This window comes from Oncorhynchus tshawytscha, linkage group LG01 (assembly GCF_018296145.1).
Source record: "Oncorhynchus tshawytscha isolate Ot180627B linkage group LG01, Otsh_v2.0, whole genome shotgun sequence".
NCBI classification, from domain to species: Eukaryota; Metazoa; Chordata; class Actinopteri; order Salmoniformes; family Salmonidae; genus Oncorhynchus; species Oncorhynchus tshawytscha.
The window spans coordinates 18,571,191-18,643,279 of NC_056429.1; the positions used below are offsets into that span (position 1 = coordinate 18,571,191).

The 72,089-nt window shown below is 42.8% G+C and overlaps 2 protein-coding genes across 6 annotated transcripts; one reads left to right on the forward strand and one right to left on the reverse strand.

The window, feature by feature from the left end:
• The first annotated feature begins 1,348 nt into the window (after positions 1-1,348).
• Positions 1,349-18,136, forward strand: LOC112215506 (hepatocyte nuclear factor 6-like). Its single transcript, XM_024375011.1, has 2 exons — positions 1,349-2,652; positions 17,844-18,136. Exons 1-2 carry the CDS (start codon positions 1,611-1,613, stop codon positions 18,134-18,136), a joined length of 1,335 nt encoding a protein of 444 aa, XP_024230779.1. The 5' UTR covers positions 1,349-1,610.
• A 6,902-nt stretch (positions 18,137-25,038) lies between these two features.
• atp8b3 (ATPase phospholipid transporting 8B3) lies at positions 25,039-59,520 on the reverse strand. Of its 5 annotated transcripts, none has more exons than XM_024398515.2 (30): positions 59,278-59,520; positions 58,794-58,940; positions 58,606-58,664; positions 58,445-58,508; positions 57,902-57,993; positions 57,645-57,758; positions 56,587-56,685; positions 56,152-56,213; positions 54,688-54,760; positions 54,310-54,380; positions 54,093-54,184; positions 50,915-51,073; positions 50,701-50,789; positions 50,290-50,483; positions 49,877-50,088; positions 46,588-46,619; positions 46,270-46,426; positions 44,904-45,092; positions 44,508-44,620; positions 43,592-43,756; positions 43,299-43,410; positions 43,144-43,219; positions 42,825-42,948; positions 40,548-40,734; positions 40,150-40,370; positions 27,873-27,956; positions 27,481-27,735; positions 27,243-27,381; positions 26,998-27,128; positions 25,039-26,903 (listed from the first exon to the last, which is right to left on the reverse strand). In XM_024398515.2, exons 4-30 carry the CDS (start codon positions 58,479-58,481, stop codon positions 26,649-26,651), a joined length of 3,534 nt encoding a protein of 1,177 aa, XP_024254283.1. In that variant the 5' UTR covers positions 58,482-58,508; positions 58,606-58,664; positions 58,794-58,940; positions 59,278-59,520; the 3' UTR covers positions 25,039-26,648. The 5 variants fall into 5 exon arrangements, with proteins under 5 accessions (XP_024254283.1, XP_024254127.1, XP_024254349.1 ...); XM_024398359.2 differs by having other exon boundaries at positions 40,150-40,373; XM_024398581.2 differs by having other exon boundaries at positions 27,511-27,735; positions 40,150-40,373; positions 59,278-59,519.
• Between the last annotated feature and the right edge of the window lie 12,569 nt (positions 59,521-72,089).

Consider the following 72,089-nt stretch of genomic DNA (forward strand, 5'->3'; position numbering starts at 1 on the left):
AACCACCTGACAGGCTAAATTCCAAACTGAAATGCAACTACGAGTTAAATCTCCGCATGGTTTGGACCTACCCAAAAAGCTTTTTCCACAACCCCATATATCTGAGGTTTCTCGTGATCAAATGAAGCACCTATGGCTTCTGTATATTTTACTGCTGCAGTATCGATGAATCGCCCACTGATCTATACATCCATTGACACTGATGAATTAGGATTGCTGACCTGGATTGACGTCAGCAGGCAGCGAGTTTTAACACGGGTCATAACAAGTCAGAAATTGGGAAATTGTGAAGGAAAATTAGACTGAAAAGGAGAATATAGGTGAGGCCCCGTATAGCCTATGCCTTTAACGTCCATCAAGTGCATACACAGCGCATACAGCATAAACACATATAGCCAATACATTAATGGCTTTTATAGTTGGCTCAAATATTGGGTACATTTTAAGACAAATTAAAATATAGTTTGCTTTTTCCTAAACCATTTGGATTTATTCGTTCATGCGAACAGGTCTACCCTATTTGCTGTACATTATAGGATATACCCAAAGGAGGCACTGTATGCATATAGCACACAGTGATAGTTATTCTAGCCTAGAATTAGCCGTTTTCCTTCTTGACCCTTGAAAAAAAAGATACGATCAGTGAAAATAGGAAAGAGTAATATAGTGCATAGACATTGGGCCTCGTGATGTAGACCTAAAAACAGAAGCAAATAGGCTTATCATATGTCTTTCACACAATAAAATGCATAGCATTTTTCTATGACATTTTCCTAAATTGCATTCTGAAAATCAATCAGCATATCATATCCGGAAATAAACTATGTGTGCGTCCTCTCCTGACTGAAACTCCAAGGTGTATACCATAGCCTGTATCTTTAAGTGAGTGCATTTTAATAAATTGTTTAAAATAACAGAGCTTTTTATTTATGGCAGTAGCATGATGTTAAGCATGTCAATTAATATTTAACCATTAAGAAATCACATGTCCTGGCGCCAAGTTAAGCGACTTTATCAGGTAAAACCAAAGGCGCAAGTTTCTTATCCAGGCAGGACTCCCCAATATCTCAAGGTAAATGTTGCATGGCGATGACTTGCAGTTTTGCTCAAGATACGTGTCTGTCTTGTATCTCTTTAAATGTCTCATGTAATCTTTTTGAGAAATTCGAGGTTCAGTTTACAACATGAGCAAACATCTGTCTGACAGAGAGCTGGTGACGTCAGATAGTCTCAGACTGAGTGCTAACGCTGGAACTGTGGGCGCACACATAGACAGGCACAGTCACGTCTTAACATACGCGCGGGCACGTCATCATAGACGCTGGAATCACAGCCTTCGCTTTCTATAGTAGTGGTGCTCTACAGCGAATAAAATAGGCTACAAGCAAGGACGGACACCTATCAGAAGCGTGAGCAGCGGTTTGTGGCACAGCTCTGTCTCGGGCAACTGATCGCTTTAAATCATGCTGTATTGACTGAAGAGAGGCTAGTACAATCAATGGATTGGCTTTGAAATCGTTCACAATTTATTGGAAAGGAGTGTGTGAGACGGTGGAGAGGGAGCGCGCGAGAGAGGAGAGAGAGAGGTGGAAATAAAGATTATTTCAACGATGGAACTTACAATGGAAAACATTGGAAATCTGCACGGCGTATCTCACTCTCATCAAACGGGTGACTTAATGAACTCTCCGCACCACGCACGGCAGTCCTTGGCGTCGCATCGGAACTTGGTGTCACACGGACGTTCAGCCATGGTGTCCAGTATGGCCTCAATATTAGATGGATCTGGGGAGTATCGCACAGATCATGCATTGTCCGGTCCCTTGCACCCCGCAATGACCATGTCCTGCGACTCCGGGATGACCATGAGTAGCACTTACACTACGCTGACGCCGCTGCAGCACCTGCCTCCCATATCCACCGTCTCGGATAAATTTCACCACCATCCCCACCCGCACGCCCACCACCACCCGGCGCACCAGCGACTCGCCGCCGGCAACGTCAGTGGCAGCTTCACCCTGATGCGGGACGACAGGAGCCTTGCCTCGATGGGCAATCTCTATGGCCACTACCCTAAAGACATGTCCGGCATGTGCCAGTCGCTGTCCCCTCTCTCCAACGGCCTCGGGTCTTTGCACAACTCTCAGCAGACTCTTTGCGCTTATGGTCCTGGCGCCCACCTCTCCAACGACAAAATGCTCTCGTCCGGAGGCTTCGAGTCTCACGCAGCGATGCTGTCCCGGAGCGAGGACCACCTGAGCCGGGGATTGGGGGGGCACGGGGCCGGGATCATGTCATCCCTGAACGTTATGCCCCATCACAGCCATCCGCACTCTCAGGCTAACGGGTCCATGCTCTCTGATCGCGAGAGGCAGACGGCGGGGGGCGGGCAGGGAGGTGGTTCGGGGCAGGTGGAAGAAATAAACACCAAGGAGGTGGCACAGCGAATAACGGCGGAGCTTAAGCGCTACAGCATTCCCCAGGCCATCTTCGCACAGCGGATCTTGTGTCGGTCCCAGGGAACCCTGTCTGACCTGCTGAGGAACCCTAAACCCTGGACTAAACTCAAGTCTGGCCGGGAAACCTTCCGGAGGATGTGGAAGTGGCTGCAGGAACCCGAGTTCCAGAGAATGTCGGCGCTCAGACTAGCAGGTGAGTGAGGAGAAATGTGGATAATGTGAAGGGATCAATTAGAAGTCAATGTAGCGAGACTATCAATTGCTACTCAAACAGATTATCACTGAAACAAGTTAGTGTGGATTCTTGGAGGAGTTAACGATGGTTGTTAAATAATCATGTTGAATTGGTTGTTAGAAAAGATAAGTAAATCCAGATTGGATTGACTGCTTCATGCTCAGATAATAAAGTAGAAAGAGTAAACAAGCTAGGCTGTGCTGTGGTAGTCTACTCTGCTGGTGATATCCTAATTAGGTGTTAAACCTAAAAAGATAAATCAACTTGTTTCAAGTTTTTTGAATAGTCATGCGCTAATTTGCTGGCAACGTTATAGTAGGCCTATAGTTGTAATCAATTTTACGCACGGGCGTAATGGGGACCACACACACACACACACACACACACACACACACACACACACACACACACACACACACACACACACACACACACACACACACACATACACACACACACACACACACACAAACTCACGAGGTGTTTCGACCACAGACAAAAGGAAATCAAACAGGGAATGGCTTGAATCAAATTGATTGTGCATCTCTGTAACTGTATCATTTGGATTGATGACCCTTTGTCAAGTTTCACATATTCACTCTTCTTCTGGTGTGGAGTCGTTCCACAAACCTCGCGCTAATTATATTTATGTGTTCAAATGGACCTGGAATTCTCGTGGGCCTTCCCTTCCCCTGTCGACTCCGGGAGGCGTAAACAAGGCGCGTCTGAGGTGTGCCTAGCAGCGGAGCAGCGAGTCAGGGGAGCGTGACCTCCCGCGAATCGATACTTCGGGTCCCGGCGTCCCTTTTTAAAGTAGCCACTAATAAATGATCCATTTGGATCTGAAAGACAGCTCAAGAAACAGATGCCTCTGTCTATGATTTTTTTTTTTACATTCTGTTTAGGCTGAACTTTATTTCTCAAGTATTTAAAAATAAATTATAAAGTCATACAGGTCGAATAGCGAGTTTATGGTGAACTAGTGTAATTATGTGTAAATAAAAGTAAAATAAGAATGGAGGTGAAATAGGCCTAATTTAAGAATGATTTGTGGTCAAAGGGGACTTTTCTTGAATCTACAACATACCAACAATTATATTTAGCAGACGCTTTTATCCAAAGCGACTTACAGTCGTGGGTCCCCCGTGGGAATCAAACCCACAAACCTGGCATGGCATGCGCCATGCTCTACCAACTGAGCTACACCGGACAAAAACACCACAACCCAGGTTGAACATTGTGTTGTAGTCTATGCTGGCAATAAACATACATAGGCCTATAGTCAAACGTTTGTTTTTACAAAGGTCTATGCAATCCTAGTATATAGAATTACAAATGATTAAGGCCTACACTAGCCTGCTTAAGGATGGCAAGGCAAAAAAGCATAAGGAAATTAATTTAATAACAATTAAACCACAAAATAATCATACTTCATTTTGGAAATTCAACAGACATATACCATGTAACTGTCACATATTGCTAATCACTCAACTTCGAGACATATATTTTTGAGAGGGGATGTTCATATAAATAATTTGAAATAGGCCTGCGATTGAACTTGTCTATTTATCCATTACTTTTATATTTCACTTTGAATTCAAAAGTTGCAACAATTTATTCATATTTATTTATTCGTTCATCGGATCATTTATCCACCCACTTTGCCAGTGAGAGATAACAGTTTGAACAGTTTGAAACATTGCCCAGTATTGTACTCCAAGCCTCTACCGTGAAAACTGTGAATAGTGTTATTTTACAAGCTATAAAGCTTAGGAGCTAATTAAAGAGGATTAATTAAGGGTGGAAAGCTATATAATCAGAAGAGTTGGAAGTGAGCGCCACTTTGATGTTTCTGCAAAGCACTCCGTTAGGACATGCATGCGCTTCAAAACGTCAATCAGTACTTCTGTGTGTCGTATTTCAGTGGACAGTTCAATTAAGCAGATATAGTGGCATATTTTAGTTCCAGTCAATGCCCTATTGAAAAGCACTTCATGGAACATAAATGGTTACTTTGCACATTTAGCGGCGTTTTGGTATATAAAGAAACACTCCACAATTGTCTCTTTAAGTGCCATTGCTAAACCTAATTAAACGTAATTGGGCAGTGGGGTTTTTATATAGTCGCAACCTAGTCTCAGAGCATTTCGTTTTATTTTGTACATAAATCCGAGACACTCCATTTAGTATGATTTGTTACATGATTACATAAGGAAGATGTTTACTTAAGGCAAAAACAAAGTAGCGTGATTGGTCTGGTGAACGGGTAGGCTCATAACGCAAACTTCTAGCAACTCATAGGTTGCAAGTCTGGATCTTATTACAGACAACTTTAGCTAATTAGCCACTTTTCAACTACTTACTACTTTTTAGCTACTTTTGCAACTACTTAGCATGTTAGCTAACCCTTCCCCTAACCCTAACCTTAACCCTTTTAGCTAACCCTGCCCCTAACCCTAACGTTAACTCTTTAACTTAACTCCTAAACTTAACCCTAACCTTATCCCTAACCCCTAGCCTAGCTAACAGTTGGTAGCTAGCTAACGTTAGCCACCTAGCTAGAATTCATAACATATCATATGTTTAGAAAATGCATACATTTTTCAAATTCGTAACATATTGCACGTTTAGCAAATTCGTAACATATAATATGAATTGTAATTTGTAACATATCATACTAAATGGTTGATGGACATCCACAAACTAATACATACCATGCAAAACGTAACATATCATACTAAATGGAGTGTTTCGGATTTACATACAGAATAATACGAAATGCTCTGAGACGTGGTTGATTGTGAACTGCATGCACAATACTAGAACTATGGCACAGAACTTTCCATACTTGTGTTTCTGCATGCATAGGGTGTATATGTGCAGCATGCATGTCCGTTCGTATGCATTATTTTTTAGAATTGATTCACCTATGCTCCATTTGTTCCCCCATGGGTATTTGCCTGAACGCATTAAGGTTGACTTCGGATATTTGAGGATGATATAGGCTACATAGACATTCTTCATACTTCAATAGGCTATTTTAATCGGTATAGTGCAAGTATCATACATTATTAACAAGTATCAATCATTATAGTAGAGATATTATCGTAATTGTTATGGTTATTGTTATTATGGTCATAATTATGGCTATGATTGTTTAATAGCTGCACTCTTTGAGAGCGAACGCTGTTCCAGGAGGGTGTCACCTGGCCTTGACGTGCTGTCTGTTGTCCTGTGAGCTACCTTGTTCTGTTGTCAGTTGCTCTCTAGCAACATGGAGTTGGGGAAAATGACAAATGACTTTGGTATGGAAATGGTGGGTGCTACATTTTACTTATTGCATTTAAATTCACCATTATGCACTGTGCGCATGCGGAGTGGGAGTTGGTGGTTGTGATTCTAAAGGGGATGCTGGCGATAGGCCTACTCGGTCGGCCACATCAATCAATACATTCAAATTACTATTCCAAATTCATCACAGTCACACAAATCAATGCCGTTGCCTTGCTTAGCTAATGTGAAAACGCCAGTGGCTGCACACTCACATGACAATCCTCCCCATAAAATTAAAAATACGATGTAGTCAATTGAGGGGGGGTTCTGTCATGACAAAGATAGGCTGCGTGCCCTTTAAGCGCATACCCTAAAACGCATGGTTCATAATTGGAATGATGTGTAGTATTGTCCGCGTGAGGAGGGCAAGGTGAATCTCAGAGAAGATACAAACCTGATATGGCCTACAATTTAGGTCAACTAGTGCCTTTTAGGACAAATCATTATCTCCAAACAAGCTCACAACCTGCAGCTGTTAGAATGTTGAAGCCAATTAAACACGGAAGCGCACATATACATACTGTAGCTATGGAGTAGACAACACCTTTGATTGGGTTGAAAAAGACACGGCAAAGTGAGGGCTGAAATGCATAGATTGCATAAACGATGAAAACAATTCGTCTTTGCAGCTGTGTTGAATTCCACACTCCATCTCAATGTATTTGGTCGGGTCAATAAAGCAGTGATCGATAAGGATAGCCAGTGCATCTATCAATTATTCCGCCTCAGCACTCTCTCCCATTGGACTCTCCCAGAGCGTTGGGGGATGGCTGGGAGATTTAGGCAGGAGCTGGGAAAGGGGATGAGAGACTGGGAAAAGCCCCCATTCCACACATTGTTCTTTCTCTCTGTTGTAATCATGTTACATGTAGACTGGATGGAAAACATGCCCTCGAAACGCCATTTGGGTTACATAATCAGCTTGGATCTGTGTAAACATGTATCCATCAACGCATTGTTCCAGAATCACTCGGGAGCCATGAGGAAGACAACAGAGAGACAACCAAAATGATACGATCCTGCCAAACCTCCCATGTGGAAAGTACGACGCAATGAAATATTACGCAAGAGAATCAATCTCATTTATCCAAACATATAAAGGGGGGATATCAACATTTTATCGTTTGTAAAATGTCGATTTTGAGGATGAGTTTATGCTCTGTTCTAGTAATAGGCTATTCAATGAAAATACACGCAAATCATGGATAGGGAGAGAAAAGCTCAATAACAAACTTCATCACAGACTAGGCCTAGTCTACATGCCAATCACATCATTGGCGGTCAACCTGTCTGCTGTCCCCATACTATTACTATGGAGCAAGATTTTGGGGGGATTGCTAGGATATTCATGATAAACTAATATAAGTGAAAGGAGTCTTTTATTAATCTATCATCCAACAGTTTGTATGCACAAGTAAGCCACATGTATGCAGCCTCCATATTCCCGACGTAACGCTGCCTGTCTGGGACATAATCCAAATGTCATCACTGTACCTAAGCAACGACCAACCCTGCCTGCTCCACACAGCACTAGCATTTCTATCCACCTCCAAGTGCAGGCTACATAAATGTTTACCCCCACCTAACAAAACCATTTTCAATTGGGATCACCGCTGTCTTTGGTGCTGAAATCTTTATATGAATGGCGCTGTTGGCCTGTGTTTGAGACCATGTATTATGGCTTTAATAAGGGGCTGTACAACATGGTTGAGATATGCTACGGAGGTAGGCTAGTGTGCCAGATGAGTCAAATTAAATAAATAATGTATATATATATATATTGTTCATAGGCTAGCCTGCGTCTAGCATAAATCCTTTACCCAACACCAGTCAACACGTGATCAATAATATTACACAATTTCACAATCAGATCCGTCTCACCATCTTGTTGTAGGCTCTGTTAAGACACAAAGTCCAAAGAATAAGGTCCATATTCAATCAAATCCGGAAAACGCTTTCCCGGGATATTCGCCTCCAAAATACACATTTTCATATGGTGCACAACAAAACTAAAGGTTTCAACAAAAGAGACTGAGCATAAAATTAATCAAACGCTGTGAAGCCAGAATGTTGTTAATAATCTTCCCAGGAAATCCGGTTCCTCTTTTTGATTACATAGAACCTTTAGAAGTGATTGATTTAGGATAATCGAAAACAGGCTTTTTCATAAAGAGACGTGTTGATGCAGGCCTGCGAAATGATCGATGCGGACTTTAATAATTGATAAGCATGGGGAAGACAACGGGAGAAAATCATGCAGCTGCGGTTTCACAGACGCTCTTCGTTAAGCACAGCAATGTGTGTTGTAAATACTGGGATTCACACACGCGCGCTCGCGTACACACCACACACAGTGAAATCCTGTGGCTGTTGTGGACAATGGCCAGTACGCAGCCATTTTCTCCCGTACAATAATGAAAAGCTATATTCACATTCTTCAAATCCATTCCAAATGTTTGTCAAGGCAGCCAGATGACGAATAATGATATGTTCTGTGTTTTTCTGCCTTCGAGGAGACGAATTGAGCACTCACATACATCTCCCAATTTTTACAGTGTAGCGTGCCTGCATGTGCGTATGTGATCAGGATATAGAGTGCGCCATACATTGTTAAGTCCGATCTGATTCTGTATCGATTTCCATTCACGGGTCTCTCCTTTCCATCGCTGGAGCTGTGACATGCAGGCATACTCCCCCTTCCCCCTCCTCTCCTGTGCAATACCATTTCCCCCATTAACAGCTCACCCTTCATAACATACAACGGAATGAATAATAAACGCATGCTTTCATTGGCACGATGCAGCTACAGCATATGCTGTAAAAACTGGTATTCCGCTATGTTATGTTGATATTTCTCTAAAATTGCGAAGCAGTTAACCTATGCTGTAGATAAGGGAATAGCCTAAAATTAAATTAGCCTAATTTCGTCCCGTCAACACAGTATAACCAATAGGCCTTTGGCCAGACAGACCTACGGTGAAAATGACAATGTCTCCATTAGGTAAAGGGATCAATAACAGAAGACTGTCCCGTCACTTACACAAGCCAATGTGGGCAGTCGCTCCACTCACACTGTACAGTAGTAGCCTTTAGTATAACCTCAGAACCTCACTGTCTCTTTTCCATATTTTCATCACATATGCACACACAAAAGAGAGATAATACACACGGGGGCATTGTAATTATAAATGCAGCCCATAGTTCTAACCCGTTTGCATCAATAGGCTTACAGTCTAGAATACCGTCTATTCTATTTTAGATGATCAATTCCTACGCTTTTCTGTCGCCCACTCTCCAAACCGGATCAATAGGAGAGAATGACCTTTAAATCAAATTGCTAGGAGAATGAACTGTGCGCATGAGGTTAGCATCAAAGGGTTAAATGGCATTGCGTCACTGATTTCAAATATCAAACAGTAAAGGAAGCCATTTTCTGAAGCCATCCTATAGGATCATTGTTGTAAAATCACAGCAACATTTCTCTGCCAGATAATATAATAATTATTTTGTTTACATTATATGTATTATTAGACACATGAAATGCAAAATCAATGTCAATAAGTTTAAGCTTATGTTGTCATATTTGGCACCGTAAAAACAAAGGCATCTTGTATTGGGTCGATTTCCAGAAATATTTTGGTGGCGTGGAATCAGAGTATACGAGACCACATTATCCCTAGCCAACCTATAAGCGTTACTTGGTTGTTTGAAGCCTAACTGCGCCCCCCACACACACACACGCACGCGCGCACACACACACACACACACACACACACACACATCATCATCAAGCCTTGGTTATTTGAATCAGCTGTGTAGTGCTAGGGCAAAAAACTACAAACAAAACACTAGGACCGAGTTTGGGAAACCCTGCAATACAGCACTTCCCGTGCGCCCTGCGTAACCGGTTGTAAATCTCTGAGCAGTGGTGTTGAAATGCCGACTGTCTCTCCGGTTAGAAGTGGCCGCTTATCTGACAAGTCATCGCTTATTCAATGTCCGATAACGGCTTGTGTAATGCCCGATCTAAGGCGAATACTGCAACGTTCGAAGAACAAAGTACACATTGTCCACCCAATTCTTAAAGAGAGAAAAGGCACACATCCCCATTTAGGCCTTGAACGAATAGGCTAATAGTAGCATTAGCCAATAGTCAACTAATTAGCTGGCAGTGATAATTGAATGGCAACATGCAATGACAACAGCCTCATCCATAGGCCTACACTGAATTCATAATCGTAGTTCGTGATTTGATAAACACAACCATGCTTGCGTGCAGGTTCGGTTGTAGACTAAAAGTCTAAACACATTCTAAGGAAGTAAAAAACGTTTTTTAAACTGTGATTAAAAATGACTTCAGAAACGGGTCTCATTATAGGCCCATAATAACATAAAACGTGTTCGGGCACCGACATCAAATAGATAAATAAGTAGTCGAGGGCCTTAAAGTTGAGCCACAAATTTCACATGTTGCATGTTGATTTTTTGCACACAATAACACACCGTTTGCCTACATTTTACAGTGGTAATAGTTCCAAAAATAGGATTGGAGACTATCTCGGATTTTACCACTCTTTATTTCACATCAGCTAAATATTTTCCAACACTGAAACTTTCATTTAACTCAGAGTTGAATAGAAGACAAGTAATTCCGAAGAGCATCCCAGCCTGACTCTTACATTGAAAACTGAAAAACTTTGAAAACTGAAAAATAATATTTTACATTACAGAAATATTATTGAATAGACAGTTAATCCTACCCTGAGAGCCGAGCCTGCATGCGCTCAAATACACCACATGCAACCAGGGTCGATCACACAGTAAAACCGCAGTCATACACACGACACACCCCACGCCGTACCCACAGATGCAACCCGAAACTCCAGTTGGGCAAACACACACAAATCAACAAAGAAACAAAACGACCGTGAAATCAATTAATTAATTAATCAATGTTATATTACATGCTATTTAAACACACGGAGTGGTTTCTAACATAAGAATTTTAATTTAAGTTTGAATATCTATTCAGCCAAGGCATTCAGCCAGGCCATCATTTTTCGGCCTATGTTTAAAGGCCTAAGGCCCATTCTGAGAGGGCATCTTTAGACCCCCCTATATCAAATCAAATCAAATCAAATCAAATTTTATTTGTCACATACACATGGTTAGCAGATGTTAATGCGAGTGTAGCGAAATGCTTGTGCTTCTAGTTCCGACAATGCAGTAATAACGAACAAATAATCTAACTAACAATTCCCAAAAAATTAGTTAGTCCACTATTGGCTAAAGATTAAACATGTTGTAGCTTCAAGAAGATATACAAATACATCATTACATCACATATTCATATCACATTTATTGATTCAATATCAAAATCAACACATTTAATCTTTGTGTGTGTTTGTGTGTGTGTGTGTGTGTGTGTGTGTGTGTGTGTGTGTGTGTGTGTGTGTGTGTGTGTGTGTGTGTGTGTGTGTGTGTGTGTGTGTGTGTGTGTGTGACAATTGCATTAACCCAACACGCACCCAAAGATACTATGACAAACTTCAAGCCCAACCCTTTTTACATGCTGCACTTTTGTTCGATAAAACTAGTTATTTATTTGATAAAATATTGGATTAATTTAATTTCCTCTGACTTGGTTATTACATTTGTTATTATTATTATTAGTAGTAGTATTATTATTTAATGTATTATTTAATTATACTATGATTATGGTTTTATTTCCTAATATTTAGCCATATTTTCAAACATTTGAGCTGCCTCGTTGATTGAATAACATTTTTTATACAAGTACTCATCTGCACTTTCTTTTCAGCTGACAACGGCAGAATTACATTCATCAAGATTGACCTTTGAGACGATTTGCAGGCTGCTTCACTGATAACATTTTTGGGCCGTCCCAAAAAATCACCGAAAAGAAGAAAAACACAAAATGTGTGACGAAAAGTTTTTAAACTTAAGGTTTGACTTGGTAAATAGAGTTAGGACTAGAGGCCATATGTTTTATGGTGCCAGAGAGCAAATTAACCAGTTCTGAGCATGCCAAGAACAGTAGGCTATGCTTAAAGAAACAAACATCACAGTTGCGCTATGCGTTTTAACAGGAGCCCCTCACAATGTTGACAATGGCCTTCTGTCTGCACAGTGATATTGCTGGCCACAAAGGTCACTCAAAAAAGATATTCACGAATCTGTGATCTGTTGTGGCCAGTCATCCATAATGCCAATTAAATTACTCAGCCTTTTTTATTTGTCTTTACATTTGACCTTTGATGTAGGCGAATTCTTAATTTTATTTCAAAAGGTAATACAACAATCCCCAATCCCCAATAAAGGCTCTGGTACGGGGTATTGCAGTTTTTCATTGTAGACCAATATCGTTTGATGATGCTAAACTTGTTGCTATAAAACAACTTAACAATAGAATAGGCTTTATGCAAACATTGGCAGAAATACGATCACACAAAAAAAGACTGCCTACCTTCACAATATCAACATAATATGTCTGCAATTAAATCATGGAGGCCGATGAAGTTATGCTTTAATAATCTCTATTTCAGGTAACTAAAAGTAACAGCCCATAATAACGATTTAAAATTAGTCAGTCGTTGCTGATGATGGTGTGCATCTTGTATGTCCACCTCAGACATTGACCCAATGACTTGTTAGAAGCCAGCTATTAATAGTAAGTAATTATGAATAAGAGTCCATGGTTGACATAGTGACTGTTTCTCGCCTGCAGTAGCCCGGCCTCAGCGGGAGAGAGTCGCACCGCACCCAATTTCAGATCAGCCCCATTCAAGCCATCGATCCCAGGCAGAACGGTTGGCTGCACGGTGCGGTTAGTTATCGATTCCCCCACCATACCCCCCTCACTTCAAATCCGATAGAGCACACACCTCTAGCCAGGCTGCAGAGGCAGTTTTCACACGCTCACATATTTATTTAAATACCATTTTGAATCTGGAAGTATGCGTGGGCAGGCTTTTACCGAAATTGGGGATTAGTAACTCAAGTATAATAATTCAATGAGACACAATTAAGCAAATTTGTATTATGATCAGGCCATATATTAAATACATTCACAATTGATTTACCACGTATCCCATGGGCCTATTGTTATCAAACGATGTATTTACTGATGATGTGGTGGGCCTACATTCAACAAATGCGTCCAACTGAGAGATACACCTGTTGTTATTGTGGGTTTGCTCTCACAGGCACCGCAGACCTCTTGATGTAAAAAAGATGATAGTTATTATTATGTAAATAATAGATCGAGTCGATCTCAGCGAAGTTAGTCAATGTTAACGTTACCCCACTCTTACAAACATGTTGCACTGGACCTGTAGTGCTGTTTTACATGAACTTCTCAGACCAAAATTATATGTCGGCTATTGCCTTTCTTAATCAGGGAAACACCAAAATGACAGAGTACATTATATAAAGTAGCGAGGTGTCTCTAAATTATAAATATGTTTAATCATAAAACAAAAGTTGAATTTATATCACTAATCTTTAGATGGGCACTCCTAAATTTCCTCAGCAGCCTGACTGTTTACTTAGCAATGCCACCATATTTCATTTTGCAACTTTCACTGACATTTGTTGCCAATTAAGTATGATATGCCATGTCAATACATGTAAGCATGAGGTCTACAACATTTTCCAAGTCACGCATTTTGTCACAGTTGACTTCAGTTAAACATTACTTGTAAGTATAAATTCATGTTTCCATCGATAATCTGAGCACTTGAGCACTGTTTCTAATGGCATTTAGCAGCTGTCAGCTCACACAATGAGCTGACTATATAGTCATTATGGTATTATTTTGATATTATATCATATCAGGTTCTCGACCTGCATAGGTAAATACAGGGTATTTATCTAAAGGTGATTAAGAAGGTACTCGCTTCACTTTTAATTAAAGAACAAACATCTAATGACAACATTTGATTGGTGAATTTTGCACACAGAGAAATCTCTTTGATGATCTCAGATATAATGGAAGCCTAATGACTGGTAAAATATAAAGTATCTCTTCAACAAATAACAAAAAAGCGTAAGTCAAATGAAAATGTAGGCTTCCAGTGAATTTATTCTGAACTGCAGTTAGAACCATTCTTCTTCCTAACAAGAGATTTGAGCAGGTTGACTTTCAAAGTGGTCCTGAGTGAGTGTTATTGAAGCTGTGGGGGAATGCCTTGCAGCGGAGCAGTGTGCAAGGTAAACAAACAAATTGTATCAAGTTATCAGTATATTAGTACCAACTCTGCCTTATTACATTAAGGAGTATTGAGTTGTAAGTTTGCATTGGGAAACCTTGGCACTGCCCTGCGGTCTGAATGGAATAAATACTGTACAAACTAGCGTTTAAAGTGCAGCCCAGTCGATAAATAGCCTACCAATATTTGTGCAACACAAGTCAAAACAAAATCCATGGATTTAAAATACTGTACGCCCCATTTTACAGCACTACCCAAGGTCTGGAGAAAAGGTGCATCCGATTCTGTGGCATCTAGAATCCTGCAGGGGGAAATAATTGAGTTTTAGATAACACACTGATACATGCGAACTGGCAGAGCCTATAAGGTAGAGAGAGAAGTGCCTGGGGTTCTTTTCTGTAATGGCAATGGAAGCAGAACTTGAAGTTGACTTTATCGTGTGCATAAACATGTTCAACCGTAGCCAGTAAAAACAAATACTGGGAGATTCATTACAACAGTGGTCCATGGCTAGATCAACCAATAGGCTACACTTTAACAGTACGCCTACATGAATCTGTGTTTTACATTTAGGAGTGTTGTCATTAAATATGTAGCCATGGCTATTAGACATTAGTAACATTTTGGACTAGCTGATCAAAGACCTATGGGCTATTCATTCTGCAGTGCTAATAACCAAAACACATCACAACGTTACGTTCATTACATAGATCCAGTATGATTTCAATGTCTAGAGATAAACATATATTTTATTTTGACATCGTAGGCTGTTGTTTTTCTCGAACAAATATAACCGCAGCACAAAATTGACAAAAAGAGTGGCATTTGGATAACCCAGGCAGGAACTGACTGTTGAAGCGAAGTCCTTGGAATAACAGGCTTGGTAGGCTAGTCGCCTTTATGAGTGAAATTAATTGGTGCTAACGGTTTATGAGGACCATTGCTCCCACAAAATTTGAGCAAATAAAACCTACAACTGACCAATTCGAGAAGCATCTCTCGAAACTAATGAATCTTTTTCCTTCCCATTCTCCCTCCGAGGCATAATTAATTGGACGAACTGAATTTCACACACGAATTACTCACGAATCTATCGACCGATATTGAACGCCCAGGGCCTTTCTCGTAACCTTTTTTTGGTGCGTTGCAATGCTACGAATATTAACGACCAGAGAAAGAGAAAGTTATAAAATAACTTAAAACTTTATATTTACTCCCGTTTTAGATTTAGGTTCAATACAAATGTGTTGAAGTCATGATCTGCCCGTGCATTGTGAGATTGTTTTGAGTGACCATGACAAAATCCAACAGCCATTGGACTATATTATGGTAAACCCTACACCGACCCAAATGTATTGATTGGTAATGATGATGATTAATTGAGTAGTGTATACTCTGTAATGTTTGTAAATTAGTTGCTTATATAACACAACGTCCCCCTAACCTTATACACATGCCAAACCGTAGGCTATAATATCCAATGCAATTCTCAGGTTTGTAACTGAAAGATATTGAAAATAAATAAATCATGTCTATCAATGTATAAGGTTTCCACTGATGCCACAGTTTGAAGTAGCGAACGGTATAATAATTGCCATGGTGTGGGGTTGTAGTCTGGGCAGAGTAGGCCATCGTGAAAGCAGGAAATAAAAGCCAAATACATTTGTATTTTCAGTCCAATATGGGTTGTGTTTCGTGCATGAGTTTATGTGAGTTTATGTCAGTCTCTGTGCTCTGTGTCTTCTGTAGCTCGAAAAGCTGCAATGATCGATTTTCTTCTTTTCTACAGCGTGATTCAGTAATCAGGGCCCCCTTCCTCACCGATCGATCACTATTGATTTGCCTACTAAATCCAGCGCCTGTAGCAAGACAGCCCAGTATGGCGCCCCGTACGGCCAGGGCACAGCGCGAGTGACACCTACTGACTAAGAGACGATAAAACAACAGGGTCAAAAGTCTCCCACAGAGCTCTGTGAACAACTCAAACATAATGGGATGAAGGGGATGGATGGAGAGAGGGATACGAATGGATAGCTGTGTTAATAATCATACAATACACACATAACTAGGATATTGCATCTGTCATCATCTGTTGCCCAAGAAAACTACAATGATGATATATCCACTATAGACCATATGAAACTATCATCATCATCATCATCATCATCATCATCACCACCACCAGTCTGTCTATAGAGCAGACACAGTGTATAGTGTATGATTGTGCTTAGGAGAGGTCTGGAGTAGTCTTGATGTGAAATACAAATATGATAGTTGTGCTCATGTGGAGGTTAGGCCACTGTAGTAAACATATTTGACTGCAATGGTTGATCAATGGGCTCTGTTCCACTGTAATTAGACACACAGCACCACAGCTTGGCTCCAGCAATTTCAGCACACACACACACACACACACACACACACACACACACACACACACACACACACACACACACACACACACACACACACGCTGCTGCACATGCAGACAGACAGACAGACAGACAGACAGACAGACAGACACACACACACACACACACACACACACACACACACACACACACACACACACACACACACACACACACACACACACACACACACACACACCAGAGAGAGTGTGAAAGAATGAAGGAATAAAGTAAGATTGGAGTGAAAAAAGAGAGGCGACAACAGGTGACAAAACTGACTATATCTAAACCTGTCTCCTCATGTTTTCACTGTTCATATTACCTTTATACACAGTTAATACTAGTTCCAGTACATATGGTAAGCAGTATATGTTTCTATTTGGTGCTTCTAAGTACTACTAGAGGTTTTCTTTTCAAATTGCTCCCCATAGAAGTCAGTGCACACTCAACACTCCAGTTTGTGTTGGAGGCAGTTATAAATACAATCTCAGAGCTCAATGGATAGGGCTCCAGTGGCTCTGTTTGAAGTAGCAGACTGCAGACCTGCTGGAGGGGATTCTGACCTCAGTCCCTGTAGAGAACCCCCCAATTCCTACAGCAATGTGGGTCAATATCTCCCTCTCCACCACTCCTTTTCTCTCATACACACATGCACACACACTGATCTCTGTTTCGCTCTCGTCTCTCTCACTCGCTCTCTCTCTCGCACGCACGCGTACGCTCACACACAAACGCTTACTATTGTGCAACAGTCACTCAGTCTCCCATTGCGACCCAAACTGCATTAATATTGAATCTAACAGCAGTGTCTCCACCAGGCAGCCAGAGCAGCTCACCGCAGGCTAGCTCCGTCTGCACTCTGCAGGACGGAAGGAATATTCCCAACGGGCACAAGGGATGGATTAGCTTTAAATCAAGTTTAATACATGGCAATATACGCAAGCTCAATATATTTTGCTGCTGTATAAACCAGTTTTTACATCTTTAAGTACTGGCTAATGACTCATTTCCTACATCTTCCCTTAATTCTCCCTCTGCATTTCTCACCTTTTTACTATCACTGAAGTACTCATAATCACACAGTATTGCAGTACTATAACTGTAACACTGCATTTATGCTATGTTGTTCTCTCCCCCTTTGTCTCCCCAACCCCACCCATATCACCCCTCACAGCCTGCAAGCGCAAGGAGCAGGAGCATCACAAAGACCGCAACATGGTGCCCAAAAAGCAGCGGCTGGTCTTCACGGACCTGCAGCGCCGCACACTCATCGCCATCTTCAAGGAGAACAAGCGCCCGTCCAAGGAGATGCAGATCACCATCTCCCAGCAGCTGGGCCTGGAGCTCAACACTGTCAGCAACTTCTTCATGAATGCCCGGCGCCGCTGCGTGGACCGCTGGCACGACGAGCACAGCACCAGCCCCGGCCAGCCGGGCACCTCGGCCACCACTTTCTCCAAGGCCTGAGACGCCCGGAGGGAGCCACGGGGTGGCATTGGGATGGGGAGGTGGTACCTCCTGTATCCCACTTCATTCCCAATAACCATGTTGATGCCTCCTCATTCGTGCCATGCAACCACGTCTTGGTCAGTCGTAACTGTAACCACCACGATCCTGAACATCTCACCACTGGACTTTTATGAAGCAAGTGAAATGCAAAGGTAACATGTAGTCAGGTCCACACAAGGACAATCATTTGTTTTTCGATTGAATCAGCTTTCTGTTGATGGGTTCAGTCCATTTACACTACAGACACAATGATATGTTGCTTTGTTTAAACAATCTCAAAATCAAGCCTCTGCCAGCCTCCCTATCCAGGTAGTTGGTACTGAATCCCTCCCAACACTCCCCTTTGTGTCTGCTACTCTGAGTCTCTCCTCACATCTCTTATTTCTCCACAAAGCAAAAAGGACAGAAGAACGGCAATAAACATGACAGCACACAGCCCTGTGATCCTACCCAGTTCTGTGCACAAGGCCATCCCGGAAAAAACAACACAACCCCGTTGAAAAAACAAAAGCTCAACCTCTCATTTCCTCTCCTCCCTCTATCCACTCCTTCTTCGCCAAAGGTATTCCCTAATGGCCAGCCATTTCAGCGAGCCACTCGAATCATACTCTGGCAAACTAATGAATCGAAAAATGAATCGATGCAGACAGGGAGAGGGAACGGGGCTTTGACCCTTCTTGAAGGTGAAACAGAAGACGCTTGGCAATAAAGATACTCAGATCTGCCCGGCTGCCTAGGTCTATATTGTTGCACAGATGTTGGAGGCCTGCAGGGAGACTTTCGTTGCTTGGGAGAAGCAGAAGTGTCTGTCGGGGAGGTGAGGGAGCGATACGCCTGGACATGCTCTTTGTTCAGGAGGGAGCTGCTTTTCACTGATCAATACAGAAACCAAGCGACAACACGGCCAGGCAGGCGACAAGCGAACAGCATTATAGCTGCTGTATAGAATGTAAGAAGAGCACATGGAACCCAGTGGAGGTGGCGACACAATGGCCTAACAGCTGCCCAGTCTGCTCTGCACATAAGGTGCCCTAGTGCCCCCTGCTGGTTATAAGAGTAAGCTGCAGCCAGCAGTCCTCTAGGAAAGGCCTTATGTGTGTTCCAGGGCTGGGGAGAGAGAGGCCATGGCACATGTTCAGGCCCTCGCAGATCTCTGAAGGCAGATCAATAGTGAGCCATTATCCTATTGTTGTTCCTCATCCAACGAGGACTGGTGAAGTAGGAGGAGGGGGATGGTTCAAGAAGCGCCCACTACCCTGGAAAATAGAAGTCAGGTTTTTAGCAAACACTCCAAATACGTTACCTTGATGATACTCATCAAGCAAATAGATGGCCTTGTGTCACAACCCATACGCTAGGGTATTGAAAGATACACACAGAAACACCTACAGCTGATATAGAGATATGTCTCAGTTTCATTTAGTGGACAGAGGGGTAATGATGGATCCAGAAACATTTGAGGTGCTACAGAGATTTAGCTTAACATCATCATTTATGCAAAAATGGTGAGGAGGTTTCCTGTTTTGAAACATCTCAAATTACACACAGTTTAGATGCATTATCTGTCTGTTACCAAAAATAATGATCAGCAGATTTGGAAAAGAGCAAATTTCCCTCTGGATATTCCCACACAATGGTTATTATCTGTGGCTAGCCATCACACACTACAGTCACAAATGCTACAAGAACTAGTGCCAATGCTAACTGCCTTAATGATAATCAGAGAATATGGTACTGCATTCACACACAGCTACAGCGTACCCTACTCATAATGATGGGCAGTACGTACCATAGCAACCAACAATCAACTTTTAAGTGAATTAGAATCTACTTTTTTAGAAAACGAAAAGTTAACCAGATTTTAAGGCATACAATACCAAACCTCAAAACCACAAAGATACCACAATATGTGTAACAAAGACAGATCCACCAACACATACTGGACACATTTTTGAAACAGAGGAAAATCTCTCTCTCTCTCATTCTATCTTTGGTTCTCTACCCCCTCTTCCCCATACCCCTCTTCCCTCTCTTTTTCTCTTTCTCTCTCTTTCCCTCTCTTTCTCTCTTTCTCTCTTTCACTCTATAATATTGATGCGGGTAATTAGTACCATAGACACAAAGTTTCTCTTTCTTGTTACTTCTGTGCTCTGTCGTGCATAAGTAAGGCACCTTGTTGATAAATCAAAAAAAGACAAATGAAAGGACTTTTTAAAAGAAAAAAAAAGAGGGATGTGTGGACCTAGACCAATGAAGGACATCGGTTTTTTTTGCATTATATGTGAATATTGACAAGGAGGAGACATTTCCCAAGACAAGGAGAAAGCAGGGAGATGGATGGTGTATTCTTCATGCCGTTACATGTCAGGGCTGCGGTCTGTACTTCAGCACCTTGTTAATCTGAGCCCCAAAAACGGGCTGTGAAAAGGGGACACAACATGACCTCCACATGTCCTTGCTGATTATATGTGTGTATGGGGAGGGAGGGGTGCAGGTTAAAGGGGAGTTAGAACATGGATGTTATCTGTGGGGTCTTAAAATGCAACTGTAGCATTTCCAACAATGTAGTTAGATTAACTGTGCAGAATAGATAAGACACTTTGATAGTTTGATAGAGCGGCTCTAAACTCTCTTTGCTATAAGCAGTGAGTTTAAAGTCTCCAACGATGAGAAAAATTGATTTGTGGTACACAGTTCAGCAAGGGCAGAATTCAGCTCTATGTACGTGGCTGAATAAATGACCTTTGTTTGTAGTGAGAACCAATGTGGCTACCTCACTAAGCTGAGTGGTTTGTGAAACCGCCACGAATACCAAAGATTACTCCAGCCTGCCAGTCCCATGCTACCCGGGGGACACACACCAAAAAGAGCCCCCCTCTAACCCAACGTTGTTACAGACAGACACACTGACACACAAACAGACACCCTGACACACTCCACACACATACTGTAAATGTACAGTGCAGTCTGGCTGCATTGTACCACAAAGGAGGAGGTGGCTACCATGTAGATAGAGTTGAGTGCCTTTTTTCTTCAACCACAGGTGGGACTGCTCTGGACACACACGCACACACACACACACACACACACACACACACACACACACACACACACACACACACACACACACACACACACACACACACACACACACACACACACACACACACACACACACACACACACACACAAACACACAATTTGTTATTAAATGGCCAGAAAGGGGCACAGAGTGGGGGCTGTGTCAGCATCTTCTTTCATATTGACTTTCCATCTTGATACACTAGAATAAAAGCACTTTATCATGTAGAAAGTCTAGAAAACATTTTCTAGACACTATTTAAATCAGACAAAAATATGTTACTTTGAATTCCGTAAATCACTTTGTTACTGCATAGTAGTTGCTGTCGGAGGGGCTCAGAGGGTGCCCTTGTTTTCTTAGCCTGGTGTTCTTCTGTTCTCCGTCCCTTCACTCCTCCCAACAGAGATATTTTTATGTAACAGAGAGGGAGGAGGTAAAGGGCTTGGCAGAAGTCAAGAGGGGCCAGGATGTAGTTGTAATATCCTACCACTGTATATCATTCTCCCTCCACACTTGGTACAAGCACTAATGCTGCGCGGGGCACCTGAACAGTCATTGACAATTATAGACAGACACAACTTCTCTCTCCCTCCGCCTCCACCCTGTCTACTCTACTCACACATCAACCTCTCCCCCTGGCCAGAGCTAAGACTTGGTAGGCATCTGTTGACAATTAATTCTGAAATACCTCAAACCTTTCAAGTTTATGTAATTAACTGAAAATAATCATCCTAATGATAAAAATGACTATGATTCTATGATACTATGATTCTATGATTCTATGATAGTTAGTTTTGGAACTTGTGACTTGAAGCTTTATACTGTTCAATGTTTTTATTTGTTTGCTTATTTTTCTTTTAGGTTTCCTGTTTGTTTTGCTCCGGCATGCACTTAATGTTTTCATAAAGTAAAGACATTGTGAATGTTTCTGTGGAAAAAGAGGAAGAGACAGGAGAGAATGCTAGAAGAGGAAGGGAAGAGAGAGAGAGGGCTACAAGAGCTACTTAACACATAGATAGATATTTAGCTCAGCTATTTGAGGAGTGTATTTTTAAAGACAAAAAAAATGTAGCAGATTTGGATCGGATAAAAAAAGAAGCATCATTTGAAAAATCAACCTTTAGGAAGATGTTTTTTTACTCATCCCAAGCTTTCTTCTGCCATTTTGTTCTCTTTTCTCCAAAACAATTTCACAGTTACTTTTGAAGTGTGTTCAAGTGCTCCTGATGTTATTAATATATTGAAAACAGCACCTCCTATTGAAAGGGAGGTGCAACATTTTTTTCTGCATGGATATTGTATAACTGTATAGAAACCTACAGGAATGACCTGTGATTTTGTGTGAGAGGAGGAAGGAAAGACTGGGGTGGATGGAGGGGGGTATTTAGCAAAAGGGCGGGCTGGGGTCGGGATTTGGCATTTGTTTTTAGAAATGTTTGTCACTGTTGGATTCTCTGGTTGTGTGCATGTGTTGTTGCAACCCTCTCCCCTCCTCATGTTTTTTATGCATATAAATCCTGACAGTAGGGGGCAGTGTGCTGGGGGAGGTTCCACCCCTCCTCTCCAATCAATCTCATTCAATCTCATTCCTCAGCCTGGCTACTAACATGGTCCTGTTGGTGGCTGTCCTGCTTTTCCAAGGCCGGGTTGTTTCCTTGGAGTTAATCAGAGGGACTAAGCCACAGGCCTGTATGTACTGTATGCCATCCTTCACTTCAGTCTGTGTGTGTATGTATGTGTGCCTGCACTTGTATTTATCTGAAGAAGTGATCTTTCTTTGGTTTGCAATCTTTGTCAAGCGAAATTCTAACATTTACCAACCAACCAGTACATTGGCAACTGACCCCTCCAACCAGAAATGTTCATCTACTGTCAAACAGCATATGTGCATCATCTTCCTTTGGGATGTAAAGTTGCCAGTCTGCCTGCAGTCAGACCCGGTTAACACCCCAGTCAGACCCGGTTAACACCCCAGTCAGACCCGGTTAACACCCCAGTCAGACCCGGTTAACACCCCAGTCACACTGTGCTCTCCCTCTTCTGGTGCCTGTTAATCAATCAGAACCAAGTGTCTTTGTGATGGTAGAAGACAATCAGTTTCAAAACAAGGAAAAGGTCGAGAGAGGACAGGCCAGCAGGGGGGCTGGGAGGAGAAATCGGGAAAAGAGGCTCTCTGGGTCATTTACAGATATACTGCGCCGACAGCAAAAATATGCCCATTACCCACTACTACCCAACACCCCACACCATATCATCAATCTCATCACAAACAACACATCATTACAAACAACTCAAACCAAACAGTTATACCTTACCTCGAGACACTCCTACTCTGACACCCCTTGTCTATATGATTAACCCAATGCAAACTACACAACCCACAATGCAGTGCTGTGCAATGCAAGACAGCTGTTACTACATTTCCCATCTGACCCCTGTCCAACATGGTCTCCTGCTGATCTAATGTTGATGAAACCAGCCATGAGAGATATGAGGCTCTGGCTGGTGGCTTTTGCACAGAAAACTATGCAAACACCTGACCCCCCCAATCTTAATCATTGCTGCTGGGTCAGAGTGTACAAACTTCTATCCCCCACCTACCCTTTCCATTTCATGACATCTGCCCCCTTCCCGGTTTGGGTTTAGCAGCTTCAGTCACTTAGGGTACTGTAGAGAGGGCCTGGAGAAGAGAGGCACTGCAGCACTGACTCTCTAGTGGGAACCAGACTGTGCTTTTACAGCTTTTAGAAAGACCCCAAATGTCATTGACATGAAATGGAGTCCATGCCCAAGTGGGTAGACTAAATCAATTTGCTACATGGTTCAATGTGTTACAATGTTGTACTGTATAGTCTCTGTTCAGGGGCAAGGAAGGCCCCAATCAATCAATGCAGAGACATCCATATGGAAGGAACACTCTATAAAGGCAAGGGCGACTTACAGTACACATACTCATACACACACACAAACTCACTCACCTGCATGGAATTACAAACGAGTCTGCCCTTTGAGAGCATTTGCTAAAAACCAAAGATGAATTCAGAGGTATGACAATCTGACAACTGAACCGAGATAATGCCTAGCTCTCAAAGCTGCTCTAGTTTCCTGTGAGTGATTCCAACACTGGCCATGTAAACATGCCTCCCTTGTTGTTACACACACACACACACACACACACACACACACACACACACACACACACACACACACACACACACACACACACACACACACACACACACACACACACACACACACACACACACACACACACACACACACACACACACACACACACACACACACACACACACACACACACTTGTGCGTCCTGCAGGATGTTGAAGGCCCAACACACTGAGAGCCTCTTGTCCCTCCTCCTACTGCAGAAGCAGGAGAGCCTGTGGATAACTTTTTATTTAGCTTTGGTGGATACTTTCGAGAAGGAAAATAAATCGGAGTAATAACCATTACAGAAAATAAGAACTTAAAAAGGATAATATGGGTAAATTGCGTGTTTTGAAACAAATTAACAAATAAAACAATTGTAAAACATCTGTGCTGTCTCAGTTTGGTTTGTTTTTGCTCTTGAAATGAGGTGATGTTCTATGGGCAAATACACAAATGTATACCCGAAAACATGGGGCACACACATCCTACAGTATGTTGCAAATCCAAACAATCTTCTCTCAATTACTATGCATCCCAAGGTGTATTCAATTGATCTAATTTAACAATGTAGGTGACTGCTGAAATAAAAATATGATTTTTAAACCAATAAGGTGTCAAATATCATTTATTTAGAAAAAAATGCATACAAAAGAGAAAAGAAAAACACACAAATGTAGGATTTCAATTTGAGACAGTTTGCTACAGCAGGAAAATAATCCTGCAACAACAGGAAATGTGAATTATTATGTGGATTATATGATTAATGGACGTTTTGTAGGAGTTGATACATATTTCGAAAGGTAAATTACAAACGTCAGAAGCCTTTTTAAACCTCAAATACACTACAAGTTATTCATTTTCAGCATTACAGGAAATGCACTACTGTCTATATACAAAGTATGTGCATATCCCTTCAAATTTGTGGATTCAGCTATTTCAGCCACACCCGTTGCTAACAGATGTATAAAATCGAGAACACAGCCATGCAAGCACCATAGACAGACATTGGCAGTAGAATGGCCCGTACTGAAGAGCTCAGTGACTTTCAATGTGGCACCGTCATAGGATGCCACCTTTCCAACAAGTCAGTTTGTCAAATTTCTGCCCTGATAGAGTTGCCCTGGTCAACTATAAGTACTGTTATTGTGAAGTGGAAACGTCTAGGAGCAACAACGTCTCAGTCGCAAAGTGATAGGTCACACAAGCTCACAGAACGGGACCACCGAGTGCTGGAGCGCCTAGTGCGTAAAAATGCAACATTCACTACCGAATTCCAAACTGCCTCTGGAAGCAATGTCAGCACAAGAACTGTTAGTCGGGAGCTGCACAAAGTGGGTTTCCATGGCCGAGCAGCCGCACACAAGCCTAAGATCACCATGCGCAATGCCAAGCGTCGCCTGGAGTGGTGTAAAGCTCGCCGCCATTGGACTCTGGAGCAGTGGAAACACATTTTCTGGAGTGATGAGTCACATGTCACCATCTGGCAGCCCAGTAGTTGAATCAGGGTTTGGCGGATGCCAGGAGAACGCTACCTGCCCAAATGCACAGTGCCAACTGTAAGGTTCGGTGGAGGAGGAATAATGGTCTGGGGCTGTTTTTCATGGTTCGGGCCCCTTAGTTCCAGTAAAGGGAAATCTTAACGCTACAGCATACAATTAAATTTGAGATGATTCTGTCCTTCTGACTTTTTGGCAACAGTTTGGAGAAAGCCCTTTCTTGTTTCAGCATGACAATGCCTCCGTCCATGGAGCGAGGTCCATATAGAAATGGTTTGTCGAGATTGGTGTGGAAGAACTTGACTGGCAATGTTCCAACATCTAATGAAAAGCCATCCCAGAAGAGTGGAAGCTGTTATAGCAGCAACGGGGGAACCAACTCTATATTAATGCCCATGATTTTGGAATGAAATGTTCAACAAGCAGGAGTCCACAGATGTTTGGTAATGTAGTGTATCTCCTGCAACAGGGTGATCAAATTAAGATCGTACATCTGTATGCCATCCTCACAAACCACTCCCATATCATCCAACCATCATTTGAACGGTTACACCTCAGTCTAGGATTCTGCTGTCCAAGGTGCTGAACTACCAGGGCTAAATCATGGGTTAAACTATGACCCTATAGACAGGCCCTATTTGCAATGTTTTTACTGCTGTAGAAAATATATTATTCTTGTAGTTGTGGAGGGACCTACACACATTATCAATCCCATTTCCATCTATTTGGATGAACCAATTTCAGGAATATTCTTCAGAGCATCATCGCTCTGTGTTTGGCCTGCTAGTGTGACATTTTCACCTAAAGTTCCCCTCCTGTCCACTGGGGGAGCTGTGCTACGGTGACTAGCTCCAGAAGTGATGAGACGGCCAATGCCTCGGCCCTGAGACATGGCGTAGGAGGAGCGGCGGTGGCAGTCTCCTCTCCTGAAGCCAGACTTCTGCAGCTCTACAGGCCCGTGCTTGGTGATGTGAACCTGGTGGAAATCAGAGAACAGGTCAAACATGACTTCTCTCCACTGTGGGTAATGTAACATGGCCATCCCACATGTACGCGCCCGGCAGTCTCACCCTATGTTTGTCTGGGTTAGTGAGGATGATGTTGAGGGTGTGGATGGTGAAGGAGGGTAGGACAGCAGTCCAGGCTGTCAGCAGGGCTGTGAACCACACCACCGGGTTGGGGAAGGCATTCTGAGACACACCTGATCAGACCACAGACAAACACACCCAACCACCTCAATATTACCACACACATAGTCAGTTCAAGACAGTATAAAATATCAATGTTAAGACAGTGGTAGAAGTGAGTCGTGTACCAGGGAAGTAGTAGTCTACTGGGGACTTCTCAAATAGCTTAGGACTGTGAGTGATAGGCGTACATACGAAGAACAGGCCAAAGCTGACACACATCGCAGCCACACTCCACTTAGTCCAGTGTCTGGTCAGGAGAATGATCTGAGACACACAAACCAACACACATTGTCCATGTCAATACATGTATCATAATCATCAACGATAATCAGCAGTGATGTGCAACTCCATAGAACTGTTTACGTCCGTTCCATGACCTCCAACCCTTTTAACCTCAATGGTGGCTGAGAACAACAATGCTATGCTGACAGTGACGGCCATGGTCTGGTAGTCCAGGGCAGAGTTGTAGAAGACCCCCAGGGGCATAAAGAAGAGAACCAGAGAGGTGTAGAAGGCATGGAGCAGGGTGGCAGCCAGCAGCCAGGTGTTGAACAGCTCCTGTCTCTGGCCAACCTTGTAGAGCTCTGGCCAGCTCAGACTGCACTCTGCACTCACATCCTATAGGAGCGAGGAGATCAAACAACAGTATGGTAAGGGTCAGGAGTGTGTCCATGGCCACATGGAGTAAAACAGAAACTCTGGGCCCCTTGGGATTTCTCACCTCGTTACAAAGATGCCTTTGTCTTTTCTCTTACCTGCTCAAAAATGCCCAGGCATTCTACTGGCATTGCAGTGTAGAACACAGTGTACAGGATGATGAACCAATTCTCATACAGAGACTGGAAGAAAACAGCACAGAAAATGGCTAAAACATTGGGATCTTTTAAAAAAGGTTGCAGTTCCATTATATGATTTGGGGGTATTTGTTTGGGGGGGGTTACAGGTATTTACTGTACATTCATATAATTTCATAATCCATATATTTTCTATTCATTATTTATACATTGTACCTGTGGGCTGCCACTCCAAAGAAGAAGAAAAAAAGAAGAGAACATAAAATAAAAACATTACAAAGTATCATATTTTTTGTTTAATTAATAATAAATTAAGTATAAACAGGAAAATCAAACAAAAGAAGAAGAGGACCTCCCATTCCCCCAACCCATTCCCCCAACCCATTCCCCCAACCCCAGCCAACAGCCAGCTGTAACAGTCTCTGATTGATTGAGAGATTCAAGGAGCTATCATCGTTATGTAACATAATAGATGCAAAGCATGAATATTTACATTCAAGCACTTCTAAATGAATTTTGTAACTTTGCCCCAGAAGCATTCAACTGCAGGGCACTCCCACATCATAGGAAGGAAAGTGCCTACCTGATTTAGGGGACACAGTGAAGAGGTGGGAGTTGGGGCCAATATAATCGTAAAACGTTTCCTTGGTGTTAAATACAGTCTGTGAACAAACTTAAAATGTATAAATTGGTTTAGATTACTGGATGCCAATGTCATATTTTTCCATATTCTGTTCCAGTTAAACAGTCGTTCAGATTCAGTCAGATTTGAGGACCATACTTTTTAATGGCTTGCTCAGAATATGAGTTTAGCAAACATTGATCATTTATTTATAAATTCCATAATTGGGAGTTGAGTTTCCCGAGGGACTCCATAGGCCAGGATAGCTGACGTAAGTTGTAAATATAGAAAAAAGGAGTTGCCTGGTAATGTGTATGTATCTTTCAAATCTTGGAATGTTCTCAAACCATTACTGTCCATGATATCGCCACGGATACGGTTTCCACATTTGGACTGTTGGTTGGGATGTAAAAGGCCTCCCTCCATATTGCAAGGCATTATTGTGAAGTATTGGAGTATGGGCCATTTTGATTACCAGTTACATTGTTTTTCAATAGCCAGAAGGGGAAGCCATGGGAAGCATTGAACTACAGAAATTCAGCCTTGGCAATATATTCATTTCAATAATATTTATTCTGCTGGTTAAAGCAACTGGAATGGGGGGGGGGGGTTATATCCTTCCTGTTTGGCCCTGTCCGGGGGTGTCCTCGGCTGGGGCCACAGTGTCTCCTGACCCCTCCTGTCTCAGCCTCCAGTATTTATGCTGCAGTAGTTTATGTGTCGGGGGGCTAGGGTCAGTTTATTATATCTGGAGTACTTCTCCTGTCCTATTCGGTGTCCTGTGTGAATTTAAGTGTGCTCTCTCTAATTCTCTCTTTCTCTCTTTCTTTCTCTCTCTCGGAGGACCTGAGCCCTAGGACCATGCCTCAGGACTACCTGACATGATGACTCCTTGCTGTCCCCAGTCCACCTGGCCGTGCTGCTGCTCCAGTTTCAACTGTTCTGCCTTATTATTATTGGACCATGCTGGTCATTTATGAACATTTGAACATCTTGGCCATGTTCTGTTATAATCTCCACCCGGCACAGCCAGAAGAGGACTGGCCACCCCACATAGCCTGGTTCCTCTCTAGGTTTCTTCCTAGGTTTTGGCCTTTCTAGGGAGTTTTTCCTAGCCACCGTGCTTCTACACCTGCATTGCTTGCTGTTTGGGGTTTTAGGCTTTCTGTACAGCACTTTGAGATATCAGCTGATGTACGAAGGGCTATATAAATAAATTTGATTTGATTTGATGTGAATGTTATTCCATCTACTGAGGTTGGATTGAATTGATTTGAGCGTTCTGTTAAGGTTTCTGACAATGGTTTAATCCAAGGAAAGAAAAATATCTACTCCCAAATATTTAAAATGGGAAACGACTGCGATTCCATGAGTAGAGACCAGTGGCAGTCGGTGCCGTTTAAGAAGAGGGAGAATTATAATTTGTTTAATGAACATGGACTTATTTCTATTAGAGCATATTGGATGACTGTCATTCATATTCCATTCACCCAGCTCAATGTAACATCGATAGGTTTAGGCTACTACATCAGTCTAAAATGTTCTCTGTACCCATCATGAGGTTGCTACAATCTAGCCAATGAATGAAAGACTACAACGTAGGTGCACAGGTCGAGAGAATTTTGAGTAATCAAGGTGACAGACAGTGACACATTCAATACCGCCTTGCACTCTTAACTGCATCTAACTGATCTAGGGTGTAATCATTAGTCCAATAGTTGCAAACAATAGTTTCTATTGGACGAATTCATGTATGTTAATCCCTGTTATCCCCAAATTCATGTACGTTTAAGCTCCTTCGTTTTGTTAACGTTGAGGGAGAGGTTATTTTCTTGGCACCACTCCACCGGGGCCCTCACCTCCTCCCTGTAGGCTGTCTCGTCATTGTTGGTAATCAGGCCTACAACTGTTGTGTCGTCTGCAAACTTGATGATTGAGCTGGAGGCATGCGTGGCTACGCAATCGTGGGTGAACACGGAGTACAGGAGAGGGCTGAGCACGCACCCTTGTGGGGCCCCTGTGTTGAGGATCAGCGAAGTGAAGGTGCTGTTTTCTACCTTCACCACCTGGTGTTGAAGGCTGAGCTATAGTCAATGAACAGCATTCTTACATAGGTATTCTTCTTGTCCAGATGGGATAGGGCAGTGTGCAGTGAGATGGTGATCACATTGTCTGTGGATCTATTGGGGTGGTATGCAAATTGAAGTGGGTCAAGGGTATCAGGTAAGGGAGAGGTGATATGCTTCCTTAATTACCCTCTCAAAGCACTTCATGATGACAGAAGTGAGTGCTATGGGGCGATAGTCATTTAGTCTAGTTACCTTTGCTTTCTCGGCTACAGGAACAATGGTGGCCATCTTGAAGCAAGTGGGGACAGCAGACTGGAATAGGGAGAGAATGAATATGTCCGTAAACACTCCAGCCAGCTGGTCTGCGCATGCTCTGAGGAAGTGGCTAGGGATAATGTCTGGGCCGTTAACCCAGCCCTGCGAGGGTTAACACGTTTAAATGTCTTACACTCATCAGCCACAGAAAACAAGAGCCCACAGTCCTTGGGTGCGGGGCACATGTGGCACTATGTTATCCTCAAAGTGGACGAAGAAGGTGTTTAGCTTGTCCGGGAGCAAGACGTCGCTGTCTGTGACGTGGCTGGTTTTCCCTTTGTAATCTGTGATTGTCTGTAGACCCTGCCACATACGTCTTCGGCAACTCCACTTTGTCTCTGTACTGAAGTTTTTCCAGTTTGATTACCTTATAGAGGGAATAACTACACTGTTTGAATTCAACCATATTCCCAGTCACCTTGCCATAGTTAAATGCAGTGGTTCGCACTTTCAGTTTTGTGCGAATGCTGCCATCTATCCATGGTTTACGATTTGGGTAGATTTTAATAGTCACAGTGGAAAATGATCAAGTCAGTCACCGTGTCAGTATATATGTTGATGTTATTCTCAGAGGCTACCCGAAACACTTCCCAGTCAGCGTAATCAAAACAATCTTGAAGCATGGATTCTGATTTGTCAGACCAGCGTTGAATAGACCTAAGCGTGGGTACTTCCTGTTTGAGTTTTGTGCCTATAGGAAGGGATGAGCAAAATGGAGTCATGATCTGATTTGCTGAAGGGAGGGTGGGGGTGGGCCTTGTAGGTAGTGGTCAAGTGCTTTAGCAGCGCAAGTACTACAGTAAAATTGTTGATAGAACTTCGGTAGCGTTTTCCTCAAATTTGCTTTGTTAAAATTCCCAGCTACAATAAATGCGGCCTCAGGATATGTGGTTTCCAGTTTGCACAAAGTCCAGTGTAGTTCTTTGAGGGCTGTCGTGTTATTGACTTGAGGGGGAATCTAACCGGCTGTGACTATAACTGAAGAGAATTCCCTTGGGAGGTAATACGGTCGGCATTTGATTGTGAGGTATTCTAGGTCAGGTGAACAAAAGGACTTGAGTTTCTGTACGTTATCACAATCACACCATGAGTGGTTAATCATGAAACATACAGCCCTGCCTTTCTTCTTCCAGGACAGTTCTTTATTCCTGTCTGCATGATGTACTGAGAACCCAGCTGGATGTATGGACGGGGACAGTATATCCGGAGAGAGCCATGATTCTGTGAAACAGAGTATGTCACAGTCCCTGACGTCTCCCTGGAAGGAGATTCTAGCCTTGAGGTCGTCTACTTTATTGTCTGGAGACTGAACATTAGCGAGTAATATACTTGGAAGCGGTGGATGGTGTGCACGCCTCCTGAGTCAGAGTAGAAGTACACTCAGAATACCTCTTCTCCACCAGTGGCGTCTTGGAGCAGCCTCTGGGATAAGTTAAATTGCCATTGATTGTTCGAACAAAGGATCCAATTCGGGAAAGTCGTATTCCTGGTCGTAATGCAAGTGAGTTACCGACGCTCTGATATCCAAAAGTTATTTCCGGCTGTATCTAATAACACAAAAACCTTTCTGGGGTAGTTATGTAAGAAATAATACACCCCCCAAAAAATATGCAAAGTTGCTTAGGAGCTGGAAGCAGAGCTGCCATGTTTGTCGGTGCCACCTTTTTCTAGTGTTGGATAGCCTTAGCCAGCTAGCTAACATAGCATCCCTCTATGCTTGAACCGGGTGTTTGAGTAGGCTAAACTAACTAGCTGCATTAGCTAAGTGAAAGTGAAAGTGAAAAATGTTTTACTAGGAAATATAGCTTGCTCTCTCTCTCGCGCTATCTCTTTCTCTCTTTTTTTGCTTCTCCTTAAAATTTGGGAAGAAATTAAATTGTTCAAAACTGTTCAACTATTATCTTTCTCTCTCTTTGAGGCAACTACTACTACTTTATTTGCTGCAGTGCTAGCTAGCGGTAGCTTATGCTTTCAGTACTAGATAAAATTATCTGATCCTTTGATAGGGTGGACGACATGTCAGTTCATGCTGCAAGAGCTCTGATAGGTTGGAGGACGTCCTCCAGAAGTTGTCATAATTACTGTGTAAGTCTATGGAAGGGGGTGAGAACCATGAGCCGCCTAGGTTTTATATTGAAGTAAATGTATCTAGAGGAGGACAGAAGCTAGGTGTCCTCTGGCTACATCATGGTGCTACCCTACAGAGTGCTGCTGAGGCTAATGTAGATCTTGCAAAACAGTGTGTTTTAATCAATTATTTGGTGACGTGAATATATTTACTATATTTTTATCTAAAAGGGCTAACTTTAATGTTACACAATTTTTATGTTCATGAAATTCACTGAGGATGGTCCTCCCCTTCCTCCTCTGAGGAGCCTCCACTGGTAGAGATGGAGTCTTCCATCAGGCAGTAGGGCTGATTTGGTTAGATCAATTTTAAAACTTGAGATTACGATGAATTTATCCATGATTTTCAATGCGTTTGGGAGTGATTGATATACATTGTCTAGATATGGTAAAGTATCATTTGCATGTAATGAGATTAAATGATCAGTAGATTTGAGGGACATTTTTATTATTTCCTTTGATTGATGAATTGCGTATGTTCCATTGAGAATAAAATGATCAAAGGAGAAATTGGATTGCCTTTCTACTGCTTTTAGTAATTCTGAACTGAGAGGAGCAGATATTACCTGTTAAAACTTTGGCTATGTGATTGGCATATAGCATTTTAATTATATTAATTAAATTGGAACCAATTCCCATATGTTCCAAGACAGACCAGAGATATGACCAATCTAGTCTATCAAAAAAAAAATCTGCATCGAGAGATAAAACAGGTCAAGGAGCTGTTTTTTCTGATGAAGCATTTTACATACAGTATGTAGTAATTGACGGCGGTTATCCAGGGATAATTTATTTTGTTAGTGTGGACCAATTTTGGTAAGTACGTCTCAAGATGGGATGACAACATTTTAGAAAACAGTTTAATATCTGTGTTTATCAAAGATTTGGGGCCATAGTGTCGAACACTGGGTGGCATCCTTACCTTTGTTTTATTAAGGGAAAATTAGTGCTGTATTCACATCTCAAATTAGCCTTTGTGAACGGCTGTGTTAATAATTTTGAGCAATAGTGGACCTAATGGATTTCAACAATTTAAGTAGAGCTCAGACGCAATACCGTCCCATACAGGCGATTTGCCTTTATTCATACACACCAATGCCCTTTTGAGATCATTGAGAGAGACTGTTGAGATAAGATGAGTTCCTCATTATTTTAGAAAGGACTTAGTCAGGTCTGGTGTGGATTTACAATCAGAGACTTTGTTGTCCTTAAGCCATTTTGCCACAACTTTGGAAGTATGCTTGGGGTCAATGTCCATTTGGAAGACCCATTTGCGACCAAGCTTTACCTTCCTGACTGATGTCTTGAGATGTTGCTTTAATATATCCATATAATTTTCCGCCCTCATAATGCCATCTATTTTGTGAAGTGCACCAGTCCCTCCTGCAGCAAAGCACCCCCACAACATGATGCTGGCACCCCTGTGCTTCACAGTTGAGATGGTGTTCTTCGGTTTGCAAGCCTCCCCATTTTCCTCCAAACATAACGATAGTCATTATGGCCAAACAGTTCTACTTTTGTTTCATCAGACGAGAGGACATTTCTTCAAAAAGTCGTTGCAAACCGTAGTCTGGCTTTTTTATGGTGGTTTTGGAGCAGTGGCTTCTTCCTTGCTGAGCAGCCTTTCAGGATATGTCGATATAAGACTCATTTTACTGTGGAAATATTTTTGTACCCGTTTCCTCCAGCATCTTCACAAGGTCCTTTGCTGTTTTTCTCAGATTGATTTGCACTTTTCGCACCAAAGTAAGTTCATCTCTAGGAGACAGAACGCGTCTCCTTCCTGATCGGTATGACGGCTGCGTGGTCCCATGGTGTTTATACTTATGTACTATTGTTTGTACAGATGAATGTGGTACCTTCAGGCGTTTGGAAATTGCTCCCAAGGATGAACCAGACTTGTGGAGGTCTACAATATTTTTTCTGTCTTTGCTGATTTCTTTTGATTTTCCCATGATGTCAAGCAAAGAGGCACTGAGTTTGAAGGTAGGCCTTGAAATACATCCACAGGTACACCTCCAATTGTCTCAAATGATGTCAATTAGCCTATCAGAAGCTTCTAAAGCCGTGACATCATTTTCTGGAATTTTCCAAGCTGTTTAAAGGCACAGTCAACTTAGTGTATGTAAACTTCTGACACTCTGGAATTGTGATACAGTGAATTATAAGTGAAATAATGTCTGTAAACAATTGTTGAAAAAATGACTTGTGTCATGGACAAAATAGATGTCCTAACCGACTTGACAAAACTATAGTTTGTTAACAAGAAATTCGTGGAGGGGTTGAAAAATGAGTTTTAATGACTCCAACATAAGTGTATGTAAACTTCTGACTTCAACTGTACAATATCAGTCAAAAGTTCAGACACACCTACTCATTCAAGGGTTTTTCTTTATTTTTACGATTTTTTACATTGTAGACATCAAAACTATTAAATAACACATATGGAATCATATAGTAACCAAAAAAGTGTTTATATATTTGCCACACATTTAAAAGCATTCCAGGTTGAGAGAATGCCAAGAGTGTGCAAAGCTGTTATCAAGGCAAAAGGTGACTTCTGTAAAGAATCTGAAATATAACATATATTTTGATTTGTATAACACTTTTTTGGTTACTATATGATTCCATATGATGTCTCCACTACTATTCTACAATGTAGAATATAGTAAATATAAAGAATTACCCTTGAATGAGTAGGTGTGTTTCACTGGTACTGTAAGTAAATCAGTCAATTGAAATAAATTCAATAGACCCTCATCTATGGATTTCACATGACTGGGCAGGGGTGCAGCCATGGGTAGGCCTGGGAGGGCGTAGGCCCACCCATTTGGGAGCCAGGCCCACCCACTGGGGAGCCAGGCCCAGCCAGTAAAAATAATTTTTACAGTGCCTTGCGAAAGTATTCGGCCCCCTTGAACTTTGCACACTTTGCCACATTTCAGGCTTCAAACATAAAGATATAAAACTGTATTTTTTTGTGAAGAATCAACAACAAGTGGGACACAATCATGAAGTGGAACGACATTTATTGGATATTTCAAACTTTTTTAACAAATCAAAAACTGAAAAATTGGGCGTGCAAAATTATTCAGCCCCTTTACTTTCAGTGCAGCAAACTCTCTCCAGAAGTTCAGTGAGGATCTCTGAATGATCCAATGTTGACCTAAATGACTAATGATGATAAATACAATCCACCTGTGTGTAATCAAGTCTCCGTATAAATGCACCTGCACTGTGATAGTCTCAGAGGTCCGTTAAAAGCGCAGAGAGCATCATGAAGAACAAGGAACACACCAGGCAGGTCCGAGATACTGTTGTGAAGAAGTTTAAAGCCGGATTTGGATACAAAAAGATTTCCCAAGCTTTAAACATCCCAAGGAGCACTGTGCAAGCGATAATATTGAAATGGAAGGAGTATCAGACCACTGCAAATCTACCAAGACCTGGCCGTCCCTCTAAACTTTCAGCTCATACAAGGAGAAGACTGATCAGAGATGCAGCCAAGAGGCCCATGATCACTCTGGATGAACTGCGGAGATCTACAGCTGAGGTGGGAGACTCTGTCCATAGGACAACAATCAGTCGTATATTGCACAAATCTGGCCTTTATGGAAGAGTGGCAAGAAGAAAGCCATTTCTTAAAGTTATCCATAAAAAGTGTCGTTTAAAGTTTGCCACAAGCCACCTGGGAGACACACCAAACATGTGGAAGAAGGTGCTCTGGTCAGATGAAACCAAAATTTAACTTTTTGGCAACAATGCAAAACGTTATGTTTGGCGTAAAAGCAACACAGCCCATCACCCTGAACACACCATCCCCACTGTCAAACATGGTGGTGGCAGCTCATGGTTTGGGCCTGCTTTTCTTCAGCAGGGACAGGGAAGATGGTTAAAATTGATGGGAAGATGGATGGAGCCAAATACAGGACCATTCTGGAAGAAAACCTGATGGAGTCTGCAAAAGACCTGAGACTGGGACGGAGATTTGTCTTCCAACAAGACAATGATCCAAAACATTAAGCAAAATCTACAATGGAATGGTTCAAAAATAAACATATCCAGGTGTTAGAATGGCCAAGTCAAAGTCCAGACCTGAATCCAATCGAGAATCTGTGGAAAGAACTGAAAACTGCTGTTCACAAATGCTCTCCATCCAACCTCACTGAGCTCGAGCTGTTTTGCAAGGAGGAATGGGAAAAAATGTCAGTCTCTCGATGTGCAAAACTGATAGAGACATACCCCAAGCAACTTACAGCTGTAATCGCAGCAAAAGGTGGCGCTACAAAGTATTAACTTAAGGGGGCTGAATAATTTTGCACGCCCAATTTTTCAGTTTTTGATTTGTTAAAAAAGTTTGAAATATCCAATAAATGTCGTTCCACTTCATGATTGTGTCCCACTTGTTGTTGATTCTTCACAAAAAAATACAGTTTTATATCTTTATGTTTGAAGCCTGAAATGTGGCAAAAGGTCGCAAAGTTCAAGGGGGCCGAATACTTTCGCAAGGCACTGTACCCATTAAAGGGCTTCATTACAAACAATATAGACATAAAGATTGTGGTGGCTGCTCAGTGTGGCATTTGACATTATTGATCATAGTCTACTGCTGGAAAAAAACATATGCGGATGACTCAACACTGTACACGTCAGTTACTACAGCGACTGAAATGACTGAATCACTTAACTACAGTTAGTTTCAGAATGGGTGGCAAAGAAAAGGGTTGTCCTAAGTATTTAAAAAACAAAAACCATTGTATTTGGGACAAATAAGTCACTAAACCCTAAACCTCAACTAAATCCTGTAATGAATAATGTGGAAATTGAGCAAGTTGAGGTGACTGTCATGGTCAAAACATATTGATACAACAGCAGTGTAGATAGGGAGAAGTATGTCCATGATAAAGCGCTGGTCTATCTTTTTAACAACACTATCAACAAGGCAGGTCATACAGGCCCTAGTTTTGTCGCACGTGGACTACTGTTCAGTCATGTGGCCAGGTGCCACAAAGAGGGACTTAGGAAAATTGAAATTGGCACCGAACAGGGCAGCTCAGCTGGGTCTTAGATGTACACAGAGAGCTAACATTAATATTATGCATGTCAATCTCTCCTGGCTCAAAGTGGAGGAGAGATTGACTTCATCACTACTTGTATTTCTGAGAGGTATTGACATGTTGTGATTCACTGAGCTGTCTGTTTGCACTACTGGCACACAGCTCGAACACCCATGCATACCCCACAAGACATGCCACCAGAGGTCTCTTCACAGTCCCCAAGTCCAGAACAGACTATGGGAGGCGCACAGTACTACATAGAGCCATGACTACATGCAACTCTATTCCACATCAAGTGACTCATGCAAGCAGTAAAATTAGATTTAAAAAACAGATCAAATACACCTTATAGAGCAGCAGGGACTGTGAATTAACACAAACATAGGCACAGACACATGCATACACACACACACGATAACATAGGCATTATACACACACGTCACATGGATTTTGTGTTCTAGATACGTGGTAGTGGAGTTGGGGCCTGAGGACACACACTTAATTTGTTGTGAAATCTGTTGTGAATGTATTGTAATGTAATGTTTTTTAAATTGTAAAACTGTGTCACGACTTCTGCCGAAGTCGTTGCCTCTCCTTGTTCGGGCGGTGTTCGGCGGTCACCGGTCTTCTAGCCATCATTGATCCATTTTTCATTTTCCATTGGTTTTGTCTTGTCTTCCCACACACCTGTTTTCAATCCCATTCATTACCTGTTGTGTGTTTAACCCTCTGTTTCCCCTCATGTCTTTGTCAGAGATGGTTTATTGTCAGTGTTGTGTTTATTGTATAGGTGCGCGAAGGGTCCTCGTACCCATGTTTGTTTATATATATATATATTTTTTGTGTTATGTAGGCTGGCGTGGGCTGGCGTGGTTACACATGGTCTGCGGCTTTGAGGCCAGTTGGACATACTGCCAAATTCTCTAAAACAACGTTGGAAGCGGCTTATGGTAGAGAGATTAACATTAAATTCTCTGGCAACAGCTCTGGTGTACATTCCTGGAGTCAGCATGTCAACTGTGTGCTCCCTCAAAATTGAGACATGTGGGCCTCCCGAGTGGTCTAGGGCACTGCATCGCAGAGCTAGCTGTGCCACCAGAGACTCTGGGTTTGCGCCCAGGCCCTGTCGCATCTGGCCGCAACCGGGAGGTCCCTGGTGCGACGCACAATTGCCCTAGCGTCGTCCGGGTTAGGGAGGGCTTAGCCGGTAGGGATATCCTTGTCTCATTGCGCACCAGTGACTCCTGTGGTGGGCCGGGCGCAGTGCACTTGTAGTGCACTTCACTACATTCCTAAAGAAAATAATGTACTTTTTACTCCATACATTTTCCTTCACACCCAAAAGTACTTGTTACATTGAATGCTTAGCAGGACAGGAAAATGGTCCAATTCACACACATCCCTGGTCATCCCTACTACCTCTGATCTGGCGGACGCACTAAACACACATGCTTCGTTTATAAATTATGTCTGAGTGTTGGAGTGTGCTCCTCTAGCCGTAAACTAAAAAAACAGAAAATAGTGCTGTCTAGTTTGCTTAATATAAGGAATTTTAAAAGATGTATACTTTTACTTTTGAGTAAGTATATTTTAGCAATTATATTTACTTTTGATAATTAAGTATATTTAAAACCAAATACTTTTAGACTTTTACTCAAGTAGTATTTTACTGGGTGACTAACACTTGTACTTGAGTCATTTTTTATTAAGGTATATTTCCTTTAAGTCAAGTGTGACAATTGTATACTTTTTCCACCACTGGTTCATTGCTAGGATATCAAGACAGCTGCAACATTTGATAGCAATATTCAGACCTTTCAAATTCCAAGAAATAATGGGTAGCATTGCCATAAAAACACAAATGCATTATTAACGATGGAATTGTTATATTTAGTGTTAATAAGCCCATGGATGTGAAACAAAAACAGGACCCACAGGGAAACCCACCCATTGGTCGTTCCCCACCCAGAACCCCCTCCCCCGTAAACCATTAGTGTTATATGAATGATTCTGGTGCTAAACCAATGTGACCAGTGTTGCCATCTAACCTGGGCACTGAAGCCGTTGAAGAAGCCGAACCAAATGTGCACCAAAGCGAAGCTGCAGGTTTTGTACAGGAAGTAACGCAGAAAGACAGCAATTCGGCGGTACGACCAGCGTCCGTGGACCAATAGGAGCCTCTGTAGGAAACTGAACTTGGCCAGGGTATAGTCAGCATTCTGAACTGCCTGACCCCCCTCTACCCCAGCCAAACCTACCCCTATATGAGCTGCTACAGGAAGGAGGAGGAGAGAGAAAGAGAGAGAGAGAGAGAAAGAGAGAGAGAGAGAGAAAGAGAGAGAGGGAGTGAGAGAGTGAGTGAGAAAGGACATGTTAAATACACCCTGTCTTTGAACAGAAATCATAACATCATTTCACAGTCAACCTTTTTTTCCATCACACTCACTCTTGATCATGTTCACGTCGTTGGCGCCGTCACCTATTGCCATGATGATGGAGGTAGTGTTTTTCCTAACGAGTGTGACCACGTCAGCCTTCTGGCCGGGAGTCACACGGCAACAGAGCACTGACTGGCACAGCCCTGCCAGGGACATGAACCTGGCACCCCACTCTGGCCTGGCATCAAACTCTGCCTGAGAATGGACAAACCATGAACACTATTAACCTTTTGTGTGATGGTTTTCTGAATAAACAACATGATAAGGCAGCCTTTAGATAAAGGGAGTGTTTACTAGACTCAGAGCAAATGAATGATACAGAATTATGGATTATCACTAAGCTATAAGGTTTTCAGTCTTATGGTCTTAAAAGGGAGCGTATTAGCATTAACACCTTTACTACCGGTCAAATATTTAGAACTGTCACGCCCTGATCTGTTTCACCTGTCTTTGTGCTTGTCTCCACCCCCCTCCAGGTGTCGCCCATCTTCCCCAGTATCCCCTGTGTATTTATACCTGTGTTCTCTGTTTGTCTGTTGCAAGTTCGTTTTGTTCGTAGAACCTACCAGTGTTTTGTTTCCCTGCTCCCGCTTGTTCCTTGCTCCTGTTTTCTAGTTTCCCGGTTCTGTCATTCTGCCTGACCTGACCCCGAGCCTGCCTGTTGTCCTGTACCTTTGACCCACTACTCCGGATTACTGACCTCTGCCTGACCTGATCCTGAGTCTGCCTGCTGTTCCCCTGCTTTACACCCTCTCTGGATTATTGACCCCTGCCTGCCTTGACCTGTCTTTTGCCTGCCCCTGTTTACAGAATAAACTTTAGTTTCTTCAACACTGTCTGCACCTGGGTCATTCCTTAAAAGGTGCGAAGAACACCTACTCATTCAAGGGTTTTTCTTAATTTTTTACTATTTTCTATATTGTAGAATAATAGTGAAGACATCAAAACTATGAAATAACACATATGGAATCATGTAGTAAACAAAAAAAGTATTATTATATAAAATATTGATGACAGCTTTGTAAACTCATGACATTCTCTCAACCAGCTTCATGAGGTAGCCACCTGGAATGCATTTCAATTAACAGGTGTGCCTTGTTAAATGTTAATTTGTGGAATTTCTTTCCTTCTTAATGTGTTTGAGCCAATCAGTTGTGTTGTGACAAGGTGGGGGGATATAGAAGATAGCCCTATTTTGCAAAAGACCAAGTCCATATTATGGCAAGAACAGCTCAAATAAGCAAAGAGAAACGACAGTCCATCATTACTTAAAACATAAAGGTCAGTCAATACAGAACATTTCAAGAACATTCAAAGTTCCTTCAAGTGCAGTCGCAAAACCCATCAAGAACTATGATGAAACTGGCTCTCATGAGGTCCACCACAGGAATGGAAGAGGAGGATAAGTTCATTAGAGTTACCAGCCTCAGAAATTGCAGCCCAAATAAATGCTTTACGGAGGTCAAGTAAGAGACACATCTCAACGTCAACTGTTCAGAGGAGACTGTGTGAATCAGGCCTTCATGGTCGAATTGCTGCAAAGAAAACAATTCTAAAGGACAACGATAATAAGAAGAGACTTTCTTGGGCCAAAAAACACGAGCAATGAACATTAGACCGGTGGAAATTTGTCCTTTGGACTGGAGTGCAAATTGGAGATTTTTGGTTCCAACCGCCAAGTCTTTGTGTAGGTGAATGGATGATCTTCTGTATGTGTGATTCCCACCGTAAATTATGGAGGAGGAGGTGTGATGGTGAAGGGGGTGCTTTGCTGGTGACACTGTCAGTGATTTTTTTAAATTCAAGGTACACTTAATCAACACAGCATTCTGCAGCGATATGCCATCCCATTTGGTTTGTGCCTAGTGGGACTATAATTTGTTTTTCAACAGGACAATGACCCAACACACCTCCAGGCTGTGTATGGGCTATTTGACCAAGGAGAGTGATGGAGTGCTGCATCAGATGACCTGGCCTCCACAATCACTTGACCTCAACCAAACTGAGATGTTTGAGATGAATTGGAGCGCAGAGTGAAGGAAAAGCATATGCTTAGCATATGTGGGAACTCCTTCAAGAGTTGGAAAAGCATTCCTCGTGATGCTGGTTGAGAGAATGCCAATAGTGTGCAACGCTGTCATCAAGGCAAAGGGTGGTTATTCAAAGAATTTGTTTAACACTTGTTTGCTTACCTTGTGATTCCAAATGTGTTTTTAAAAAATGAAGAAAGAAAAACTCTTGAATGAGTAGGTTTTCTAAACATTTGACCGGTAGTGTATGTTTACCAGTTCAGGGCCGGTGAGGACCAGCGCTGATTTCTCCCCAGCCCTCTCCATGTCCACACACCACAGCTCTGTCTCTTTGCCCTTGGAGAACGTAATCTCTGGATCAGGAGACTGGAGGAGCTGCCTGTGGGAGGATACAGAAAAATAGAAATATTGGAAAAGTATCGTCAATATGTGTGTGTGTGTGTGTGTGTCCATGTGTGTGTGTCCGTGTGTGACTGTGTGTTTGTCCGTGTGTGTGTGTGTGTGCAGGAATGTGTGTCTTTGTGTGTCTGTGTGGTTTCGTCTGTGTGTCTGTGTGTGTGTAAATATGTTTGACCTCAGTTCATCCCCTTCTAGTAGTCTGGTATCAGGATCCAGAAGTCTGCAGGCGTACCCTATGTTCACCACTGTCTCTGCAGAGAGAAAGAGAGAGAAAAGAGGAGTGAAAGACCAACAGACAGAGACAGACAGACAGCGGGGAGCAGTAGTTACCTTTCTTGTCCCCGGTCAGCACCCAGACTTTGAGTCCAGCCTGTCTGAGCATGGAGATGGTCTCAGGGACCTCGTCCTGTAGCCGGTCCTCTATAGCTGTCACCCCCAGCAGCTGCACAACAGGAACCAGGATGTACAGAGAGTTTATCACTCTGATTTTGGATCACATTGCATTTATATAAAGCGTTCATGAGTTTCCTTGATGGGCGTCATCCTTTGGAGCATAGGAATTCTCCTCAAATGTCATTGTATGGTAAACATACTGTAGTGCAGTGCCCTGATTATGAGGATACCTTTAGATCTCTCTCCATGTCGTCATGCAGCCGTTCCAGCATGTCATCACGGTTACGGGTTGTCATGACAGCCTGGGCCATGGTTTTGCTCCACTCCTCCCATTTGGCCTCAGATACAGTACGCTCAGCTATGCACAGAGTCCTCAGACTGGACTGGGCAAACAGCTGGAGGAGGACAGGAATATACTGGATGAGATGCTGGATGAGATGCTGCATGAGATCTACTTGCTCTGCTTATTATCAAATCTAATTGTACCTGTCACATGCGCCGAATACAACAAGTGTAGACCGTACAGTGAAATGCTGAATACAACAGGTGTAGACCGTACAGTGAAATGCTGAATACAACAGGTGTAGACCGTACAGTGAAATGCTTACTTACAAGGCCTTAACCTTGTAAGTAAGCTAAAGTAAATAAGCTAAAGTAAAAAATTAAATAAAAAGTAACACAATAAAATAACAATAACGAGGCTATATGCAGGGGGTATGTGTATGTGTCGGGGGTACAGGTTAGTCGAGGTCATTTGTACATGTAGGTGGGGGTAAAGTGACTATGCATAGATAATAAACATCGAGTAGCAGCAGCGTAAAAAAAAAGGGGGGTCAATGCAAATGTAGTATGTGTAGTGTTTTATCTTTATTTAACTAGGCAAGTCATTTAAGAACAAATTCTTATTTACAATGATGGCCTAGGAACAGTGGGTTAACTGCCTTGTTCAGGGGCAGAACAACAGATTTTTACTGTTACTAGTCCAACAGTCTAACAGTCTAACCACTAGGCTACCAGCCACTCCAGTGTGTGTGTGTGTGTGTGTGTGTGTGTGTGTGTGTGTGTGTGTGTGTGTGTGTGTGTGTGTGTGTGTGTGTGTGTGTGTGCGTGTGTGTGTGTGTGTGTGTGTGTGTGTTTGTGTCTTACATCTAAGGCTCTCTCAGTGCTTTCCAGATGTGGACAGTCTTTTTGTAGTCTCTCCAGGATCACTATGTCAGCACCTTTACAGTATAACTTCAGCCCTCCCTCTGGCTCCCGCACTGCAAACACAAAATACATCAGAGGATAGAACACATTTATACATGTCAGGAGAATACATCAAGATGAGAGACTGAGGGATAGAGAGATGAAGGGAGAGAAAGGGAAAGGGTCCAGGATAGGGGAGCTGTGGGGCAGATGCATCCAGTCTCACTCAGGTAGGAAAATTCTGTCAGATCTTTTGAGAAAGTACCTCATTAGGATATATTTTTTACGGGGTAAGCTCAAGGTTAGGGTCGTACATTCATCCTTCCTAACATGGCCAGATAGTAATGTCAGTCTTACCCAGTACAGACATGCGTCGCCTCTGGCTGGTGAAGTCAAGCAGAGTGAGGAGCTGGTAGTGGCGTTTGAGGCCCAGCTCACTGACTGTCAGAGAGTCCCTGGTCCTGGAGATGAAGACCCAGCCCAGCTCCCTGGCTGCCCCCACCAGGGCCTCTTCGTCTGGGGACGCAGCCTGGTACACCGGGGCCCCTAGGACAAACATCACGCAACAAAACTGTAACAGTACCTGGACGATTCCAAGCCAGCATAGCACAAATATATTTTTGGCATCTCAGATTCTTCTGGAAATTCTCACATATTAGATTTATTAGGAGGAAGGATGTTCGGCATACTTTTTACATGAAAATCACGAAAGTGGCAATTTTAGGCCCTTTTTAGACCTATATATGCCTCTTGTTAGAGCCTATGATCTGTGAACCGTACATGATACAGACAACATCTTGGTGTCATTATCCTCCTTATAGTGCTCTCTCAAATATGGAGTATGTCTAGATTCTGAAATACTATTTTTCACATTCATTTATTCAACGCAGAATTATGAATATGAATAACTCAAAATAACCCTTTTAGATATAGCTTCTATCCTTCATATTGCTTAGAACAATATACTCTTCAAACAAGTCACATTTCCAGAGTGGGTGCTCTGCTACATTTAATAATATGACTCATTTTATACATAGAAATGGATATAATAGGTCAATATAATGTTTCATTTGAATCCATTTTCCCTTCACGGTCTTGATCATAAAATGTATCATACCTTCAGAATTAGCAGAGAGCCCACTCTGGAAATGTGATGTACATGTAGAGTATATTGTTCCAAACAATATGTCTTAAAATGAACAAAATCCAAAAGGGTTATTTTGAGATATTAATGTTTTTAATGTTGAATAAATTACTTTGAAAATATGCATTTCAGAATCATGACAAACTCCATATTTTGGAGAACACTACAAAGAGTATAATGACACCAAGATGTTGTCTGTACGGTGCAGTTCACAGATCATAGGGTCTTACAGGATGCGTGTATAGGTCTAAAAAGGGCCTAAAAATATCAACTTTCACTTTCAAAATGGTTTGTGATACAAATGTAAAAAGCATGTCAAACACATCCTTCCTCCCAATTCATTTTCTATGTGTGAATTGAAAGAACAATCTGAGATACCAAAAATATATTTGGCCTACGCTGGCATGGAATCGACCAGCTGTATTGTTGTATCATGCTGAGATGTGTTTTCCTACTTCTTGAGAGGGTTTAGAACAATTGTATTTTACTGTACAGAAAACACCAAGTATTTACCTAGTTAAATTTACGAACTTACATGGTAAAATGTTAATTACACATGAATGACTTGTTTGCCCTCACCGTTCTTCCATTCGGTCATGACGGTGTGGCAGAGTGCCAGTGTGGTGAGGAACTGTCTGCTCTGTGTGCACTGCTGCCCCCTCAACTTGTCCACCAGCCGCTGGTCAGACAGATACAGACCCCCACAGGAGAAGGGGTTCCAGCTCAGGTCTAATGTCTGGGGGGAGGCAGAGGTGGGGCAGAGAGATGGAAGTTATGTTATTTTGTTTATTTACTACTTCATGACTGATTTGACAATGTGCAAATAAACTGAATTAACCACATAACGTGAATGTTTTCCTCTACAATGATATGGAACATCTAAACCTGGATCATTACCTGGGATTCCTCTGCACTGATTGACGCATCACCTGAAAAATTCAAAAAGGAGAAATGAAGACATTTTCAGATAGAGTGGGGAGAGTGGGGAGAGTGGGGAGAGTGGGGACCTTTAGACTGACAGTAAGCATGTTCTAACTACCAGACCGATAGTAGTAGTAGACAGTGGGAAGATGGGGAATGTGATTCCAGACAAATTTCAGATTACACCTTGACTCTAGAGGGCTGGAACGACATTCAATATTTAACACTTTTGGGCGTGTCCATATGAATATTTGAACACTTACAAGGGTGCCCTGATTTGTTATCAGAGTGGCTGCGGATCTGACTTTTCTGGACCCCTCTTTCCTGACAGCTAAAGGTCCCGAAGATTCTGCGCATGTGCAGGATTCTCTACTTTACAAACAGTCTCTGCTTTACTCGTGGAGGCCAGGCTACTCTGGTGAATGGTGCTGGTTTAATAAAGTTGGATCAAAGTTGAATCAAAGTCTGCAAGATCAGATAATGATAGTATTCTACATAATAGAACCAAATATAATAGCATAGTATAACGTTACTGTAAGACAAAAACACGACCTCATTTCATGATTTCATGATTGTGCGAATGGTCACATTCTTCTCTCAAATCAGATTTTTCAAAACTTAACAGCGTGAGCAACTAGGTAAAACGTATGCCTTGATTTCAACTAAAACACAGGCAGGCTATGCTACACTTTGTTTACACCATCTGCTCTACAATCAAATCAAAGTTTATTTGATTGCGCCGAATACAAACTTACAGGGAAATGCTTACATACATTGTGCAAAAAAGGTATTAGGTGAACAATAAGTAGATAAAGAAATAAAACAGTAAAAAGACAGACTCTATACAGTAGCAAGGCTATATACGGTAGCAAGGCTATATAGAGTAGCAAGGCTATATACAGTAGCAAGGCTATATACAGTAGCAAGGCTATATACAGTAGCGAGGCTATATACAGTAGCAAGGCTATATACAGTAGCGAGGCTATATACAGTAGCAAGGCTATATACAGTAGCGAGGCTATATACAGTAGCGAGGCTATATACAGTAGCGAGGCTATAACAGTAGCGAGGCTATATACAGTAGCGAGGCTATAACAGTAGCGAGGCTATATACAGTAGCGAGGCTATAACAGTAGCGAGGCTATATACAGTAGCGAGGCTATAACAGTAGCGAGGCTATATACAGTAGCGAGGCTATATACAGTAGCGAGGCTATATACAGTAGCGAGGCTATATACAGTAGCGAGGCTATATACAGTAGCGAAGCTATAACAGTAGCGAGGCTATATACAGTAGCGAAGCTATAACAGTAGCGAGGCTATATACAGTAGCGAGGCTATATACAGTAGCGAGGCTATAACAGTAGCGAAGCTATATACAGTAGCGAGGCTATATACAGTAGCGAGGCTATATACAGTAGCGAGGCTATATACAGTAGCGAGGCTATATACAGTAGCGAGGCTATATACAGTAGCGAGGCTATAACAGTAGCGAGGCTATATACAGTAGCGAGACTATATACAGTAGCGAGGCTATAACAGTAGCGAGGCTATATACAGTAGCGAGGCTATATACAGTAGCGAGGCTATAACAGTAGCGAGGCTATATACAGTAGCGAGGCTATAACAGTAGCGAGGCTATATACAGTAGCGAGGCTATAACAGTAGCGAGGCTATATACAGTAGCGAGGCTATAAACAGTAAATCAAATCAAATCAAATCAAATCAAATTTTATTTGTCACATACACATGGTTAGCAGATGTTAATGCGAGTGTAGCAAAATGCTTGTGCTTCTAGTTCTGACAATGCAGTAATAACCAACAAGTAATCTAACTAACAATTCCAAAACTACTGTCTTATACACAGTGTAAGGGGATAAAGAATATGTACATAAGGATATATGAATGAGTGATGGTACAGAGCAGCATAGGCAAGATACAGTAGATGGTATCGAGTACAGTATATACATATGAGATGAGTATGTAAACAAAGTGGCATAGTTAAAGTGGCTAGTGATACATGTATTACATAAGGATGCAGTCGATGATATAGAGTACAGTATATACGAGGCTATAACAGTAGCGAGGCTATATACAGTAGCGAGGCTATAACAGTAGCGAGGCTATAACAGTAGCGAGGCTATAACAGTAGCGAGGCTATATACAGTAGCGAGGCTATAACAGTAGCGAGGCTATAACAGTAGCGAGGCTATATACAGTAGCGAGGCTATAACAGTAGCGAGGCTATATACAGACACTGGTTAGTCAGGCTGATTGAGGTAGTATGTACATGTAGGTATGGTTAAAGTGACTATGCATACGTATATAATGAACAGAGAGTAGTAGTAGCGTAAAAGAGGGGTTGGCGGGTGGTGGGTGGTGGGACACAATGGAGATAGCCCGGTTAGCCAATGTGCGGGAGCAATGGTTGGTCGGCCCAATTGAGGTAGAATGTACATGAATGTATAGTTAAAGTGACTATGCATAAATGATAAACAGAGAGTAGCAGCAGTGTAAAAAGAGGGGTTGGGGGAGGCACACAATGCAAATAGTCCGGGTAGCCATTTGAATACCTGTTCAGGAGTCTTATGGCTTGGGGGTAAAATCTGTTGAGAAGCCTTTTTGTCCTACACTTGGTGCTCCGGTAACGCTTGCCATGCGATAGTAGAGAGAACAGTCTTTGACTGGGGTGGCTGGGGTCTTTGACAATTTTTAGGGCCTTCCTCATTGTACATCCTTCACAACAAGATTGTAGGCTACTTCGAAACAACACTGAATAACTCAATATGACCTAAATGCATATCTCTATTAAACAGATTGAGATCAAATGGTTGGTATGCAGATGCTGCATAAACGTCTTACCGGTTAAACTTGAAGAATTAGCATGTATGATTGACAGTGAGAAAGGTGAAAGGAGGATGACCACAACAATGTGTTCGTAAAGTAGAGGCAAAGAAACACATGCGCTTGATTTGGATCTTCAGCTCTGGGGAAAAGGTATCCGGGTGGGGGGTTACTTTTTGTTATAGTGCCCAGACAGCCCTGGAACCCAAGCCCTGAGTCTGACACATACAAATGTAGGTCTTGGTCTTTAGTCAGATGCAAACAAAAGTGAGTTCAGTCACTGTCTTTCCGAACCTGGGAGCAGACTCAGAACCTGCTGCACAATAACACAAGGTACTCCAGGCCCTTGTAGGTTTATTGGTGAAACCAAATCTAACACACAGACAGAGGGTGGTTGTTTCCAGGTCATGGGCCATCCTTACCATAGATGTCCCCTGCAATGCAGCACTGTCTGAAGAGCAGGCGGTTCTGGGTGAGGGTGCCTGTCTTGTCACTCAACAGATGTCCCACCTGACCCAGTTCCTCATTCAGAGAGGTGTTCCGGGCCTGGGCTGGGATGGACCTCTCCACCCCTCCTCGCATCTCAACGTCCCAGCCTATAAACAGGCTGTGCAGCACGTGGATCATCTCAAACCTGCACACAGAGACATGAACATACTCAATACTAGATGTGTGACCGACAAAATACATTTCAACAGAGATTCATAGACTGCTGAATAAGTATGCTGTGTACAGTACTATAGGATTGGAAGAGCTGATTCCACTTTTCGATTTCTCGTATTGGAATTGAATGAATTCAAATAGAACTGACACCAACCCTGGTAGTGTTACTCACGTGATGTAGAGAGACATGGGCATGGCAGGGCTGAGCAGGATCACATAGCTCCAGAAGGTGAGGAAGGCTGTGTAGATGGGCGAGTTGCCCCTCGTTAAGGCAGACAGAACCTCTATTTGGGACGACACACGCCCCTGAAACACTCCCGACCCCACAGCCAGCAGTAGAGCCATCAGCAGTATGAACAGCACTATCTGAGATCACAGACACACACATACATGTATATGAACACACACATGAACACAAAATCACTCTTTAATTAAAAAAGCACACATAAAAAAAGTTGGATCCTTTATCATAATGAAATGAGTCAAGACAAGAGAGTTATATAAATGAACAGATAAAACCATCTATCTCCATAACTCTCACACTGCTTTACTTCATCATCCTCTCCTGGCCTTTATCACTCACCCCAATGACAACTTTGTTCAGGACCTTCTCAATCTGAGTCATCTTGACTCTGAGCCGACCAACGTTGCGAAGGATTTTACTATCTGAGCCTGAGGGACAGGAAGATCTGTGTTATTTACACGTTCAATTTCATAGTCCTTGTCATTGATCTGTTAGGGGGAAAGAGAGGGTGCATAAGGTATTGAAGCAGGGGCTATGTATGTGTGCTGAGTACCGGTGTATATCGCCATGCCAAAGGCTGTGTCTGTATTTCGAAGTACTGTTCCTCTCAGCAGGATGTGTTCACTGTCCAGAGGGTGGCGCTCTCCTCTCCAGTGGAGTTCCCCCCGGAAGTTGTACAGATGGCAGTTGGGCTCCTCACACAACACAATGCCTGAAAGAGGGAGGGAGAGAGGGAGAGATGGAGTGGGGAGCGAATAAGAGAGGAAAGGAGGGAGAAATAGAGAAAGGTAGGCAGAGAGAGAATGATGGAGGGATAAAGATAAAGAAAAGGCTGTTTACATTTGTAAACCCTCTCCTCCAACCACACCCACTCAGCCCCTACCCATACGGTCATGTGTCATCGCAATCTTCGCTCTCTCTTTCCCACTACTCTCTCCTCTTCTATCCTATCGTCTCTCCCTTCTGCTAAATCCTACTCCCTCCTGTCTCCTAATTCTGCCTGTTTGACCCTACATTCCTCCCTTTCCACATCTTATGACTGGCACCGTCCCCTTTCCTCCAGGTCGGCCCTCCCCTCCTGCTCTGTGGCTCAGTGACTCAGTGGGAGTCTACAGAAAAGGGCTGCGGGCAGCTGAGCGAAACTGGTGGAAAACTAAACTTCCAGAGGCCCTATCATCCTTTCACTCCCTCCTCTCTACCTTCTCTTCCTCTGTATCTGCTGCTAAAGCCCCTTTCTACCGACAACCGGCCAGCTCGACCCCATCCCTTCCTCCCTTCTCCAGACCATCTCTGGAGACCTTCTCCTATTCCTCACTTCAAAATGGCCGGAGTCACTCCCCTCCTCAAGGTAACAACACTCAACCCCTCTGGCGTCTAAAACTACAAACCGGTATCCCTTCTTTCTTTTCTTTCCAAAACACTTGAGCGTGCTGTCTCTGACCAACTCTCTTGCTATCTCTCTCAGAACTATCTTCCTGATCCTAACTAGTCAGCCTTCAAGACGGGTCATTCAACTGAGACTGCTCTCCTCTGTGTCACAGGGGCTCTATGTTGACATAGCAACATCAGGGAAACTTGGCAGAAGGGAGTAGTTAATCATATTACAGAACTTCTGCAACATCTTTAATTGAGACTCTCATTCTCCTTAATTGCCAGCCTGAACACGTTATGGAAAGAGATTAACTGTATAGGAAGCTGTGAGGACAGCCAATAGGTTGTCTGGATTGTGGACAGCCAATAAATTGTCAGATGCAAACAGATTATAATATTTAATGGAAAACAGTTCTTGAGGGCTTGACTTTTTTTTATAGACCTACTGGTGAACCGGTGTTTGAGTTGTGTGGTTGCAATATCATTCATTTCAATTGATGTGCTGCACAATGGACATATAATGCACAATGTCTCAGGAACGACTGTCTGGGTTGGCAATACTAAGTATAGAAATCAATTTGGCCCGTAACCTGGACCTACAGGCCTAATGAAAACATTTGGGGGACTTCAGGAGACCAGAGGAGTCTAAGAAGTTGGATTTCATTTCATTTAAATTCCCTTAAATATTGCAGCCCATTTGTGTAGGCCAGATAAAACCCACTGAGTTCAACGATAAATAGTGACTGAATTTATACTCAATAACTATTTTCCTCATTGTTAGGCTATTTGATTTGTAATTTTTATTTAAAAAATATAAATAGCAACTAAATACTGTAGGCCTATATATCTATAGATAGTACACTGCATAATGAAACAATCCCCAATAAGCTTGTGTTTTTAGGGTGGACTGGGTGGACTATTATGTGGCATTAGTAGATTGTTTTTAAGCACTTTCTAGGAAGAAAGCGCGACGTCGGCTCACGTCATACAGGTTCAGGTAGGCTGTAAAGGACAGTTGAATATTTTTTTTAAATCATCGGTAGCTGATTAGTATGCTGTTGCATCGAAAATATATTTTACGATCTCCAGTGTTTGAATTATAAACTTTAATTAATGAACAAGTCATTACATAATTGCCACCAGCCAGATGTCTAAAAATGGGAAACTGTGTTACGCCAGCGATCCCGGTTGACAACTCCACGGTGTCCCCCACCCAGAGTGCAAAGAACCCTGGCATGACCCTGGACAACACCCTGTCATTCTCTGCAAACATCAAAGCAGTGACTCGCTCCTGCAGGTTCAGGCTCTACAACATCTGTAGAGTACGACCCTACCTCACACAGGAAGTGATGCAGGTCCTAATCCAGGCACTTGTCATGTCCCGTCAGAACTACTGCATCTCGCTGTTAGCTGGAATCCCTGCTTGTGCCATAAAACCCTGCAACTTATCTAGAATTCTGCAGCCTGCCTGGTGTTCAACCTTCCTATGTTCTCCCATGTCTCCCCACTCCTCTGCACACTCCACTGGCTTCCAGTCAAAGCTCACATTCACTACAAGACCATGGTACTTGCCAGCAAGATGAACTGCCTTCAGGCTGTGCTCGAAACCTACACCCGAACCGAGTACTCGATTCTGCCACCTCTGGTCTCTTAGCCCTCCCACACCTACAAGAGGCCATCTCCCGCTCGGTCCAGTCAAGGCTCTTCTCTGTCCTGGTACCCCAATGATGGAACCTGAAGCTAAAACAGCATAGAGCTATCCCATCTTCCGAAAACATCTTTCCGAAAACCCCCCCCCGCACCCACATTTTTCAAAATAAATAAATAGCCTTTCGTAAATTAACACTCGCCCCCCCCCACCCCCCACACACACTAGCTCTGACTTTGCTGATAGCTACTTTATGCAGGAAACATGTACTTACTATGACTGTGATATGTTGTAATTTCACCTAGCTATTATAAGATGAACGCACTAACTGTAAGTTGCTCTGGATAAGAGCGTCTGCTAAATGACTAAAATGTCAAATGCAACCTGACACTGACATATTGTTATTATGAGCTCACCCCAATTTTTATACACTTTGCATTTTTTCCTAATTCCCTTTACTTCTTAATGCTCTGAGTCAGGGCGGTGACTACTATTGAAGGCAGATAGGGTCTGCTTCAGTTATGAGCTCACCCTATTTTGCATACACTTTGCATTTTTTCCTAATTCCCTTTACTTCTTAATGCTCTGAGTCAGGGCGGTGACTACTATTGAAGGCAGATAGGGTCTGCTTCAGTTATGAGCTCACCCTATTTTGCATACGCTTTGCATTTTTTCCTAACTCTCCTAATGCTTTGGCTCAGGTGGTGCCTACCATCGAAGGCAGCCAGGGTCTGTTCTGTGGGGTCAGAGGTCATCTCTGTGTGGGTAGCGTCCAGGGCCTGCCGGTACTTTAGATTGGTCTCTCTGCAAAGACAGGGACCACGGTCAGGCGTCATAACTCTCAGCTTAAAATAAACAGGTCATATCTGGTTCAGTGTGCAGTATGGACAAGAGTACATTGCCAGTATATGGATGTTTCTGTCCCCTACCCATCAATGTCAGCTGTTTCTACGTAGCACAGGCTGTGTGGCTCAGAGCTGCAGAGGAGCAGTAGATCTGCCTACAAGGGATACAGAAGGAAAAGATGTCTATAGAGAGAAGCACAAAGGGAGAGGGGTGACCAGACAGTCAGGACTAGGGAACCACTTTGGACTCTCACCCTTTTTTAGTACCCTTTCTTTGCCTATTTACTTGTTCTATTGTTGTTGACTGTCGAGGGGTAAACTTGCAAGTAAGCATTTAATTGCACTGTGTTCTCCATGTATAGCATGTGTATATGACGAATAAACACATTTGAATTTGACTCTATGCAAACCTGCAGGTGGTGCTGAATCAGCTGAAGCTAAAGCCTAGGCATGGAAACTCACCGGGATGATCTGGTCTTTGTGAATCCGCAACACATCTCCCACACACACATCCTTCCACTGGGATGGGCTGAAACTGAGACGTGGAGTGGAGAGAGACAGAAGGGAGAGAGACAGAAGGGAGAGAGTCAGAAGGGAGAGAGACAGAAGGGAGAGAGACAGAAGGGAGAGAGACAGAAAGGAGAGAGACAGAAAGGAGAGAGTCAGAAGGTAGAGAGACAGCAAGGAGAGAGACATAAGGTAGAGAGACAGAAAGGAGAGACTCAGAAAGGAGAGACCCAGAAAGGAGAGACTCAAAAAGGAGAGAGACAGAAAGAAGAGAGTCAGAAAGGAGAGAGACAGAAAGGAGAGAGACAGAAAGGAGAGAGTCAGAAAGGAGAGAGAAAGAAAGGAGGGAGAGAGACAGAAGGGAGAGTCAGAAGGAAGAGAGACAGAAGGGAGAGAGTCAGAAGGTAGAGAGACAGAAAGGAGAGAGTCAGAAAGGAGAGACTCAGAAAGGAGAGAGACAGAAAGGAGAGACTCAGAAAGGAGAGAGACAGAAAGGAGAGAGACAGAAAGGAGAGAGACAGAAAGAGAGACAGAAAGAAAGGAGAGAGAGAGACAGAAGGGAGAGAGTCAGAAGGGAGAGAGACAGAAAGGAGAGAGTCAGAAGGTAGAGAGACAACAAGGAGAGACACAGAAGGTAGAGAGACAGAAGGTAGAGAGACAGAAGGAGAGAGTCAGAAAGGAGAGACTCAGGAAGGGGAGACTCAGAAAGGAGAGACTCAGGAAGGGGAGACTCAGAAAGGAGAGACTCAGACAGGAGAGAGACAGAAAGGAGAGACTCAGAAAGGAGAGAGACAGAAAGGAGAGATTCAAAAAGGAGAGAGACAGAAAGGAGAGAGACAGAAAGGAGAGAGACAGAAGGACTCAGAAAGGAGAGAGACAGAAAGAGGAGAGAGAGACAGAAGAGACAGAAGAGAGACAGAAGGAGAGAGACAGAAGGAGAGAGACAGAAGGAGAGAGACAGAGAGAGACAGAAAGGAGAGAGACAGAAAGGAGAGAGACAGAGAGAGACTCAGAAAGGAGAGAGTCAGAAAGGAGAGAGACAGACAAAGGAAGGAGAGTCAGAAAGAGACAGAAGGGAGAGAGTCAGAAGGTCAGAAAGAGAGAGAGAGACAGATGGTCAGAAAGGAGAGAGACAGACAGATGGTAGAGAGACAGACGGTAGAGAGACAGAAAGGAGAGAGACAGAAGGGAGAGAGACAGGAAGGAGAGAGACAGAAGGGAGAGAGACAGAAAGGAGAGAGACAAAATGGACAAAGAAAGGAGTTGAGGTAAAGACCTACATTATTTCCCTTGTTCTAGAAGCACAAAGGAACTGACATACAGTAGATTGACACAAACATTTAAATGTTTTACAGTTCACAAGGGTGTCTGAAGTTAGGTCTGTGCCCTAAGAGGCAGAGCTGGCATCTTTGTGCTCACCTCTGGGAGATGAGGACATCACTGGGTCGCCTATTAATTTGAGAGTCACTGCGTCTCCTGGCCTGAGGGAGAGAGAGAGAGATAGTAGAGACAGACAGACAGATAATAAATAGTTAATAGGAAAGAGCTAGAGAGAAAGAGAGAGAACACATTTAGGGGACCATATAGTGACACAAGCTGAGAGATTTACATCCTTCACTAATTGACAAGTCAATAAAGAGGGTCACAAAGCCTTTCAAAAGGGGTGTAAACACCATAACGCAGTGATGCACTTAACCATAGAATGCTCCATGCAAAACATAATCGCTGCTGGAGGAGAGAAGCTAGTTAAAAATCTATGCAACTTGGAAGACCAGTTTGTCAATGAGTACAAGGAGTCAATGAGGACAATGAATGAACGAGGTGCGTGATTGGAGGGTGAGTGAGTAATCTCACCAGGTCATTGGTCAGGTCTTTAAGCCCCCGTACTGACAGAACTATTACCAGGGGAATGGTGGTGGTGTACCAGGGGATGGACGAGATGGCAGGGACACACTGGAAACACACACACACACACACATGCACTCTAGTGCTGAGCCATTAACCAAGATTTTAATGTTGTTGTTTTTAAGCAACTAATTGACTGACGTTGTTCAATTACTTGAATTCCATTTCGTGTTTTTTTTTGTGAGCCCAACGAGCCGTTTCTCTAGAGAGAAATCTAATTATTCACGAGATAAATCAAGTCAAGAACTATGTGGGATCCTGCACTGAAGGAAATATTCAACCTCGTTCAGTGCAGAAATGTGGTCATTTCCTTCAATGACCATAATCCATTGTGCCTGTTCTTTCCTGCTCGGACAGAGACGGATACACTTTTACAGCTGCTACATTAGGTTAGGCAGACACACCACTGTGAACGCATGAGAGAGGAACGTACACAACACAACAACGCGAGGGATAGGGTAGAATGTGATAGTATGCCTTATCTACTTTGAAGAACTAGTCAAATGATTTTGTCAGACATACTTAGGATTTTAAATTTGAATGGTCCTTATTTTCGTATTTGAAATTTGAATGTTCACTATTTTCGGATTTTGAATTTCCATTAAAAAGCTCTAATGTCATTTTAATGTCATTATTTCATAATGCATTTAAGGTTTAAAAAAAATATCGAAACCAACATCAAAAAAAACTATTTATGTTTTAATAATTGTACCGAAACCGAACAGACCTAAAAAAGCAATGTTTGCTCAGCACTAATGCACACACACACACACACACACACATATTGATTACCACATTCACTGAATCACAAGTATAAATTGCACACAAGCTGCTCATACTAGAACACTAGTCTAAAACAATCAAAAATATTACCATTCTTTTGTCAACATATATACAGATAAATAAAATCACTAATGTCAAATATTGGCCAAAAAATAATTATGATTTACCCATCCTCAGAAACCATAGAAATGAACTGAGTAGATAAATGAAACCTAGAGTCTGACCTGCATCACCACCATGAGGAGGAAGTAAAGGTTAGCTACTCGCTGGAACTGTTCGTACAGCGTGAGGGGTAGGAAGGTCAGAGGGGAGTACTTAAAACTGCGCACCACATTGTCCTGGCAACCCAACCCAGAGGACAGACACAGAAAGAAACACAGAGAGAGAGACACAAGGGAGACGTGAGTGTTTGTCAATTAGTGGGTTAGTGTGTTTGTGCCTACAGTGTTGGGTTACAACAACACAGTGTACTGTGACTCACGGCATATCGGCCCCAGCGGAAACACAGAAAGGATCTCTTCTGTCGATGTTTGTGGAAGTGGCGGCTGTTTGCTCTCACCTCCCACGTAATATCTGTTAAAGACAGGGTTAAAGAAAAGCCTATTACAACCACAAATTGGCTTTCTCTATCACCAATGAGATTTGAGGAGGGCATAGCACAGGGACTAGGTCACGTCACTGTCCATCACATATGGGGTAAGATGAGATCATGTGTGTGTGTGTGTGTGTGTGTGTGTGTGTGTGTGTGTGTGTGTGTGTGTGTGTGTGTGTGTGTGTGTGACAGACTGTAGTGTGTTATTATTACATCTCTCAGGGGGAATCTTGCAGCCCCTTATTCCCCTATCCTGCGCCTGGAGAAGGCAGAAATTACTCTAATAGCTTCTTCTGAGGAAATCGGATCCCTTAAAACACTCCATCATTATCAAACTAGGTCAAAGGTCATATATAGGATGCTTTATTTGACATCTAGACACACTTTCACTTGTTTCATGCAAATATGGATGGACACAAAGACTGGACTGACCTGTTTCAGGGTTGGTGGTAGTATCCCCTTTGGTCATGGTGCTATAGTGACTAAATATACTGTTCTGGAAGAGTGAAACAGAGAGCAACAGTCAAGTTATTCATAACATTGACTCTCATGCCAGCCTTGTTACTCATTCCACTGTTGCCATGCTTGTTTACCTCATAGGACACACAGAGAGAAAGAGGGAATCTTGACTCCTCAAATCATTGACTGTGACCTATTCTCATCAGAAAGACACACAAAATCCTATGTCACTACTGGTCGTTTGAGGTGGCTGAGTGTGAACTCAAATGGTCCCAAGGTTTAACATTTAAGACGTTCGATCAGTAGATGACAAAATACCTACCGAACATGAGTTAACCCAGCTTTGGTTGAAAGTCTTTGTTTGGTAAGCAGTTGGTGAAACTTGTCGATCCAACTATTTGAGTATCATACAAGAGGCGGTGAATCGTGGTTCGGTGGTAGATATTCTGTTTTCATCTGTCACCATGACCTAAAGAGGAGTAATGATCGTATTCAGTGGAATGAAGGTCAACACATTTTACCTCAGACGGACCAGAGAGAGGGGCTCCACCTCCTTAGCTATAACTCTCTAATTCCCTCTTCTCCTTACAAAGAAAATAGATAACAGGTAAATGTTTACCTGATGACAACAAACACCAACCCTAAACACTAGCCTCCCGCACACAATTTAGTGTGTGCGGGACAACAGCACAAACTCAGCACAAACTCGAATAAGCTCCCACAATTAATGAACAAAGAAACGTACTTCCTAACAAACCCATAGCTCGATGTTAAAAAGTGTGTAGGTGATCGTTAATAACACTCACCTGTAAACAGCAGCCTTTGAGTAGAGTATCCCTCCATGGCTTGTGTGTCTCTGTGTGTCACATAACACCTGTTACCAGGTGACGGTCGCACGTGCCAACAACCTCAGCAGTCAGACCACAGCTGAATATTAACATGGTGGTGACTTTCCACACATTCTCCACAGCATTTCATAACAATTCCCCTGCTGGCGTTCCTCCCTCTCTTCCTGCCTCTCTCAGTCCCTGGCTCTCTCTCTTTCCCAGGTAGCTTCAGTATCAACATATTCTACCTGCACCTGCCAGAGAGAGGGAGGGAGGGAGGGAGGGAGGGACAATGGTTGAAGAGAGATGGGAGAAAAAAATAAAATGAAAGGTGGAAAGGTTATAAGAGTTTGTGGGAGAACACAAACTCGGTCCCTCGTTCCCCAGCCCCTTTTCCCTGGCCATTCAACATTGAGATGTACTCGTAGGTACAGAGGGACTCATTGACGTCTTTGGCTGAATTTCAACAGTTTAAGGAGGATGGGAAAGCAGTCTACAGAAAACAAGGAAATTATTTTGAGATTTAGTCTTTGTCACAATGCTAATAAGGCTAACTAACACAGGCCTGAATGTCAGGTGAAAGTATGTATAAGTAGGTAATAGGTCACCATCATTGTCCTGGAAATACCAGACCAAATTCCCAGTTCTGATTTCCTTTCACCATGGGTTTCGTGTTCTTTCCCCTCCCAACTCAGAGGTCTCCTTTTCTTCCCCCTCTCTCCCTCTTCTCGCTCTATTTTTCCTTACCTCTCTCTCTCTCCCTCCCTCCTCTCTCCCTATTAGAGCACTCCAAGCTGCAGGAGGACTGAGATGAGGATGGAGGGGCACAGTGAGGTCCCTCCCATGGGTGGTTACTATGTCTTTATCCTCAAAGGGAAGCTCCTTTCCACACAAAGCCCCATGTATTGACCTTATAACATGATGAAAAACCTCCATACACCTCAACTAGGAAAGTGCTTTCAGTATAGAACGTTATTTTTTATTTATTTATCCATTATTTTACCAGGTAAGTTGACTGAAAACACATTCTCATTTGCAGCAACAACCTGGGGAATAGTTACAGGGGAGAGGAGGGGGATGAATGAGCCAATTGTAAACTGGAGATTATTAGGTGACCGTGATGGTTTGAGGGCCAGATAGGGAATTTAGCCAGGATACCGGGGTTAACACCCCTACTCTTACAATAAGTGCCATGGGATCTTTAATGACCTCAGAGAGTCAAGACACCTGTTCAACGTCCCATCAGAAAGTGTCCCCAACCACTGCCCTGGGGCATTGGGATATTTTTTTAGACCAGAGGAAAGAGTGCCTCCTACTGGCCCTCCAACACCACTTCGAGCAGCATCTGGTCTCCCATCCAGGAACTGACCAGGACCAACCCTGCTTAGCTTCAGAAGCAAGCCAGCAGTGGTATGCAGGGTGGTATGATGCTGGCTTTTCTCAGCAATTTGATTGTTTATGGCATAACATTGTCTGCTATTTAGTGACATGTTCTGTTAACTCACTACTCCAAGGTCTGGAGCCTCCAGCGACGGTTCCCAGTCCGGAGCCTCTGGCAACGATCCACGGTCCGGAGCCTCCGGGGACGATCTACGGTCCGGATTCCCCGGCGACGATCTACGGTCCGGAGTCCCCAGCGATGATCCACGGTTCGATTCCTCTGGCGATGACTCACGGTCCGGCGCTTCCGCACCAGAGGCGCCTCCGAAGTTGGCGGAGCCACGATTGGAGCGGGGTCTACGTCCCGAACCGGAGCCGCCACCAAGGCTAGATGCCCACCGGGACCCTCCCCCATAGAGTCAGGTTTTGCGGCCGGGGTCTGCACCTTTGGGGGGGGGGAGGGTACTGTCACACCCTGACTTTAGAGAGCCTTTTTATTCTCTATTTGGTTAGGTCAGGGTGTGACTAGGGTGGGAAATCTATGGTTTCTATTTCTTTGTTGGCCGGGTATGGTTCCCAAATCAGAGGCAGCTGCCTATCGTTGTCTCTGATTGGGGATCATACTTTGGCTGCCTTTTCCCACCTGTAGTTTGTGGGATCTTGTTTAGGTACTGTGCAATTTAGCCCTACTAAACTTTACATTTAGTTTGTATTTGTTGTTTTTTCGGTGTTCATTGAATAAAGTAAGATGTACGCCTAACACGCTGCACCTTGGTCCGATCCTTCCATCGACGAGCGTAACACCTATTACATTCATGTATGGCCTATAGTATTTGAATAGCCATTCTGGTCTAAATTCTTCTTCCAGTCCTCTTGTGTATTTCAAGTTCTCAACCACATTCAGAGGACTGACGTGGACCAGAAAACCACCCAGCTAGCACATAATGTTCTGAGAACCATATGTTTCTTAGAACTCAGTGAGAGTGTGTTTGTCTTATGGTTATTTTGCATACAACTTTCTGGAAATGGTGCAGGAAAGTTGCTTGACTTTGGAACATTCTCAGCACATGTAGCTCTTTCCTACAGTCAAATGACCAAATCGCCTTCTAGTGGCCTCATGGGTGGACTGTTATTAATATTTTTCATAATTAATCAACTTTTTTATTTTATTTATATTTTATCCGGTGTTTCTATGTCAAACAGTTTTGCTATATTTCAGTCTGATGTGATGTGCATTTATCTTCCAATGAACCAAATGTGCTAGATGGGAAAGGTGGCCACAACAGTGGAAACTACCGAATGGTCTGGAATCACGATGGAACCACAGCAACTGTCAGGATTGTATATCAAAACGGTGGGTCAATTTCCTTAGGTCAAAAGGCAACTTATCACCATTACTGTTTGGAAGATCAGAAGTGGACATGCAATGACTATCATTGGTATCAGTATGAAATAAATAAGTATTTAAAACCACTAAGATACATAGCTAATTATCTCAAAGCATGTTCTAGGTTCAAAAGGCATGTGTTATCAGAGCCATTTAGATGTCATACAATTCCACTGTTCAGTCAGCCCACCATCTTGTGCTTTTCTCTGTTGTGTTGCCATCTGGTGGTTGTAAATAACCACTGCAGCTTGACAATCCACTACAAATTATTACCAGTTTATAAACATTAACAAGACTTCATGTTCTGTCAACACATATAAATATCTTACACCTAGATCAAATGGTTCAATTGTATGCACTCTATTTAACATAGTGTTAAATGTGGTTATGTTTTTTACTCATACCCATATTTGATTATCCTCAAAAGGGCCCCAAACTAAACCTTGAACGCAAATGTCTTTGTGTGTGCACACGTGTGTATTTTATCAGGAACAATCAGTCCCATCTATTTTTAAATGTGGGCTTGCAGCAGAGTGGTTTTCTGAGATGCGTTGAGGCATGGAGTCTCAAACCTCCACACACAATAAGGCCTGTCGGACAGGCTTTTTCCACTACAGTTTAACTGCTGCCTGATATACCTGCTAAACCTCATATCCCTCAGCAAACACACACACACACACACACACACACACACACACACACACACACACACACACACACACACACACATACACTTCGATGTGAATCTACCACACCACTGAATATAGCACAACAGGAGGAGGCCTACTTATGATAGTACATGTAACCGTTGGGACAGTTGCTGATTGATGTCCACACAAAGAGAGCTGGATGGGCAGACATACTGCAGTATATTTAGTTGGGAGTACATCAGTACCACTGTGTTGGTGTCAAACTGCAGCCCAGTAGCGCAGAGAGGACTGGAGGCCCCTTTGAGCTAGCTCCATCTCACCTGGTTAGATCAAACCAGTACTCAGTCCAATCAAATCAAATCAAATTGTATTTGTCACATGCGCCGAATACAACAGGCGTAGACCTTACCGTTAAATGTTTACTTACAAGCCCATAACCAACAATGCAGTTCAAGAAATAGAGTGAAGAAAATATTTGCTAAATAAACTAAAGTAAAAAATTAAATCAAAAGTAACACAATAAGATTACATAACAATAATGAGGCTATATACAGGGGGTACCTGTACCGAGTCAATATGCAGGGGAACAGGTTAGTCGAGGTCATTTGTACATGTAGGTAGAGGTAAAGTGACTATGCATGGATAATAAACTGCCCGGGTGGCCATTTGATTAGTTGTTCAGCAGTCTTATGGCTTGGGGGTAGAAGCTGTTAAGGAGCCTTTTGGACTTTGACTTGGAGGTGCGGTAGCGCTTGCCGTGCGGTAGCAGAGAGAACAGTCTACGACTGGAGCCTTTAACTATTTCTCGGGCCTTCCTTTGACACCGCCTAGTATATAGGTCCTGGATGGCAGGAAGCTTGGCCCCAGTGATGTATTGGGCCGTATGCACTACCCTCTGTAGCGGCTTACTGTCAGATGCCGAGCAGGTGCCATACCAGGCAGTGATGCAACCGGTCAGGATGCTCTCAATGGTGCAGCTGTAGATCTTTTTGAGGATCTGGGGACCCATGCCAAATCTTTTCATCAGTCTCCTGAGGGGGAAAAGGTGTTGTCGTGCCCTCGTCACGACTGTCTTGGTGTGTTCGGACCCTGATAGTTTGTTGGTGATGGGGACACCAAGGAACTTGAAACTCTCAACCCGCTCCACTACAGCCCTGTCGATGTTATCGGGGGCCTGTTCGACCCTTCTTTTCTTGTAGTCCACGATCAGCTCCTTTGTCTTACTCACATTGAGGGAGAGGTTGTTGTTCTGGCACCACACTGCCAGGTCTCTGACCTCCTCCCTATAAACTGTCTCATCGGTGTCGGTGATCTGGCATACTACTGTTGTGTCGTCAGCAAACTTAATGATGGTGTTGGAGCCATGCTTGGTCACGCAGTCATGGGTGAACAGGAAGTACAGGAGGGGACTGAGCACGCACCCCCGAGGAGACCCTGTGTTGAGGATCAGCGTGGTGGATGTGTTGTTACCTACCCTTATCACCTGGGGGCGGCCCATCAGGAAGTCAAGGATCCAGTTGCAGAGAAAGGTGTTTAGTCCCAGGGTCCTTAGCTTAGTGATGAGCCTTGAGGGCACTATGGTGTTGAACACTGAGCTGTAGTCAATGAACAGCATTCTCATATAGCTGTTTCTTTTGTCCAGGTGGGAAAGGGCAGTGTGGAGTGCGATTGAGATTACATAATCTTTGGATCTGTTGAGGTGGTTGGCGAATTGGAGTGGGTCTAGTGTTTCTGGGATGATGGTGTTGATGTGAGTCATGACCAGCCTTTCAAAGCACTTCATGGCTACCGACATTTAAAAAATGTACCATTATTTAACCAGGTAAGCTAGTTGAGAACAAGTTCTCATTTACAACTGCGACCTGGCCAAGATAAAGCAAAGCAGTGCGACAGAAACACAACACAGAGTTACACATGGAATAAACAAGCATACAGTCAATAACACAATAGAAAAAAAAGAAAGTCTATATACAGTGTGTGCAAATGGCATGAGGAGGTAGGCAATAAATAGGCCATAGTAGCGAAGTAATTACAATTTAGCAGATTAACACTGAAGTGATAGATGAGCAGATGATGGTGTGTAAGTAGTGATACTGGTGTGCAAAAAAGCAGCAAAGTAAATAAAAACAATATGGGGATGAGGTAGGTAGATTGGGTGGGCTATTTACAGATGAACTATGTACAGCTGCAGCGATCGGTTAGCTGCTCAGATAGCTGATGTTTAAAGTTAGTGAGGGAAATGTAAGTCTCCAGCTTCAGCGATTTTTGCAATTCGTTCCACTCACTGGCAGCAGAGAACTGGAAGGAAAGATGGCCAAAGGTGGTGTTGGCTTTGGGGATGACCAGTGTGATATACCTGCTGCAGCGTGTACTACGGGTGGGTGTTGTTATCATGACCAGTGAGCTGAGATAAGGCGGAGCTTTACCTAGCAGAGACTTATAGATGACCTGGAGCCAGTGGGTCTGGCGACGAATATGTAGCGAGGGCCATCCGGCTAGAGCATACAGGTCGCAGTGGTGGGTGGCGCTTTGGTAACAAAACGGATGGCACTGTGATAGACTACATCCAATTTGCTGAGTAGAGTATTGGAAGCTATTTTGTAGATGTTATCGCCGAAGTCGAGGATCGGTAGGATAGTCAGTTTTACTAGGGTAAGTTTGGCAGCGTGAGTGAAGGAGGCTTTGTTGCGAAATAGAAAGCCGATTCTAGATTTGATTTTGGATTGGAGATGTTTGATATGAGTCTGGAAGGAGAGTTTCCAGTCTAGCCAGACACCTAGGTATTTGTAGACATGAGTGCTACGGGGCAGTAGTCATTTAGGCAGATTACCTTCACATTCTTGCACAGAGGGACTATGGTGATCTGCTTGAAACATGTAAGTATTACTGACTGGGTCAGGGAAAGGTTGAAAGTGTCAGTGAAGACACTTGCCAGTTGGTCTGCGCATGCTCTGAGTACACACCCTGGTAAACCGTCTGGCCTGCGGCCTTGTGAATGTTAACCTGTTTAAAGGTCTTGTATATCCTGCGTTGGACTCATCAAAGAAAACATCTTCGTCCAGTTCGAGGTGAGCAATCGCTGTTCTGATGTCCAGAAGCTCTTTTCGGTCATAAGTGATGGTAGCAGCAACATTAAGTACAAAATAAAACTAATAAAATAGCACAGTTGGTTAGGAGCCCATAAAACGGCAGCCATCTCCTCCGGTGCCATTAGAAAAACTTCCACATGAGCTCAAAAGCAGTGCAATACCCTGACCCGAATTACAGACTTGTAATCCTTCACACACTGTGAGATCAAACTATAATCTCTGTGGCCCTTTACATACTACTGGATGTGATATGTACCGATGGGTGAGTGGATTAGTGTGGGAGAACTCTACTTTTCTCTTTGAAGAGTCTACCAGCCAGGGAATACCATCCAGGCTCTGACCAACCTCTGCTCTCAGTCAACCTGTCACCCTGTCACCCAGTCACACTGCATCTGAGGCAGGAGGTGACACTTGTGAGCTAAATGAGGCAGTGAAACTTCCTGTGTAGAGTGGTTAGCACCTTGGCCGACAGGAGAGGAGCAGGAATCATGCAAAGACAACAATATTTCAAAAGGGCCTTTCGACCAAGATGGTGAACATGAAGACATGATTTGGTTTGAAATAGAACGACGTCTTGTCATTCACATTACATTATGTTAAATTGTCAAAATGCACATGCACACACTTCTGACAGCTCGAAACAGAAAGCAAAAGAAACAAGGCCGAAAAGGTCTTTTTTTTTTAAAGTAATTTTTTGATCAACTCTTTAATTAGCCATGTAAGATGAGGAGTCATTACCTGTCAAACAACACTTGATGTGTACTAGTTTACAGGACACCACAATGAACCACTTTCTGGAAGTACTGTATGTGAGACTGTGCATGGATGCAACACCCTGTATCTGTTAGCTGTGATAAGATGGGGGTTGGGAGGATGAAGCGGTGAGATGGACAGGGTTCTGCTACTTGCCTATAGATATGCTAGCTAGCGTGTCGCTTTGTTGACATACTGTAGGCCTATGTATGCAGAGGAGGAAAATCCCATGCAAGCATAAAGGCAGGAAGTGGTTTTGCCACACAATGAACTGAAACCTGTACTGTATCTCAATAGTTTAAAGTGGCTTCCTCTCCTCATACCTCCATCTGCACTAATGTGAAAGAACTGGACAGTTGTGAGAAAATACCCGATAGGCCGTCCACCACATTGTTTTCAGCCACCATGTATTCTCAGTTCAGTGCAGATAAATGAGTTTAAACTACTTTAGACTATTATAGATATGCCCTCCTGGCAGTGTTGGGAAGTAGTGAACTACATGTAGTTCAACTAGTAATTTAAAAACATTTTGCAGTAGCTTGGTGGTAGTTGAACTAAAGTCAAATCTAGGTAATATTTCCTGTAGTTAATTACTTCTTTGCCATGTAGCAGTGTAGCTACAGTCCATTCAGAAAGTATTCAGACCATTTCCCTTCTCCACGTTTTGTTATGTTACAGGCTTATTCTAACATGGATTTTTTTTATCCTCTTCATTCGACACACAATACCCCATAATGACAAAGCGAAAACAAGCTTTTAGAAATGTTTCAGATGTATTAAAAATAAAAAAACAGAAATAACTTATTTACATACAGTATCAGTCAAAGTCTACTCATTCAAGGGTATTCCTTTATTTGAACAATTTTCTACATAGTATAATAATAGTGAAGACAACTGTTATTTACATTTTTTAACTTCTTTATTTAACCTTTATTTAACTACACAAGTCAGTTAGGAACATATTCTTATTGACAATGACGGCCTACACTGGTCAAACGCTGGGCCAATTGTACAGCGCTCTATGGGACTCCCAATCACGGCTGGTTGTGCAGCCTGGAATTAAACCAGGGTGTCTGTAGTGATGCCTCAAGCACTGAGATGAGGTTCTTTAGACCGCTGCGCCACAAACAACACATACGGAATCATGTAGTAAAAAAAAGAGTTAAACAAATCAAAATATATATAATATTTTAGATTCTTCAAAGTAGCCACCCTTGGTCTTGATGACAGCTTTGCACAATCTTGACTTCTGTCAACCAGCTTCACCTGGAATGCTTTTCCAACAGTCCTGAAGGAGTTCCCACATATGCTAAGCACTTGTTGGTAGTTTTTCCTTCACTCTCTCTCCTTCACTTTCCTTCACTTCACTCCAACTCATCCCAAACCATCTCAATTGGGTTGAGGTCAGGTGACTGTGGAGGCCAGGTCATCTGATGCAGCACTCCATCACTCTCCTTCCAAATCAAATAGCCCTTACACAGCCAGGAGGGGTGTTGGGTCCTGTTAAAAAAACAAATGATAATCCCACGAAGCGCTGGTGTATCACTGCAGAATGCTGCGGTAGCCATGCTGGTTAAGTGTGCCTTGAATTCTAAACAAATCACTGACAGTGTCACCAGCAAAGCACCCCCACACCATCGCACCTCCTCCTCCACGATTTGTAACTGACAGTTAGACTTACAGGTTATGTCGTTGTCTTTTGTTTGAATTGTTTACTTATCCGCTGTGCGGGGGAAATGATAATACAAGCGGAACTACGTAGCTAATACTGTTGTAACGGGGATCCTTATTGTATCTCAAGGCCATCAGACTGTTAAACAGCCACCACTAACATTGAGTGGCTACTGCCAACACACTGTCAATGACACTGACTCTACTCCAGCCACTTTAATCATGGGAATTGATGGGAAATGATGTAAATATATCACTAGCCACTTTAAACAATGCTACCTTATATAATGTTACTTACCCTACATTGTTCATCTCATATGCATACGTTGATACTGTACTCTATATCATCGACTGCATCCTTATGTAATACATGTATCACTAGTCACTTTAACTATGCCACTTGGTTTACATACTCATCTCATATGTATATACTGTACTCGATATCATCTACTGTATCTTGCCTATGCTGCTCTGTACCATCACTCATTCATATATCCTTATGTACATATTCTTTATCCCCTTACACTGTGTATAAGACAGTAGTTTTTTTGGAATTGTTAGTTAGATTACTTGTTGGTTATTACTGCATTGTCGGAACTAGAAGCACAAGCATTTCGCTACACTCGCATTAACATCTGCTAACCATGTGTATGTGACAAATAAAATTTGATTTGATTTGATTTGATTTGATTTGATTTGTAGCAACACACTTTTGGAGGGAAGGCAATCCTGCGCTGCGTTAGCTAAGTTTTCATGTCATCAGGTGTAGTTCATAAAGGTTAAAGAGTGTATGTTAGGATGAAGTGTGAATTCATGCCAGGAATAATAAGTGTGAAGTTTGATTTCCTCCCTTCTGTAATAAGCAGCCAATGAGGTATTTTTTCATTTCTTCATGTGTTTAATCTGAACCCGTTATAACGCCGGTTAAACTGTTATGTATGTAAGCACTTCAGAGTTATACCAAGCTAATAAGTCACTCGTAAGATAAGGTTGTAAGAGTGTGCTTAACTGTATTTTTCATTTACTTTATAGTTCTCACGGAAGGTGATAATTCTGACTAAAACTACAGAATAAAGCCGCCAGTTAAAATCAAGGAACGGTTGTGCTCGTGGTTACTGAAGGGAGCTACACGATACACTGTGGGAACCGCAGAGACACAAGGGTTGCAACCAAAAATCTAAAATTTGACCAAAAGACAGATTTTCACCGGTCTAATGTCCATTGCTCGTGTTTCTTGGCCCAAGCGAGTCTCTTCTTATTATTGGTGTCCTTTAGTAGTGGTTTCTTTGCAGCAATTCAAAACCATGAAGACCTGATTCATACAGTCTCCTCTGAACATTTGCTGTTGAGATGTGTCTGTTACTTGACCTCTGTGAAGCATTTATTTGGGCTGCAATTTCTGAGGCTGGTAACTCTAATGAACTTATCCTCTGCAGCAGAGGTAACTCTGGGTCTTCCATTCCTGTGGCGGTCCAGGTAAGAGCCAGTTTCATCATAGTGCTTGATGGTTTTGTGGCAGCACTTGAAGAAACTTTGAAAGTTCTTGAAATGTTCCGTATTGACCGACCTTTATGTCTTAAAGTAATGATGGTGTCAGCGATTGGGTGCAGAGATGTAGCGGAGTCCAGGCGCAGGACACAGGTTTGAGCAACACAACGGAGTTTACTCAAAAAGTCAAGCAAAAATTCCAAATAGGAACATACATACACACTAGCACATACAACAACCACTTAAGACACCAACAATCACGGACAGAACAGAAATGTATGCCAAAGGGTTAAATAAGGAACATGATATGGGAATTGAAACCAGGTGTGTGTGATACAGACAAAACAAAACGAAACTGAAACATGGATCGGTGGTGACTAGAAAGCCGGTGACGTCGACCGCCGAACACCACCCGAACAAGGAGAGGGCCGACTTCGGTGGCAGTCGTGACAGGTGGACTGCCGTTTCTCTTTGCTTATTTGAGCTGTTCTTGCGTATGGACTTGGTCTTTTACCAAATATAGATATCTTCTGTATACCACCCCTACCTTGTCACAACACAACTGATTGGCTCAAACACATTAATGAAGGAAATAAATCCCATAAATTAACTTTTTACAAGGCACTCCTGTGAATTGAAATGCATTCCAGGTGACTACCTTCTGAAGCTGGTTGAGAGAATACCAAGACTGTGCAATGCTGTTATCAAGGCAAAGGGTGGCTACTTTTAAGAATCTGAAATATGAAATATATTTTGATTTGTTTAACACATTTCTTGTTACTAGGTGATTATTTCATAGTTTTGATGACTTCACTACTATTCCACAATGTAGAAAATAGTTTTAAAAAATAAAGAAAACCCTTGAATGAAAAGGTGTGTCCAAACTTTGGACTGGTACTGTAAGTATTCAGACCCTTTGCTCTGAAGCTGAGCTCAGGTGCATCCTGTTTCCATTGTTCATCCTTCATCTACAACTTTATTGGAGTCCACCTGTGGTATATTCAATTGATTGGACATGATTTGGAAAGCCACACACCTGTTTATATAAGGTCCCACAGTTGCCAGTGCATGTCAGAGCAAAAACCAAGCCTTGAGGTTGAAGGATCTGTCCGTAGAGCTCCAAGACAGGATTGTGTTGAGGCATAGATCTTAGGAAGGGTACCAAAACATTTCTGCAGCAGTGAAGGTCCCCAAGAACACAGTGGCCTCCATCATTCTTAAATGGAAGAAGAATGGAATCACCAATACTCTTGCTAGACCTGGCCGCCCTGCCAAACTGAGCAATCAGGGGAGAAGGGCCTTGGTCAGAGAGGTGACCAAGAACCCGATGGTCACTCTGACAGAGCTTCAGAGTTCCTCTGTGGAGATGGGAGAACCTTCCAGAAGGACAACCATCTCTGCAGATCTCCACCAATCAGGCCTTTATGGTAGTGTGGTGAGATGGGGCGGCAGCGTAGCCTAGTGGTTAGAGCGTTGGACTAGTAACCGGAAGGTTGCAAGTTCAAACCCCCGAGCTGACAAGGTACAAATCTGTCATTCTGCCCCTGCACAGGCAGTTAACCCACTGTTCCTAGGCCGTCATTGAAAATAAGAATTTGTTCTTAACTGACTTGCCAGTTAAATAAATGTAAAATTAAAATAAATAAAATGGAAGCCAATCCTAAAAGGCACATGACTCTCAGAACATGAAAAAAAGATTGTCTGGTCTGATGGAACCAAGATTTAACTCTTTGGCCTGAATGCCAAGCGTCACTTCTGTAGGAAACTTGGCACTGTCACTACAGTGAAGCATGGTGGTGGCAGCATCATGCTGTTGGGATGTTTTTTAGTGGCAGGGACTGGGAGACTAGTCACGATCGGGGGAATGAACCAAGCAAAGTACAGAGATATCCTTGATGAAAACCTGCTCCAGAGCGCTCAGGACCTCAGACTTAGGTGAAGGTTCACCTTCCAACAGGACATCCACCCTAACAGGACATCCACCCTAAGCACACAGCCAAGACAACGCAGGATTGGCTTCGGGACAACTCTCTTAATGCCCTTGATTGGCCCAGCCAGAGCCTGGACTTGAACCTGATCAAACATCTTTGGAGAGACCTGAAAATAGCTGTGCAGTGACGCTCCACCATCCAACATGACAGTGCTTGAGAGGATTTGCAGAGAAGAATGTGAGGAACTCCCCAAATACAGGTGTGCCAAGCATCATACCCAAGAAGACTCAAGGCTGTTATCACTGCCAAAGCTGCTTCAACAAAGTACTGAATAAATTGTCTGAATACTTTTGTAAATGTGATGTGATTTTTTTATTTTATACATTTGCAAAAATACATTTAAAACCTGTTTTTGCTTTGTCATTATGGGATATTGTGTGTG

Coding starts and splice junctions, on each gene's coding strand:
- LOC112215506 (XM_024375011.1), top strand. CDS start 1,611: ATGGAACTTACAATGGAAAACATTGGAAATCTGCACGGCGTATCTCAC. Junction 2,653..17,843: donor GTCGGCGCTCAGACTAGCAG/GTGAGTGAGGAG, acceptor CACCCCTCACAG/CCTGCAAGCGCAAGGAGCAG.
- atp8b3 (XM_024398430.2), bottom strand. CDS start 58,481: ATGACCAAAGGGGATACTACCACCAACCCTGAAACAG. Junction 56,686..57,644: donor TCCTCATGGTGGTGATGCAG/GTCAGACTCTAG, acceptor GTGTGTTTCCAG/TGTGTCCCTGCCATCTCGTC. Junction 27,736..27,872: donor GCCTGGGCATTTTTGAGCAG/GTAAGAGAAAAG, acceptor TCGCTCCTATAG/GATGTGAGTGCAGAGTGCAG.